At 38.9% G+C, this 72,089-nt stretch overlaps 2 protein-coding genes across 7 annotated transcripts; one reads left to right on the plus strand and one right to left on the minus strand.

Annotated features, from left to right (window-relative positions):
- Positions 1–534: 534 nt before the first annotated feature.
- On the plus strand, positions 535–29,065 carry NFE2L2 (nuclear factor, erythroid 2 like 2). Of its 2 annotated transcripts, none has more exons than XM_032238899.1 (5): positions 535–791; positions 24,598–24,867; positions 25,006–25,098; positions 25,267–25,464; positions 27,058–29,065. In XM_032238899.1, the coding sequence occupies exons 1-5, from the start codon at positions 771–773 to the stop codon at positions 28,240–28,242; spliced, it is 1,767 nt and encodes a 588-aa protein (XP_032094790.1). In that variant the 5' UTR covers positions 535–770; the 3' UTR covers positions 28,243–29,065. The 2 variants fall into 2 exon arrangements, with proteins under 2 accessions (XP_032094790.1, XP_032094798.1); XM_032238907.1 differs by lacking the exon at positions 535–791 and adding an exon at positions 12,546–12,712.
- A 2,381-nt stretch (positions 29,066–31,446) lies between these two features.
- Positions 31,447–49,215, minus strand: HNRNPA3 (heterogeneous nuclear ribonucleoprotein A3). Of its 5 annotated transcripts, none has more exons than XR_004257155.1 (15): positions 49,111–49,209; positions 45,634–45,733; positions 41,393–41,515; positions 41,118–41,264; positions 40,782–40,992; positions 39,391–39,480; positions 39,209–39,301; positions 39,048–39,125; positions 38,266–38,403; positions 36,841–36,966; positions 36,688–36,757; positions 33,384–33,441; positions 32,295–32,356; positions 31,854–31,962; positions 31,447–31,597 (listed from the first exon to the last, which is right to left on the minus strand). XR_004257155.1 is itself a non-coding variant. In XM_032238918.1 (12 exons), the coding sequence occupies exons 1-11, from the start codon at positions 48,090–48,092 to the stop codon at positions 36,705–36,707; spliced, it is 1,185 nt and encodes a 394-aa protein (XP_032094809.1). In that variant the 5' UTR covers positions 48,093–48,380; the 3' UTR covers positions 35,149–36,601; positions 36,688–36,704. The 5 variants fall into 5 exon arrangements, 1 of the variants encoding a protein (XP_032094809.1); XR_004257154.1 differs by lacking the exon at positions 49,111–49,209 and adding an exon at positions 48,067–48,381; XR_004257156.1 differs by lacking the exon at positions 45,634–45,733 and having other exon boundaries at positions 49,111–49,215.
- Positions 49,216–72,089: the final 22,874 nt, after the last annotated feature.

Here is a 72,089-nt window from a genome sequence, read left to right on the forward strand (position 1 = left end):
GAAGCAAGACATGTGGGCAAGACCTGGCTGCCGCCTTTCACTGATGTCTGGAAGCCTAAAAAAAAGGGCCAGAGCCCCCCCCCCCCAAGGAGCTGCCCCTCTGCCCGTTTAGGAGAGGAACCAGGAAAAGCAGCTGCAAACAGCAACCGCTGACTTATCCCTGAACCTTCTGGTGTCTGGACGGTCTCAATCCCACCCATCACACTTTTCCAGTCCGTTTCTTGAGACAGTAAGAGAGGTGGAAGGAACCTTAGAGGTCGTCTAGTCCGACCCTCTGTTCCCTTTCTGATTGACAAGCTCAGCGTCCTGCCGCTTTCTCGCGCCTCTCCGATCTCCTCGGGAGGGAGGGGGGGTGTCCAGCCTGGCCCCAAGGACCTGAGGGGCTCTAGCTGTCACCCAAGCGACCTTCCAGCGGGCGAGACGGGGGGAATCGGCGGGGCTTCCCTGCTCTCCGCCAGGCAGCTCCGGCGACCTCGTCTCCGCCAAAGAGGAGGGGCTCCTCCTTCCTAAGCTGCCTTCCCCCACTCGAGGCCAGCCAGTGGCTCGGGAGGAGCGGGGCGGGGCAGCCGGCGGTTTCCCGGCAGTTCTGGGACGTAGGAAGAACGGAGGGCCGAGAAAGCGGCTGGCTGGGTGCGGAGAAGTTCAGTGGGCGGTGGCCGACGATCCGGAGCCTTCCTATCGCCGCGCTCCGCAGCTAGCTCAAGGCGTCTGGGAACGGGGAGTTTTAAAGACGCTGCGCTGCTGCTGCCGTGGCCGGCGCCCGGTTCCCCATGGAAGTCGAGATGCCGCAGGTGAGATTCCAGCTCCCCCGCGGGCAGGGGACTGTCTGGCGGCAAAGGAGAGGCGGGCATTTCCCCCAGCGGAGCATTCCAAAGAGCGGGATTGTTTTTTTTTTTGGGGGGGGGAGAGCGAGACGGTTTAAGAAGAGAATGTACTTCTCTGAAGTAAATTGGACCTAGACTGGGTCGCGTTAAGCAGAAGAGGTTCCGCCCACTCTTCCTCCCCCCCCCCCGGCCGCCCTCAGGCAACTAACGCCGGACTCTGGCTTCAGCCTAGGACCCGCCCTCCTCTCGTGATGTAACAATCACGTTGCACCGCGCTGACTCATCGGCGCCTCTGCCGGTCTGGTTGGCGAGATAAGGAGTGGGGGCGAGTTGAAGGAGTGGGAAAGGCTTGGGACTGCGTAGAGGGGGATGGTGACTGTAGAATAGAGCTGGAAGGGACCTTAGAGGTCTTCTAGTCCAGCCCCCTGCTCAAAGCAGGAGACCCTGTGTATAAGTACAAGTGGCCGTCGGGTCTCTTCTTAAAAAACCTGCAGGGGATGAAGCACCCACACACCTTCTGCGGATGAAGCAGCGGGTCCCCGACGGGAAGTTATTTTAATACGCGTTTGCCCCATCTCCAGTCCTTCGTTTGTGCGATACCTGCAATTGGGATGCTTAAGGTGTAGTGTGCCGCTTGCAAGACACCCACTCGCCCCGCTTCCAAAGAACTGCAGAGGTGAAGGTTGAGGACAAGGTTGGCTGCGGTTCCAGGAAGCTTGACGCAAAGCAAGAGTTCGTTTTGAGTGTTTACACAACTTATAGAAATGCGGTGTCTTCCGTATTGTGATGATGGACATCAATTCTCGCCTTGTTGTGTGGTGAATGTAGGCGCGCTCGTGGAAGGCTGGGCTATCGATGGCTACCCTTCTCCTCCATCGCTGGCCCTTTCTAACTCCTGGGTTAATACAGCGGGGAAAGTCTTATTGTAAACGCCTCTTCCGTGTTATATAATGAACGTTGCTTCTGATAGCCAACTTGTGACAATGTGCTGGGGGAACTTAGCCTAGATCTAGCGGAGCTCTTCCCACTTTCAGCTCTGGGATTTTTTGTTCCCCCCCACCAAAAAAAATCTGGAACTTTCTGGTAAAAGATGATAAAAACAGGGTTTGGGCTAAATATCTTTAGGCAATTTGCAATGTCAAAGTGTTTCAAAGAGCAGAAAGGGAGGGGGGAGAGAGGAAAGGAGAGGGAGAGAGAGAGTAACAGGGAAAGAGAAAGAAAGAAAAAAGAAGGAAAGAAAGAAATAAAAAAAAGGTTTGTTGTGGCCCAAATTCTGGTAACTTTTTTGTTTTGTTTTTCCATATGAATGATTGTGATGTACTAAATTATAATGAGTTTAATTTGGATTATCCTATCCATGAAATTACCATAAAACAGGAAAAAGGTAAGCATTTTGTAAATACTACATGGAAGTTTATTTTGCCATTGTGAAATGGGCCAGGAATCAGATATATATTGTCTGTAGACCCCAAAGGCTAGAAAAGGGTTTAAAGTTGTATTTTCTCACGTCAGAATTTACTTGAAATATAGATGTGCTGCTTTGCCGTATATGTACAAACATCCAAAACATTTATTTCAAATACTGACATGGTTTTAACATAATAAAAAGTATACTCTGCTTTCCCCACCCCCCCAGTAAAATAAGTTTTAAATTGTTATAACCCGTTGCATGTTTACTCAGACATAAGTCCTGTTATGTAACTGTTGTCTCCCCAAAGAGGAACACTAATGTCAGAAATAAGGAGAAGTAAAGGTTTATCCAAAAGATTTCTGATAAACTAATCTAAAATAAAATCAGTATAGATGAGCCTTATAAAAAAGCAAAAACATACTTCAAAATTCAATCAAAATATTCTAAAATTTTAGTTTAAAAATTCACAGGTTCCACGGGGTGTCTTCCATTCATTGAGATCCATGAGAGTTTCTTCATCAGAGGAAACTCAGAAGAAAAGTTTGTTGTTGCTGTTGCCACCAAATTCCTTATGTTACCACTTCCCACTGCAGGCTGTTTTCAATATTTTGGAAACTTCTAAGAAGGATGATGAGGAATTGGCAAAAGTCATCTGCGCCCTTTTTTTCTAGCCACAGAATTTTAAGTCAGCCATAGAAATGCTGCAACATCAGATACTAAATCTTGGAGAAGTAAATGGCATTATAGGTAGTTCTTGACTTAACGGCCACAATTGACCTCATTTTTTTTGTTTTGAGACATTTAAGTGAGTTTTTCCCCATTGTATGACCTTTCTTGCCATAGTTAAGTGAATCACTGCAGTTGATAAATTAGTAACCCGCTTGTTAAGTGACTGGTTTTCCCATTGATTTTGATTGTCAGAAGGTCGTAAAAAGTGATCGTGTGACTTTGGAACGGAACAACAGTGATAAGTATGAACTAGTTGCTGAGCATCTGAATTTTGATCACATGACCAGGGGATGCTACATAGGTTGTAACTGAAAAAAGGTCATAAGTCACTTTTTCAGTGCTGTTGTAACTTTGAACAGTCACTAAATGAACTTTATAAGTCGAGGACTACCTGTACGTACTTTCTCATCAAAGCGATGAAAGTGTTGCTTGCTTGCTTGCCTGGGAAAGATATTTTATAAACACAGGTAACCCAATTAAAATTAACTTTCCTTAAATCACAACAGATCTAATCTCTGAACCCTTAAAGGGTCTGTGTGTGTGTTTCATGTCAGTTGTCAAGCATCAAACATACAAATAAGTGAAACCATTATTTAAAAAACCCTCCCTATAAACCTTGAGATATTTTGCCTTAAATTCTGAGATTCTTTTAAAAGTTTCTTAAACGTTTGCATACAATGTGGAATATGCAACTGCTAAACCTGTGCTTAAAGAATACTTCTATAGCATTAAGCCTAAAACTGAATATATCCCATCGTTTCCAAAATCAGACTGACTGCAAATAGGTATATGATGCTCAGGAAAGAACAGAAGGATTTTTTTTTTACATCATTCTTATTTCCCTAGATTGAGGTCTTTTTAAAAGAATAGGGTAGTGTTTTCTATCTTCTGTATTCTCAAGTATGGAAACAAGCAATGCTATAGTAAATTTTAGCCCACAGGTTGGGCTAAATATCTTTAGACAATTCGCAATTTCAAAGTCCTTCAAAGAGCAGGAGAAAAAAGGCCTTTCGTGGCCCAAATCCTGGTGACTTTTATGTGTCCTGAGTTATGTATGTGCATGATTAAAGGAGGTTTTCCATACTAATGCTTGTGCTTTATTAAATTATAATGAATTTAATTTGGAGGATCCAGAACACCATGTGTGTGAAATTATCATGAAATAGGAAAAAGCTTGAATACAAGGCTGATGTACATGTAGCAAGGGGGTTAGACTAGAAGACCTCCAAAGTCCCTTTCAACTCTGTTATTCTATACTTTTACAATCTATAAAAGAGAATTTGGTCTATCACTAATTTACAGTTTAAAGCAGGGGTCCCCGAACTTGGCAACTTTAAGACTTGTAGACTTTCAACTCCCAGAATTATCCATCCAGCATAGAAACACACGGAAACACAGACTTGTAAATAAATTACCTTGGTGTTTCTCCCTCACCACCCCATTGTGCATTTGGTCTCTTAAGACTTGGCCTTGGACCTTCAGTTCTATGGTGGTGTTAATTATCTACTTACCTCTAAGTACAAAGATTGTCACTCTCAATTGTTCCATGGGAAGCCAAGTATGGTGGTAAATAAGGAGAGATAAGTTACAATTTCATAAGACATTTGTAATATATAGCTTTGCTGTTTCACAAGAATACTAAATGTATTAATTTTATGCACAGAGATAAAACTGGGTAAAAGAATAGCCATGACGTATTTAGGTGAATATGGTTCCTGGCTACTGAATAGTTATGGTTTACAATATTGGATTGACGTGTAGCAAGAGTGGTCACCTTTTCTGAGGCATGTCAAAGTTTTCAATGAAATTTAAGATCTCAGTAGTTGCTCCTGCCTGCCTCAATTCAGGAATAGTACCCAGTGCTGTTTACAGGTTGTCCTTTTTGTACCAGCAACTCTTGAGCAAACTTTTGTGGCTCAAAATTTTGCTCTTGCTAGAAATTAGAACCTACACCACAACTTTGCATGTTGGATGGGGAAATTGGAAAAACTGAAAACCACTTCTGCATTGCTACCAATCCCAACTTAGATGTGTGTCCATGAAGTCACCAAAAATCAACTTTGTGGGAAATAACACATCTTCTTAAGCTTGTACTTGTTGTAACTGCACAAGGCAAATAACTTGCCTGATTAATTTTTGATAGGGCCCTGGGAGTTTTGAGAGTCATTATTTTATCCAAGCTGTGGATATTTGTTACGACATTCAGAAAAGTAACAAATACAAAAGGAGAGGCTTTTCTTTGTGTGGCAATTTTATAAAACAGAAGATTCCCACATGAAGTTGATCCTCTAGGCCAAGACAAGCTGAAACACTTGGGTTTATATGCTCATTTTTGGATTCTTATGGAAGTTAGGCAGTTGCCAGGAGTCAACATTGACTTGAAGGCATAAAAAAATAAGTTATGTCCAGTTTGTATAGGGTGGTGTAGATGCTTTGTGCAGAACAGAAATAAACTTAAGACTGTAAAACTATTTGATTGCATCACAGTGTTACATTGGCTGGTAGGGTAAATAAAATTGTGGAAAATTTCCTGTATGCAGAAAAGAAATGGCATGAATTTTGGCCCTGAAAACAGGACTATGTCCTGGGTGAACAGAATATTACTACTGTGACTTTAAACTATAGTAGCTACATTCACACATTAGACTGAATCAAAAAAGATTTGTTTGGTTTTGGCTGAACATGTCCACTGAGAAGGTTAGAATTTATCAAGTACATTATACTAAATTATATCAACCATGGTTTGTTGAAGGAGGAAGTTGCCCATTAACCTTTGACAATAGACTAATTACATTTTCAAACAGCAAAATTAATATCCAAACCTGAAATAAAATTATGGCTAAGGTAGAGCACTACACTTTGATAAAAGGGATGCAAAATGTTCTCCCAATTTGCATTGTCTCTTGTTTCGCTTTTCCCACCAACTGTGGGAACAGACCTGGAGAACTAGTGAGATGTCAGAAGAATGGAGAACAGTAAACACAATACCAAAAAAGGAAAGGGGTGGGTGGAATCCAGAACTACAAATTATTTAAAATCTATACTGAGCATGGGGCTAGAACAGATGGTCAAACAGCATGTCTGTGAACACTTAAGGGAGAAAATGTCACCAATACTGTTAGACTAATCTCTTCTTAAGATGGAGTGGCTAATTTGGTAGACAAAGGGAATGCAATGGAGGTAGTATAACCTGAACAGAGTAAAACATGTGACAGATTTTTTCCTGATAACCTTTGTGGCTATAATGGATAAATGTGGAGTAAACCATGTTTTGATCTAGTGAATTTTCATCTGATTGGATAACTGCTCCAAAGAGACTTTATAAATAGGTGTGCATTATCCAGAACTAAATATTGAATTGTGAGTTGACATATTTAGAAATGATCCAGATGATGGAATAGAAATGAAGCTTATCAAATGAACTGATTACACTAAACTAGTTATTAGCTAATACCGTCGAGGATAAACTAGGTATTGACTAATAGAGGACAAAAATCACAATTTGAAATTACCTCAGAAATTTGAACTTTGGGCGAAAAGCCAATGGAAGATGTTAACTCTGAAAAAGGCAAGATGATAAATGCATAGTTTCGGAATTGTGGCTTAGTGGGTTATATGTATGAGAAGGATCTTACAGATCAGCTGAATTTGATCAAGCAGTTGGTTATAGCAGCTACAAAATTGAGCTTTAGTAAAAGAAGCATTGTGCCCACATTGCAGAATGTAAGCATTGCAAAGATCTCTGAGGTTAAATCACTCTTGCAATACTGTGATTCAGGGCATTGCACTTTGAAAGAAAGAGAGAGGTTCGAAAGTGGTTTGGAAACCAACTCTATGGGAAATAGCCAAAGGATCTCACATAAAATAAGGCATAGAGTAGTGTACAATTAACACGGGTATTCACATGTATAGTAGGGTTTCCTGCCTGAGCAGGGGTTTGGAATAGAAGACTTCCAAGGTCCATTCCAACGCTGTGGTTGTATATTCTAACTAAAAAGCTGCTAGATGCAAGAAGAGATGAATCTGTTCTTTGTTGAAAGTAAGAGCAAAATATGGATTAACAGATTAAATGTAAGGAGAAAGAAGAGTCCAATTGAATATTACGAGGAATTTCTTAATGATAAGAATGGTAAGCAGTGGAACAGTTTTATTTTGCTTTATTTTATTTTTGAAAACTATAAAGCTTCCCATCTCACAAGAAGTAATTTTGGGTGGCTATATAACAAATTAGAAAGATGAGAAAAAGCTAGCGGTTTCCAAAGTTGATTGGGATGTCTACCTCTCTTGAGGAAATGTAAATATCCCCACTTGCAGATTGTTCATTTAGTGACCATTTGAAGTAAGGACAGTGCTGAAAAATAGGGTTATGACCATACAGAACTCAAACAGTGGTGGGTTGCTCCCAGTTTGGCCGGATCGGATGAACTGGTAGCGGCGGTGGGAAGCTCCACCCACCTGCCTGGATGCTTCTGTGCATGTGCAGAACCTTCTGCGCTTGTGCGAGTGTGCATGTGCACACGAACAAACCGGTAGTAAACAAAATGGAAACCCACCAGTGAACGTAAGCATGGACGCCTTATATTTCAAATTCACCATTGTGTCACTTAGTGACCAAGTTGCTGGTCCCAATTGTGGTCTGTAAGTGAGTTCTCTCTGTAGCGTGTTCATCCCCTGATTAGCAGCTTGACCGGTGACCTATAAATTTATTCCCACTCATACATCCCCTGATTTTGTGTGTTTGCTTTAATTAATGGCACTGAAGTTTTTATAATAGCACAAGTCTGGATTTTAAAAATGTTGTTAGTCGTAGCTTCCCTAAAATGGCCCTTTTTTGTTCTTTAGCGTGCAAACTTTGTGTTCTGAGTAGCAGAACAATATCGAGAGTTGTGCAATCATTTCTTTTCCCCAAAGGCAGCTTTGTTTTTGGAATGTGCCTTTTCAAATACGAACTCTAGAAGAGAGGTATGCCAAGATAAAAGATTGCAGTTGTAACCTATATTTTGAACTGACTTTTGCATTGAAGATATTAGCTTGCTTCTAATACAGCAACTTTTGTTATCAGAAATCAAACAGAATAGAGGAAATAAATTTTTTTCTTGTTAATTAAAGGAATAGTTTAAAAAAAAAGTTTCTGAACCAATTTCGTTGTATTTAAGTACAATGACAATAAAGATTATACTTATACTTGTATAATTAAAATATTTTTCCATATAAAAATACATCGCACAAAATATTCAATTATCAATCACTTCTAAGATCACTTAGATTTGCTTTTTACTTAGCAAGAGATGTTAGGTAACATAGCATGATACAATGGGTCCAATCACAAAATAATTATTGTTGGAGGGCAGAAACAGAACGTTGTTTTCATGTGTCAGTTCTCAAAATATTGAGAGCACCCCTCTTGCTCTTAATGGTCGCTCTCTTATTCATAGACAAAATACAGAAGGAATAGGGAGGGAAAACAGAAAGAAAAAGAAAGAAAGAAAGAAAGAAAGAAAGAAAGAAAGGGAACATATATATCCGCCTACTGCCAATTACCTCCACGCGACCTATTAGATCTCATCGATTAGGCCTCCTCCGAGTTCCATCTGCCGGTCAATGCCGACTGGCAACTACGCGGAGGAGAGCCTTCTCGGTGGTATCTCCGACCCTATGGAACAATCTCCCCGTGGAGATTCGTACCCTCACCACCCTCCAGACCTTCCGCACAGCCCTCAGAATCTGGCTATCCCGTCAGGCCTGGGGCTAAGACTGTAACCCGCCCGAATGGTATGAATGTTGTGTTTTTAATTATGTATTGTCTTTATGTTAAAAGTTTGTCTCCCCCTCCCTTTTGGGTTGTGAGCCGCCCTGAGTCCCCCCAGGGAAAAGGGCGGCATACAAATAAACTTCTATACTCTATACTCTATACTCTATACTCTATCCTATTTATTCACGTCAAATTATTGGAGAAAATGATTCTCTTTTTCATCAGAAAGGTCTCAATTGCAACTTCCTTGAACTGTACAGGTAATCCTCATATAGTGACTACCTCGTACAGAAACAGTTCGCACAACAGTGTCAAAAAGTAACCTTGTGACCAATCCTTGCATATATGATCTCCATATAAAACTGCAAATCGAAGGAAAGCTGAAGAAAGATTATAAAAGCACTTGTGGTTTCACTTGGCAACTGTTTCACTTAATAACTGTGTTGCTGGTCCCAATCGTAGTTGTTTAAAAGAAGCAGGCCTGCCTGCCTGTACAGTGCCGGTGATTGCAGATAATGTCCCATTCTGTTACAAAAGGAAGATAACTGAATGGTTGCGTATTCAGTGTGGTTTATTTTCTGTGGTTTCCGATGGGTGAGCCTGTGCAGTTCTTGGCATTTTGAATTTATCTGCTGCAAGGCCAATGTGGGCTAGTCCTACTGTGGGGAATGAAAATGAAGATAACATGGATGAGATTGGAGATTTAAAAAAATGCTGAATTATAAACCTACACAAAGAAGTTCCCCGGAATAAACTTTTGCAAGTAAACCCTCAACCATTGTGAGGAGTGGGTGATTTGGAATGAGGCAGCATCAGTATAAGAGACTTCTTAATGCTTTTCCACCCCACAGATTCGCAGCCCACTTTGCTTTCCAACCACCGGCTTTCAGATACAGACTTGCAAGAGTGGAAGAAGCCGCTGGAGAGGAGAGAGTGGAAAAATTTTCCTTTGGCCATTTCCTATTATACAACCTTCCCTCCCGCCTTCCGTTTGCACATTGGACTATGCTTGTTTAAGTCTGCTGCCTTGCTTGGTTCACAGGGCACATTAGTCCATAAGCTCCCAAGGTGGGTTAAGCTATGTCAAAAACCATGGCTAGGTAGCATGTGTGAACGCAGAAGGTTTAATATTTACCCAGAAGGAAGAAGGTTTCTAATCAAGTACTTACCCACCAAGGCAGGGAAGTTGGTGTTGAAAGTTAGGGAGTGGTCAGGCGGTCCAATCATGTAAACAACTGTGTGGAAAGAAAGCAGAGATGCTGCTATTGTAGTTTCAGAAGGGAAAGAGGTTGGATGGGCTGGTCCTTCCGTTTTTCATTTTTTGTTTGCCAGTCTCTACTTGGGATGAGTTCTTGAAATAGAGATCTGCTTTACTTGTGGAGACTTGGAGGTGCTCCATTAAAAAATGTTTGTGTCCAACCTGCGGCCCACTACTGGGCCGTGGCCTATTGGCCACTGGGCTGTGTGAGTAGCTGGCTGGTGTACATGTATGTGGTACTCTGTTGCATAGGCACTTGCAACCTCACTCATGCGAGCACTCCCAGCCCATTAGTGTGGGCGCTCGGGCCCCCGCTTGAGTGAGCCATGGGTATTCATGCATGTGCACGTGCCTGCCCCTGCCACAAAACTATCCCCTATTTCTCCCCCTTTCCTCACTCCAGGCCGCCAACCCAGAAAGGTTGGGGAACTCTGCTCTAGACCTGGATGGGAATGAGAGGACAGTGAGAATAGGACTAGAAGATCTAACAAACTTACCATAATTTTTGGACTATAAGACACACCGGAGTATAAGACGCAATAAGATTTTGAAGAGGTAAATTTTTAAAAAAAAGTTTTTGCCCACCCTGGCCTCCAGGAGCATTCTGCAAGCCTCCCAAACCCTCTGCATGCCCTGTTTTTTTGTGAAAAACGAGGCATACAGAGAGTTTAGGAGGCTTGTAGTGCTCCTGGGGGCTGGGGATGGCAAAAACAAGCAAAAAATGACCCCTCACAGGTAATTATTTTTAATCCATAGACATTAAGACAGTTTTCTTTGGCTGGATCAAGTGCATGTAGACCAATGCATATGTAAGGAAACAGGCGAAGTTGTCACATGCGTGACCCGACAAATGCGCGCACGACAAAAGCGCACCAACAAAACCGTGGCGAGAAAGCCGCGATGTCAAAACCGTGCCCACAAAAGCGCGATTAGGGTTAAGGTTAGGGTTAGGGTTATTACCTTGTTTTCGCATTGTTTGTTGGCGCGCTGTTGTTGGTGCGCTGTTGTGGGCGCGATTTTGACGTCACGGCTTTCTCGCAGCGGTTTTGTCGGTGTGCTTTTGCCGTGCGCGCATTTGTCAGTGAACCGTCACATGCACTCATTTGTTGAGAAAAGGGATACATTTGTGAGACAGGTTCTTGAAGAGCAAGGTTGCCAAATGACAAAGTAGAGAAGCTTGGACACATTTTTGTATGTGCCTTTATACGTAATCCTTGATGTACGTCAGTTCATTTAGTGACTGTTCGGAGTTACAACAGCACTGAAAAAAGTGACTTCTGACCGCTTTTCACATTTAAGTGCATCATCCCCACATGATCAAAATTTAGGCGTTTGGCAACTGGCTCATATTTATGACGGTTGCAGTGTCCCGCAACTGCATGATCACCTTTGTCAACCTTCTGACAAGCAACGTTAGTGGGGAATCCAGATTCATTTAACAACCGTGTTTCTAGCTTAACAGCTGCAGTGATTCACTTAACAACTGTAACAAGAAAGGTCATAAAATGGGAGAAAGTACACTTAGCAAATGTTTCGCTTAGCAACAAAAAATTTGGGCTCAGTTGTCGAGGTATAAGCTGCATAGCCTTTTTTTCTGACGTTTTGTGAGAGATTGTATTACATTCAGGATTGCTTTCATGTTGGGTAGTGTGCAGATAAGGCCTTAGTGTTGCACAGTTCTAAGCAGAAATTGGTTGCGACAATTATTAACTTTATAGGTTGGGTTAGAACAGTGCAGTCCAAGTGAAAAGTAGATATAGATTAATATCCTAGTTAAACTTTATTTTGGCCCCAACTGCCACATTCCATTCCAAAGGAATCTCTTTCTGTGTGTGTGCGTGCGTGTGTGGTGTGTGTGTGTGGTGTGTTTTTAAAAAAACCTTTAGAACAGTTTGAAGCTTGAAATGACTTTACACATGTGCACAAACATTTGCACACATAGTGATCAGAATGTACCTGATTGGGAAAGGATTTCATATAAATGTTGGTTAGGAGCATTAAAATTAGACTTAATTATTTCTGGAAATAATGCCTATATTGTGTATGCAGTTGACCAGAAAGAATAGTCAGACATCATTCATTTGTGCTTCCCAGCCTGTTGGAAACAAAGTTCATGGAAAAGAAAGTTTATTACAAATTAATGGATTTTTTTTTAAATGCTAGTTGAAGTATGACATTTTTGCTCTATCTCTTCTGCCTTTTGGAGGTGAGAAGCTGATTTGCCTGACTTGGGATGTTTCTCCCTGTTAATTTAAATAAGAGGAAGTTCAATTTCTCAAGTTCCTCTGGTTTTTCTTTGTTAGTTGTAACAGGGTTTTCCCCAGATTAAACCATCTGACATTGGCAAGTTACCCAATCCTTGTGGGTGATTGCTGTTAACCCATGTGAGAAGCTAGAGTTGAGCAGGGTTGAGTGTGGGTAGCAACCTTTTCCAAGAACGTCTGTGGATTGTGCAATCCAGTGCTTCCTCCCTGAGGTCCTACTTGTTAGTAGACAACCACAAGAATTGAGGGGAAGTGCCTTGTAAAACTTGTCACTGCATGTAGTCACAGAGAGATAAGAGTTGTCAGGAGATGTAGATCATAACTTTGTCCAACCGTTGTCTCTGGTCATTCTAGTTCTGCAGGTTTTTGAAGAGCTGAACAAGGACATTGAAAGCTAGATATAAATATGGAGAAAGGGCTAAATTGGATCCACCACTAATAATATTCTTGGTGGCCCTTTTGCTTCTGATGTTGGTAAGACTCTATGGATTTGTTTAAATATCTAATATTTATAAATAATTAAGGATAGTTAAACATTTTAACCAACCAAAACTAACTGGTAGTTTTGAACTGTAATGCATACCCCGTGCACCGCTGCATAGGGAGGGTTGTAGATGATTTATTTTTCTATTTGGAGCATTAAATAATGAAGGTGACAATACTGAATATATGCACTAATGGTGTTACTAGTTTGGTAATGAAACATCTGCAAGAAGACTACCATGCTCAGAGAGCACCAACGATATGAGCCATGGTGGCACAGTGATTAGAATGCAGTACTGCAGGATACTTTTGCTGCCTGCCGACTGCCTGCAATTTGGCAGATCGAATCTCACCAGGCTCAAGATTGACTCAGCCTTCCATCCTTCCGAGGTGGGTAAAATGAGGACCCAGATTGTTGGGGACAATATGCTGACTCTAAACCACTTAGAGAGGACTGTAAAGCACTGTACATCGGTATATAAGTCTAAGTGCTATTGCTATCCCACAGTACTGAATGTAATTGGGTCTCCCGGTATCACCACTGCACCTACTTTGCCTCCTGAAGATCTTATCAAAACATTAGTGTTTATTCTCTTAGCATGTACTTAAATGAACACCGAAGTAGCACTTAAGTAATTTTTTTTCTAGCGGAGATATATGAGATACATAATAGTTGTACATGGCATCCCACCTTCCCTCAAATTACAACTTGATTGACAATTTAAAAAGAAAAGAATGAAAACGGTGGAAAAGAACTTTGTTGTAAATACATTTGCATAATTGAATAAGGTAGCTTTGATTACTTATTTGTGCAGTACCTGCTTCTTTGAAGGTAGCTGTTTTTATCCAAAGATGTGCTCTGAGAGGTCCATGGGCAGTGTGCTATGAAAGATAAATGGTATAGATATTTCAGTTTGAGGGGATGAAAAATAAACAGAAGAAGAGGAGAAGGTATTACTGGTTTAGGGATTTTGTGTGGGTGTACAAGGAAGGGACTTTCCATATGTTTACATCATATGAATATGGGTGTATTTTGCTTCCGTTTTGACAAGCAAATGGAATATGAAGCATAGTACCCAAATTTGTGTCTACTTTCAAGGATGCATGGATACATGAATTGTTCCTGGAGGTTCATCACAACTTCTAGAATTCAGCTGTAAGGTGTACTTTAATAACACACCGTAGGAATATGATGTTCTGGCTATTCTAACCAAACCATTTGTTTTGTGTTGTCCTGGCCTAGGCATTTATGGATCTGGCACTAAAACGTGATGGATGTCACAAGATTTTGACTATCATTCACAATTCTTATACATAAATCAGTCTAATCAGATAGTTTTCTTAGTGTAAATTAGATTCCTAAACATACATAAGCATGATAAAATAGTAACTTGAATCATTTGTCTGGAAGCAGATGTATTTTCTACATATAATGGCTGCTATGTGCAAAATGATTTTTTAAAATATGGACAGAGTAAAATGCAGTTCTTAAACAGAGATAATTTAATTGGCAGTGTCCTTTATTGGTTGAGAAATTAGGAGAGATATTTTTTTTCTTCATGACTTGAATCTGATGAATAGTAATAGAAATAATAATGTAACAGCTGCCACAATAATCCTGAAAGCTATAATATTTGGACTTGAAGCTGTCTCAATGGTTTCTATAAAATTAAATACTGTTTTTCAGCAGATGTAATGATAAAAAGAAAAGTTGGATTACATTGAGTAACTAGAAAAGCAGATCCCGTGGAATTCAGGAGAGCTAAATTTGGCCAAAAGCTAGTTTCCTTTATAGCAATAGGACTTAGACTCATATACCGCTTCACGGTGTTTTACAGCCCCCCTCTAAGTAGTTTACAGAGTCAGCATATTGGTCCTCATTTTATCCACCTTGGAAGGGTGGAAGGCTGAGTCCACCTTGAGCCGGTGAAATTTGAACTGCCAAACTGCAGTTAGCAGTCAGCGGAAGTAGCCTGCAGTACTGCACTCCAACCACCGTGCCACCTCAGTTCTGGAAGGCTTTTGACACCATCCTAATATATTTATGTTCAGAAGGAATTTCTGTTTTGTTGGTAGGGATAGGATTGTAGTATTTGTAATCCAATTTCCTAAAGTTTTTTTGCCTGTGTCATTTTAAGATGTCTTAGTCGCATGTTTCAGGTTGTATCAGTGTTGGGCAACAATAGCAAGAAAGGGAAAAAAAGCTCCCAGTCTAATGACCAAAAATAGTACATGCATAGCTTTCAGATTTGACTTTCTCCACAGTAGTGAAGTAAAAACCTACCCTGCTTATCATCTAGGAAGAGTCATAACTCAAACTTAGTTCCATAATAGTTTCTTTTAGATTTAACAGAATGACAGAGTTGGAAGGGACCTTAGAGGTCTTCTAGTCCACCCTCTACTTAAGGAGGAAACACTATACCATTTCAAACAAATTATTTTCCAATCTCTTCTTAAAAACCTCCAATGTTGGATTAACTAGAGATGAGGTGGCGCAGTGGTTAGAGTGCAGTATTGCAGGCTACTTCAGCTGACTGCTAGATGCGGTATGGCAGATCAATCTCACCAGGCTCAAGGTTGACTCAGTCTTCCATCCTTCCAAGGTGGGTAAAATGAGGACCCAGATTGTTGGGAGGAATATGCTGACTCTGTAAAACCGCTTAGAGGGCTGGAAAATCACTATAAAGCGGTATATGTCTAAGTGCTGTTGCTGTTGCTATTGCTATTAACCACAACCTCTGGAGGCAAGTTGTTCCATTGATTAATTGTTCCAACTGTCAGGAAATTTCTTCTTAGTTCTAGGTTGCTTCTCTCCCTGATTAGTTCCTACCCATTGCTTCTTGTCCTGCATTCAGACGTTTTGGAGAATAGCTTTGCTCCCTCCTCTTTGTGGCAGCCCCTGAGATATTGGAACACTGCTATCATGTCTCCCTTAGTCCTTCTTTTCATTAAACTAGACGTACCTGTTTCCTGCATTGTTCTTTGTAGATTTGGGAGAAGTAGGCTTGCCTTCTTTTAATTTTTCTTCTAAAATTAATTTCTGAAGCTGACTGGGTAGTTTTTAAGAGTCACAATTCAGAGGATTTTTCTCTTTTTTTAATTTTATTTTTATTTTTATTACATAGACAACACATACACACAACAATTAAAAAACAGGAAAAAAACAAAATAAAAAAAAACAAAAAAAACAACAGCCCCATCATCACATACAGCATGTCGTTTGGTTACAAGTGTTTTAACATCATTCTTATACATTTATTATTTCATTTAATAGGTTATAATATACAGTTTGGGTTGCTTTGTTTACCATCCCTTCCTCCTGTTGTAACACCACTTATTTTCCCTTTCTTTTCTCCTTCCCTCCCTTCTCTACTTTCTTCCTTCCTCCTCTCCTTTCCCTTCCTTCTTCCTGTACCTTTCTCCTACTCCTGCTCTTCCTCTTCCCCTTCCTACCCTCTCTCCTCCTCTTTCTCTCCCTTCCATCCTCCTCTCCTTACCTCTTTCTTTTCACCCTCTCTCCCTTCTCTACTTTCTTCCTTCCTCCTCTCCTTCCCCTTCCTTCTTCCCTTACCTCTCCTTTGCTCCTGCTCTTCCTCTTTCCCTTCCTACCCTCTCTCCTTCCTTTTCTCTCCCTTCCATCTTCCTTTCCCTTTCCTTTCCTTTCTCCCTCCTCCCTCCCTCCTCCCTCCCTTCTCTACTTTCCTCCTTCTTCCTCTCCTTCCCCTTCCTTCTTCCCTTACCTCTCCTTTGCTCCTGCTCTTCCTCTTTCCCTTCCTACCCTCTCTCCTTCCTTTTCTCTCCCTTCCATCTTCCTTTCCCTTTCCTTTCCCCCTCCCTCCCTTCTCTACTTTCCTCCTTCTTCCTCTCCTTCCTCTTCCTTCTTCCCGTACCTTTCTCCTACTCCTGCTCTTCTTCTTCCCCTTTCTATCCTCTCTCCTCCTCTCTCTCCTTTCCATCCTCCTCTCCTTACCTCTTTCTTCTTTCCCCCGTCTTCCTTTCATTCTCTCCCCCTCTCTCCCTTTCTTTTTCTATTGTTGTTGGTGTGTCTATTTTAAATCTCAGTTTATGTTTCCTTGGGATGGTACTTCCGCCAACCCAGACATAATTTAGTATCATTTCTTATTCCCTTACCTTTGCTAATCTATCCTAACTGTATTTCCCCCCACAGACACACTTTGTATCTCTCTGTTGTATATATACTTATATATTTGATACACACAACAATAAAAACAAAAACAAAAAAACCCACAACAAACATGTTGTAAAAAAGTATATCAGCTGGTTACAAAAAGCTTTTTGTGCATCTCTTCCACCGTCATCAAGTATAATTCATATGAATTCAAATGTCTTAACTCAAATATTTACTATATTAACATCATCATACTTCCACTTTTATTTGACTACAGTTATTTAAACATCCTTCATCCTTAAATATACCAAGATTCGATTCATGACCACATGTTGGCATTTCATTTACTTATTTATAAAATCCTCCATTAACATTAAGTCCTCATATCCTGTTTTAGCTAAACATCCATAATATTTAATACCAAAAATTTCTAATCCTCCATGTATATAATTTTTCTCTTTTGACAGTAAGTGTATCAGTTAGGATCAATGGCAGGGCACTGAAAAGTCTTTTCTTCCCATTCACAAACTTCACTACATATTATTTTGTACAGATTGCCTAACCTATAGTTAATTTATTTTTAAAGCCTGTTGCAAATATGTAATGGCAGGAAGTATTTCTCGCATAGCTATTACACAATGCTAAATGTGGGGTTGTTTATCTAATACAAATATGTTTGGTAAAAAGCTATAGTCAGACTTTTCAATACAACCACAAAACTTTCACATAAAACAAGTAATTGTCTATCTCAGTGTAACATGTTAATACATAAACCTAAAAGGCAAATAGGGTGCAGTACTGCAAGCCACTTCAGCTGACTGTTATCTGCAGTTCAGCAGTTCTAATTTCATCGGCTCAAGGTTAACTCAGCCTTCCATCCTTCCGAGGTGGGTGAAATGAGGACCCAGACTGTGGGGGCAATGTGCTGACTCTGTAAACCGCTTAGAGAGGGCTAAAAGCCCTATGAAGTGGTATATAAGTCTAACTGCTACTGCTATTGCTATAATTCTATTGGGGTCCAGATGATAACTTAATGTGAGCTGTTTAACCGTTACATTTATCTTATTAAAATTGCCTTTTATAAATTCAAACCAAGCTATTCATGTGGCTTGGAACAGAATCAGATAAAGTATGTAAGAATTGATTTAATGACAAATGCCAGTCAGTATTTAATTTCTAAAAAGAGAGCTGTTTACAACTGAGCCTGTTGGGGAAGGTGTCTCTTTACTATCTCAAAGGTGCATTTTCAAAGGGCAACTGGACTGATTTTTTTTCCTTGAGAAAGAAGCAGACTTTTCACTTCTTATCCAAGAAGCTTCTTCAGTTGTGACAAGGAAAATAACTTTGAAAAAGCGCTTTGAGACAACTACCATGTTTCCCCGAAAATAAGACCTATCTGGATAATAAGACCTACCTGGCTTTTGAGCACATGAGCTAACATAAGCCCTCCCCTGAAAATAAACCCTCCCCGAAAATATTGCAACACAACAGCAGCCATGAGGTGCTGCCTCCTGCATCTCAAAAATAATAAAACCTCCCCGAAAATAAGGCCAAGCGCTTATTTTGGGAGGGTCAAAAGAAAATAAGATCCTGTCTTATTTTGGGGGGAACACGATACACCTGGATGATTAAAAATCTCCATGGAAATGAAGAAGCAGTGATTATTTCATGCTGGAGCAAAGGCATTTTATATCAAGAATTATGTCAATAATCTTATTTGAGTTGAACACTAGCTAGCTGTGAGTAGAGATTATTCACAATGAAAGAAGAATGCAGCATTCCTTATAATTCTTCCTTTTCCTTGCAGCCTGCTGTGCCATTAAAAGTACTGTGGAAGATTAGGCAATCTTCTGAAAAAGGAGGGAAGGAGAGAACATTTTTTTTTAAAAAACCTTATTGTTACCTACAGCATTGCTGTCCAATAGATTCAAATCTCTTTAGAAATTGACGGAGGTTTTTTTTTTTGGTTTGCAATAGGACAAGCCTAGACATGATCCTTGTTGATTCAAGACTTAGTCCTGAAGTTAAGGACATGGTGTAGTGCTTAATGCCAAGATAAATAAAGCACTGATGTCATAAAAAATGGCTTCATTTTTCTATCCTCCTCCTCCTCCTCCTCCTCCTCCTCCTCCTCCTCCTCCCTAGATTTCTGGTTAAAATTAGATTATAGTTTGGAAGACAGTAAAATTCAGATCCAATCGTTTTTTTCTTCAAAGTATCCTCACAAAGCTATTGTTAATATGTAAACTGAGGTATTGTATATTATGTTGACTTGTTTTTGGAAAAGAGTAAAATCATAGAAAAGGTATTATCCATGAGTCCAGTGCCACTTGTACTCAGATTGTAAGGATGATTTCTGGCTCTGGATTCAGTTCACAACACATAACTGTATAGTTGTTTAACAGAAAAATTAAGAGTTCTAGTCAGTATTAATACAATGTGATTGTACTGGTCATATGATTGGAATAACTACAGTGCACCTGAGTTAACAGAAAAAAAATTGTTTAGGGCACCCTTAGCTAAAGCACTATGTTTCATAGATTTTGAATCCTTTTTTAAGCCGTTTCTTTGGATATTTCCTTTTCTTAGATTTGCCCAAGCAGTTATATGCTCTGATGCAATATGAGAACTTGAAAAACTAAAAACAGAATAAAAGACTTATTGAAGAACAAATCACATGGTAGCCCATTGAATTGTTTTAAGGATGCAATAAATAATCATCTGGCGGAGGGCGGGAAGACACGTGGCTCGGTGTATGTACCATTATCATGAACACTTTGCTCTTTATTTTAGCATTACTATCAACTTGCAGCTAATGCGTTTAGGTTTTTAAAATCATTTAATGAAGTTATATTTGTAGTAAATAATATATTTAGAATGACACATTAATTATTTTGAAAGGGAAAACAACTTTATAGGAGTGATTGATATACTGACCCAAAGGTGCTACACCAGCCATTGTCTTTATAATTATCACAGAATTCTGCATGTGGGTCTAAGGCTGGTAACCTAGTTAACCCTTGCCCTTTCTTATAAAAGCATTGTGTGAAATATTGAAGTGCCCAAGTCCTGATGGGCAAAGAAAGTGGATATTCACGGCTCTATGTTGTGACCATTGCATAATTAGGATTGTAACATGCAGGAAAAATAAAAAATAAAGAGCCTGAAAAAAATAAAAAAAATATTTTATATGTCTGAAACTAAGACGAAGAATGCTGGTAAAAGATTCAAAGGTGATTTCAACTTATGAGATTGATGTACATGAAAGTATTGTATGGGGCATAAAAGAGTAGTATGAATAGATATTATCTAGATTGTTGGGGTGTATGAAAGCAGGAATATATAAATTGTTAGTTATATCTTGTTCTCCAGTAATCGTGCTAATGGAAAATCAGAGATAATCCTGAAAAAAAAAAGGCAACATTATGATTGAGCTTGATCCCAGAAAATAAATTATTTTGTTATGTGAACATGAACAGATGGATGAGAATGTAATGACAGATAGCTGGAAAAGTGATTGGACATCTTGATGAGCAAGAATGGATGAAAATTATGAGGTTATGTCAAGTGGTCAGTATCTGCTTAGAAAATGTCTCTTTTTTAAAAAGTTGTATGATATAAGCATGTCTATTCATATATTGACATAGCAAAGAATGTATATACATTTAAAAGCATGATTGATTTCACTTCTTATGATGAAAGGTTGTGGGAATTTGCAATGAGTATAGGAGAAATAGAATTGCAAGGATTGTAGTTGGAGAAAGCAAGGAATAATTAAGACTAAAAATATGCCAAGACACTGCTTGGCAATTAAGATGGAAATTTTTAAATATGAGAGAAGTGGATGAAGTACGGTAGATAAAATCAGGAGTCATCAGAATGAATGGAATTAAAATAAAAAATGATGAAAATTACTTAAGAATATAGCAATAGCAATAGCAGTAGACTTATATACCGCTTCATAGGGCTTTCAGCCCTCTCTAAGCGGTTTACAGAGAGTCAGCATATTGCCCCCAACAATCCGGGTCCTCATTTTACCCACCTCGGAAGGATGGAAGGCTGAGTCAACCCTGAGCCGGTGAGATTTGAACCGCTGAACTGCTGATCTAGCAGTAGCCTGCAGTGCTGCATTTAACCACTGCGCCATGAATATTTTAGAGATTTGTATGGGATTTTATATGGGAATTATATTGATATGCAAAGTAGAATTGATACAAATGCCATAAATGTCCAGAAAAGAAATGGATGAAATGAAAGAGATGTATGTTGTGAAAATGCTGAAAAATAATATGAGATACAAATAATATATCTGGAGAAATATTAAAATATGGATGTGGCTTCCTTGAAAAATGACTGTGCAACTAGATTACATATGTGTGTGAAGTTTGTATTTCTGTCTGTTGTTTCAAAAAATGCAATTATTCTCCTACTTTAATGGAAAGGTAGCAAGCCTACAGGAACAGGAGAATTAGATTAATTGTGTTTGCCAGAATTCTGATGAAAAAGATCTCTTTCAATCCATGACTGTGCAGTGTCTATTCTGAGTAGGAAATGTGCACGCTAGATTTTTGCCCTTTAGTTGATTACTGAGAAATGTCTATGTGTGAGAAAACTTAATTATGTATGTCCTTTAATTTAGAGAAAACGTGTGATAAAGTGAGTAGGTTTGTATTATGGAATGCTTCATGTGAGATTATAAGGTTGAAGTTCTGGCATTTGCATAATTCATCGGTGATGTTCATCAATTCCATAAATTTACAGTATATAAAGTTAATTTTTTAAAAAACACATTGAGACATTTAATTACTAGAGTATGGGATATTCAGTTTTGATTAAATTTTGAAATACAAAAAATGCAGTTATTAAGTATTTGGTCATTTGTTCATTTTTATTTTCAAGCCCGTAGATTATGATGTTTGCATAACATTTAGAAATTTGAGAAATGGAATTGGCCTTTGGGATTGTATGAATAAGAAATTTGGGGGAGGGTCACTTTTATTGGTACAAGAAAATGGAAAGAGTCCCAAAATTGTGGTTGACAGGACAGACTAAACTTCAATTAGAATCAGTGGTGGAATTCAAAATTTTTTACTACCGGTTCTGTGGGCTTGGCTTGGTGGGTGTGGCTTGGTGGGTGTGGCAGGGGAAGGATACTGTAAAATATCCATTTCCTCCCAATCAGCTGGGACTTGGGAGGCAGAGATGGGGGCATGGCCAATCTGGTGGTATTTACTGGTTCTCCAAACTACTGAAAATTTCTCCTACCAGTTTTCCAGAACTGGTCAGAACCTGCTGAATACCACCTCTGATTAGAATCCTCCTGGATAGTGTAAATTACACATTACATTAGGAACTGTGGGCTTCCTGCTTCTTGTATAGCAGCAGCTGGCTAATAAATTAAGAAAATTATTGTATAAGGAATCTCTGGCATACAAACTCAAAGAGAGATACTACTCTCAGCAAGGATGAAATGCTTAAATGGATGACCAACTACAAATATAATTTTCAGACCGAAAAATATTCAATTACAAAAACCCCAAGTATCTTAGATGGATGCTTATCCATGCAAGATTGCAACAGTTAGATACAGTGGTTAATCTGAAAGGTTTAATTGAGTTCACTGTCACCTATACCTCTTTGGGGTTTACCAGAGATAGAGGATATGCTACATGTATTATCTGAGTACCAGTTGTATTGCCCAAAAGAAGATAATTATCTTAGAACACAGACCATTGAAAAATAAAGTTGGAAGGGACCTTAGAAGTCTTCGATTCCAACCCTGGTTGAACCCTATATAAGACAAACAGTTTTTAGGGATCCATATCTCAGAGCAATATATTTATAAGTGGTCGGAATACAAATATTACATATAAAACAACCTCCTTGTTGAATAAAGCAGTGCAATTGGAGCTGCATATGTATGGTATGTCTTATTGAGGTAAATTGTAAGGGATGATAAGAACATATGAGCTAAGTTTGTTTTTCGTTATTTTGCAATGAAGGCTGTATTCAAATATTTTATATTACAGTATGAATTTATGGCTGAACAATAAAATATTGTTGTCACCTAGCAGAATAATTTTTCTCCTGGATTTTCCCCTAAATTAATTTTGTATAAAATAACTAAGCTTGAAATATCTGGTATCATTTACTTTTGTAACTTTTTGAAGTACCCTTAAAGGGAGATTTCCCTTAATCTATAAGTAGTCAACATGTTTAGCAGGCCAATTCCGTAAAGCCACTAAGACCTGGCTGTTCCGGCAGGCCTGGGGCTGTTGATTAGTATCCAGCCCTACTCTAACAGTATGCATGGTGTGAAATTTTAATACTTGTATCCTTATTTTTAAATTTTTTAATATATGTTTCTTTTCGTCTTGTCTGTGAGCTGCCCAGAATCCCAATGGGAGTGGGCGGCATACAAATGTTAATAAATCTAAATCTAAATCTAAATTCCTTTATTAAGACAAAATAGTAATGAAGGAACTGGAGTTAACTTAATCAAACTGACTTCTAAACATTGAATAATTTTTTAAAAAATGAAAGAATACCGGTCATCTATTCATGTAACATGGTGAATATTAGTAGACATGACATACAGTAATTCCGATCAATATTAATAATAATGAGCAATGTCAAGAATCTATTAGTTAGCTGTGTTTTGGCAATCTTGAAAAATCGCTGACATTTAGAAAAATATGGCAAGATTACTAGAATTGCCATTTTATTAAAAGTTTCTAGAACATTATATATAACGGCAGCGCCCAACCTTTTGGACACTAGGGACCGGTTACGTGGGTGTAGTTTCGTGTGCTGTCTGCATTCCGCGGATGGGACTTTGCTTGTTTGTGCGGTCCGGTTTGTGGCATGTTGCAGCCTGGTGCAGTTCACAGACCGGAGGTTGGGGACCCCTGATATATAACGTTATGTAATTCTGTGTTGAACTACTTATTAATGCTTGGTGGTGCATGTCTTTGAATATTTTTTGGAATCTGATATATTTATTTATGACATAGACCAGGGGTGTCAAAACTCGATTTCATTGAGGGCTGCATCAGGTTGTGTTTGTCCTCGGGGGTGGGGTGGGCATGGCCAAGGTGAGCATGATCAACTTGGTGTCACTTGTGTCGGGGGCGTCTGTGGTGGCCCGAGCGCTCTGGCAGTAAAAATGGGTTTCTGAGCTCTGTTTTTGGCTGCAACAGTCTTCTGCAACCCTCTCTGACAGAGGCACTGTGGGCTAGTCCTTTGCTGTTTCTAGGGTGGCCCCGTGGGCTAGATCTAAGCACCCTGCGGGCCGAATCCTGCCCAAAGGCCTTGAGTTTGACTCCCCTGACATAGACAATTCTGTGTTATTCACATTTACTAATAAGCAATAAACACATTTAAGACTACAGGCATGCAGTCAAATCCACTGCATGTTTATTCACAGATAATTGATAGAATTGTTTTCAGCTAAGTGTTTACAGTACATATATTTTAACTTCAAATAGTGCTCAGAATTACAGTGCCAGTAACATTTTCTTTTAACTATTCTTATTGGTACCTTTCCATGTTTTGTAATCAAATACCTACTGAATTTTTTTTAATGGGACCAACATCAATTTTTTTTATGGGACTAATATCAATTCATAAACTTTGGCCTTTGGTTCTATTTGCAACCGTTTAGGTATAATGGCCACTCTGTTTGAATAGTATGTTTGAAATGCAGACAGCTCTGATGTCCTTTATTTTCTGTCTCTCTTGCATATAGGATGTGACTCTGATTGACATTCTCTGGAGACAAGACGTAGATCTTGGAGCAAGGCGTGAAGTTTTTGATTTCAGCCAAAGAAAGAAAGAATATGAACTTGAGAAGCAGAAAAAGCTTGAAAGTGAGAGACAAGAGCAACTTCAGAAAGAGCAAGAAAAGGCCTTTCTTGCCCAGTTGCAGCTGGATGAGGAAACGGGGGAATTTATTCCTATCCAATCAGCTCAAACTGTTGAATCTGGAAATTCTGCCATATCCAACAATTATTCACAGGTATAGCTGTAAACATATAATCCCTTTTGTTTGGAACCTTGTATTCTCTCTCTCTTGTTCCTTTCACTGTAGTTGCTGCGGGTATCTTCAATGAATCTGCATTTAACACAATCGTAACCTCCTGTCTTTTTTACACAGAGTGTACATATTTCCAAACAAGATGAGGATGATCTGTTCGATGACTACATGCAGATTTTAGCAGAAACATTTTCATTTTCAGATGAGCATGAGGTAAATATTCACCACTTTGACAATCTTTATGGACTTAACTGCATCTCTTGTTATTTTCCACATTCCTCTTAATATTATAAGCCACAGATTTTATGAAATACATCTTTTCATGCTAATGTTTAAGGTTTCAAGCACAGGTATACCAAAGATCTATTTCATATATTCTAGATTTCCCCAGCTGAATTTCAACAAGGGGCGCCTTTGGAAATGGCTGCCAACCAGGTCTTTGTTGAATCTAACCACTTGCAGCGGCTTGACTCATCTGTACTTCAGTCTACGATTCCAGAGTTATTAGACACAAAAGTGGAGAACACACAAGATATAGAACAAGTGTGGGAAGAACTCCTGTCTATTCCAGAACTGCAGGTAATAATTGCTGTCAGTCTTTGACTATATATTTTGGACAGATATTTTAGTAAAAGGAAAAATCAATGTTAGCATTTTTGTCTTCTCCGATCAATTCTCTCCCACATTGCTCTGCATAGGATAATTCAGTGGAAGAAAAAAAGTTAGAAACTTCACCAAGTAACTTGGCACTGATTTAATAGCTGTGAAATGCTTAATTTACAACCAAGGAGATTTAATTGCAATGCGAATGAAATAGCATTTATTTTCTAGAGAGAATTTGTACTGTAAACTGTACAGTAATTGCATTTGCAATTTGCAAGTAGAATCAAGCTCTAACGTGCATTATAATCCTATAGCTACTTTGCTTGAAAATGTATTGAAAGGCTATTTGGTTATTCATTTTGGTATACCACTTACAGTATAGTAATAGCAATAGCACTTAGACTTCTTTACCGCTTCATAGTGCTTTTACAGCCATCTCTAAACGGTTTACAGAGTCAGCATATTGCACCCCACAATCTAGGTCCTCATAGGAGCAAGAATTTATAAGCAAAAGACTAATTATTTTATCCCAAATTCGGGGAAAACAGAAATTTTTCAAACAGAAGTTCATTCTTGAAGAAAGAAACCAGTTAGGTCTACAGTTATTTGCACTGAAAAGTCACATCACTTTTCAGCCCCTCAAAGGGAATGGTTTGGTTCCAGTTATGAGGAAGAACAAACACTTCCGTAAACTCTTCTTCTTCTTGTTGTTAGTTGCAAAGTCATGTCTGACCCATCGCAACCCCATGGACAATGTTCCTCTAGGCCTTCCTGTCCTCTACCATCCTCCGGAATCCATTTAAGCTCATGCTGACTGCTTCAGTGACTCCATCCAGCTACCTTATTCTCTGTCGTCCCCTTCTTCTTTTGCCCTCAATCTTTCCCACCATTAGGCTCTTCTCCAGTGAGTTTACAGTGAATAAACTCTTACATTTAAGTAAATTCGTTGAGTTAGGCAACTGGTTCAAATATGAGTTGAATGACTGAAGAGTCGATAGTTGTAGTTTCACGATTCGGATGCATTTCATCCTCCCCTTCTCAGTATTCACATTTCCTTTTTGAAATTCTCAGTGGTGAAAGGGGGGATACTAATTACTTGCATCTCTCTCCCCCCTCCTTATTTTTCCTGCATGATGTTTGTTTCATCAAGTTATCTAGTCTCATAGTACTGTATGTAAAAAGGTGACAGTAAAAACCACAGTGTCCATGTATGTGTGTGGCACCCATAAATACTGCCTCCTTAGCTCCAGAGATGCTTCACCTGCTTTACCTGCTCAGAAACTGCTAATAGATAAAACAGAGTTAGGAAGATCCTGCTGCTCAGAAGGCCTCTCCTAGTTGTCAGTTTGCACGTGACAGAAGGGAAGAAATGTTAAAATGGATGGAAAGGAATCTCGTGAATTATATTTAAATTGAATTAAACCAAAGCTTAGTTGCTATGCTGCATGCAAGCATGCTACTAAAAATGCTAGTGTGGCTTTCAGACCAGTACAACTCTTAAATGGAAATACGCAAGATTGTCCTGTAAGTTTTATTGCTGAACATTTTTTTGAACCTTTCTTTCTACAGTGTCTTAATATACAAAATGACAGCCTTGCCGATGTAACATCAAACCCATTTGCCATAAATACCACTTCAGAAGTAGCTGATAACTTTACCCTCTACAATTCATTATCTGCCATGGAGAAAGAAGTTCTTAACTGCAGTGAAGACTTCCTGAAACCTTTGGAAAATTCCTATTCCAGCATGGGGATGCCAGAAGATTCTGGTCAACGTAGCACTGATTTCTGTGAGGATTTCTATTCCTTAATCGATGTGAAGATGAACCCCAGAGTGGCTACCCCGCCATCTCATTTTGTGGATCAGGCCATTGCTGGCTTTTTAAGTGAACCAATTGATCTTTCGGATTTTGCTCAGTGCAAAGCTTTTAACCAGGACCTTGTAGGAAATGCCTCAGAGTATAATGATTCTGACTCTGGTATTTCACTGAATGCAAGTTCCAATATAACCTCCCCAGCTCATTCTGTTGAGTCATCGTCGGTCTGTCAGGATACAGGCTTTGGATGCAGTGATTCAGAAATGGAGGAGATTGATTGCGCCCCTGGAATTGTGTTACTCAGCAATGCCAAGATTCATTCATTTCACCCGCAGGCGCCTGCCTCTCCATCTCTGGAGCAAGGCACTTCAAAGCCTGATTTGTCACTTACTAGTACACCTCAAAGAGAATTGCCTGCCAATCCTGGCCATGTTGAAGCTCCATTTATGAAAGATAAGCCCTTCAACCAACAAGAAGCTTATCTCACTAGAGATGAGCTGAGAGCAAAAGCTCTGAAGATCCCTTTTCCTGTTGAGAAAATCATCAACCTCCCTGTGGATGACTTCAATGAAATGATGTCCAAGCAGCAGTTCAACGAGGCTCAGCTCAGTCTGATTCGTGACATACGAAGGCGAGGCAAGAACAAAGTAGCTGCTCAGAACTGCCGTAAAAGGAAACTGGAAAACATTACTGAGTTGGAGCATGATTTGGATTACCTGAAGGAGGAGAAAGAGAAGCTCCTGAAAGAGAAGGTGGAGAATGACAAAAGCCTGCAGCTGCTGAAAAAGGAGATGAGCACCCTGTATCTTGAAGTCTTTAGCATGCTTCGGGATGAAGATGGCAAGCCATACTCCCCGAATGATTACTCACTGCAGCAAACCAGAGATGGGAGCATTTTCCTTGTGCCTAAGAGCAAGAAGCTAGAGACTAAGTTCTGAGGATCAGGGAGATAATTTTTTTTCTATGAATATTTTTACATTGCTATTTTCTATTGATAAGTATCATGTAACCCAACGTTGTCCTTTCTCAAGTGACTACACGTTTATTTAGAGTCAAATGTACGAATGCACTAAATCATTAGCGTAAGAGAAATGTATGCACATGGGTAATACTTCCACAATACACTAGTTCTTCCTGTTATATAACAGCCACTTCAGTAGTTTTTGTGTTTTTTGTAAATATTTCCAGATGTCTTATTTATATATAATTTCTATAGTTGGCTTTATTCAAACTTGATTTAACTGCTAATCCTACATATTTACAAAATTATTTTATGACTTAAGGTACATCGTTTTATAAATACAAATGATTTTTTTAGTTTACAGGTGTATTTACTTTAATATAGCAGCTTGAATATAGTGTAAACTGATATGCAAAATGCAGCAACAGGACACAACCCAACCAAAGACAAGCACTTTGAAGAATAGCTTAGAGTAGAAACATTAAGCACATGCTTAACATTCATTAAAATTAATGGCGCCTTGGAAACCTGATCATTGGAAGATTGTTTAGATGATAAAAGAGTTTTGTACTTTTAAAGTGGTTAAATTATGTAAATACAGTAAATTGTTACATAAAGTATTATGATTTTGTCAGCCAAAGCTGCACAACTATGTGACTGAATGTGGTTGAAAGGGGGAGTGATTCACTGGATGCAGAACACAGCTTGTGAATTTAAGCTTTTATTATCCTCACTTTTTTTCTAGCTCTTATATTTTCATATGTTTGACTTGAAATGTATTAAAAGTTTCTTAAGCCAGATTGGGTAGTTGAACAAGCTTTATTGGTGAGTGGGGGGATCTTTGGCATCCTAAATTTTAGGTTTTTAAGAAGAGATTAGACAGCCACTTGTCTGATATGGTATAGGGCAGGGGTGCCAACTTGACTTGAGGACTGTATTAGGGTTGTTTGACCTTGGAGTGCAAGGTGTGTGGGGCCAGAGGTGTGGCCATCTCGATATCCCTCGAGGTTCCATTTTCGGCTGCAACAGCCTCCTCAGTCCTCTGCCAGCTAAAACAGATCTCTGGGAGCCTCCATGGCTGAAAACAGAGCCTGGTAGGGCCATGCACAGCCTTCCTAATCTCCATTTTTGCTGGCAGAGTCACCACAGGGCAATCCTTTGTTGTTTCCAGGGTGGCCCCATGGGCCAGAACTAAGCACCCCCATGGGCCTTGAGTTTCACACCTCTGGTATAGGGTCTCCTGCTTGAACAGAGGGTTAGACTGAGACTTCCAATGTCCCTTTCATTGTTCTGTTAAATAATTCCTTGGTCATATTCATAATTTTGTAGCTTGGATGCACTAGACAAATAATTGAACAATTAGATTTAAGTCCAGTACTCATGCAAAGTTGGACTTTATATAACTAATTGGGTTGTTATTCAGTTCTATTCCTTTAAGCATGTTTGCAATTTAAAGTTTAAGACTGCAGCCATTTATTCTATATTTCAGAAGAAAACAATAGGAGGAAGTAGTTTTCAGGGAACGCCCCCTCCCCCTTTTTAAGAAATGATCAGTTGTCTCTTGAAAAGTACATTGGACAATACTTTAGTGTAATATATAACATTTATCCCCAATGTGTCTACATAAAAGTATCTTAAATTAGTATGTGCCATCAAAGTTGGTGTCGATTCAGTGACCACATAATTTCCATGACAATCTGCCCCTAGCTGAGTTTTTCAGGTCTTAGGATGGTGACTTTCCTTCATCCATGCTGCTGGTAATTTCTTTCCCCCTTTTCTTTCCAAGCATTTTAATCCCCCCCCCCCAAATATTAATAAGGATTGGGGCCATTCTGACTTTGAGGGGCCGATTGTGGGGAAGCTAAGCAGTTTGTTTCTAGACCCTTCCTCCTTGTACACCCTTTTGTGTGGAAACTTGAAACATCCCCTTTCAGCTGAGCAGGTGTTGGAGATAGGCAGGACCACAAAGGGTTTAGAGGGAATAATCAGCTTCTAGGATTGCAGCCAAAACAACTCTTATTTCAAGAGTCTGTTTAGAATTGCATCAGGTTAAAAAACAACCACCTCAAATCCCTTTGCCAGATATACTGAAAATAGATCTCACCCCATTGTTTTTCTATAATTCAGTCCAGTGTAAAGGGGATAGGTATCATTGGTCATCCAACAGGTTTTGTGCTTGAAAGATTTGAACTTGGATTTCATCTCCAATCAATACTGGAGAGACGTTACTCTGATTTTTAGCATTGGAGGTGGCATCAAGATGAAAGTTGTTCCATAGCGAAGTTCAATGTTGCTGGTTTAGGCTCCAGACTTCTGCAACTGAACTGGAACCGAACAGGGCTTTAGAATGAGATCCACAGCATTGAAGGCCTCCCTCTCATTGTTATACAGTATCTTCTAATCAACCCATTCATGAGTGTTCCCATTTTCCCATTTTCTTGTTGATTTAATTTTTTTTTTACATCTTAAAACTAGTACTGCTTTATATTTCTACCATTAAGAAAAATTAGCAGTATTTTTGTGAAGAGTTTATTGAACAAGATACTACTCTTTTATGTGGTAAAAGAAAGAGATTACCTTATTTGAAATAGCACTTCGATGGTTATAATCCTCGGGTTTTCACTGTAGTTTTAAGGAACTCGGTGATGTGGTTCAGGGTCTTCAGCTTTTTATATCTCATGCTTAATTCTTTTTAGACTTAGGGAAGGAAAAGTACTGTTTTTGTTCCCTTGCCTACAAAGCATCTGATTACTGTTTTACAGTGAAATTGCAAATATGCCATTGTAAAATTACTCTTCAGAATTAAACAGGAACATTGGAATACAAATCTTAGTATTCTTCATTCTCAGTTCATTCATGGGACACTCATATATAAACACAAATTACTAATCCACGTCAGCCAGAAATTACTTGAGTGTGTACTTGTTCATGTAAGCATGCCCTGAAGTATTGTTCTAGCAGGTGTCCTTAAGCTCTGAGAAATATCCCCTAAGCTAGAGCCAAACATTTGCACAGAACCGGTTGTTTCATGTGGAACTAAATGAGCAATGTGAATCCAACATCTCTAAGTGGCTTCAAATATTTCAAATGTGTGTCATAACAATTTAGAAGAAATCATGCAATTTGGTTGCTTAATGCAGAAATAAATGATGGTCCAGTACTAGAATTGAGATTCATCAACTATCATGATTAACTGTGTTTTATTATAAGCATTTGATTATTACATGCTTCAATTTTTGCTCTCATAGCTATCAGTTGTATGCATGTTCCATTGAAGAATCAAAAATTTCAATTTATGGAAACAGACGATTGTTTCTTCAGGATTAGTCATCCTGCAGAGCAGAAAATAAAAGCAAACAATTTAGCACATTAAGAATGGTAACCTAATGAATATCTTAACTTTGCTATTAGTTGATTGAGGGCCACAAGATCCCTAATGCTGGCACTGTTCTAATACCATAATGTACCTAAAGCCCAACACCAAACACAGTTGATCTCCATCTTGTTTGGGAAAATACTTAGCTGAGCGCATACAAGATTCAGATACTCTTTTAGTAAAATGTGAGGCAGAGAAACACATGCACTCACCCCATTTCCATCTTGCTGGGGATTGTTGAGATTACTGTACCCATTTTAGCCTCAACCCTGTTTTCATAAGACAAAAAGGGAGCATAGGTGCTCTTTGCCACTCATAGTCCTAGAATAGCAAGACACAATCCATAAATATTCTCTAATATTCAGTTGCAATTAGCCACAGTTCCTATTTACTATAACATAACAATTTGTACATTTGATGCTATTCTAGATATGTACAGAAATTATAAATGCTCATAAATTCATAATTTATGAGTTAAACTGAGATGCTGACAAGCCAAAAAATGCAGATTATCTGGAATCACAATTCTACTCTTTTATATGTAATAACAGAGAAAGGCAAATGGATTTCAGTATTAGATTACAATTAAGGTTTACAGAATGAGTTTTTAAAAACTTAAAAAACCCCAATAACTCATTTTAAAGATTTGTTACCTGAAAATTAATTTAGAGGGCACATCAAGTACTCCAGGTGAGAATGTTACTGATTTTCTTGCCTGCAATTTGGCAATTAGAAACATTACCAATAAGAATCCAGCAATGCTAACTTTATTATTGGCTACTTTTCTAACTGAAAAATCATACAAGTAATAAAATCAGGATTTTCAGGTTGTATGAAAGGTTATGTGCTTTTTTTTCTTATTTGCCTGATGTACATATTTAGGTATATTTAACGATCTGTAATGCATCATACACCTTTGTTTCCAAAATCACTAGGAAATTATCTCTCTACAATACAGCTTCCTGACAAATTTTGGTAACAGCATTAAGAAGCTATATGCCAGGAACATGCAAACAGCAAAAAAGAACCAACCTTTGTTCTTAATAGTTCCCAAAAGTAAAACAAAATGATTTGTTCCATTGCTTTTCATATTCTGCTAGTTAACTTTTTGTTCTAAGTAAGCAGGGTAATAAAGCTTGTTTCAAGGAGTACCCATTTTTCCTATGTAAAGGTATGTTGGTTCATCAGGGAAAAAAATCTTCTCAAAATATTGAAAATGTTATTTCCAGCAGAGTAGTCCTCACCCTCCCTCCCATTCCATTCATGCTGTTGCATGCAAATTGCCTATTATAACCAATGCCTACTGTAAAGAAGATGCTGAACCCTACTGGAGACTACTATAATTTTTTGAGTCATTCACGAGTCATGAATTTAGCTGAAGACAAAGGATTTTTTTTAAAAAAAAAGAAAGTTACTTCTCATTAATTAGTGGATATCTGACACACATACCCCACCCGGTCACATAGATATAGTCTCCAAAACTTAAAAAATCCTAAATTAAGATTTATCCCCAGTAAGGTCTAATTGTTAATCTACCCACCTCTATAACAGAAGTACTGTGAATGGTAGAATTTTAGACCTAAATCCAATTAGATGATTTAACATGCCCACCCGCATTGATTCGAATACAATAATAAATATTCAATATATTTCACATTTACCCAGTTTGTTGTTTTCTCCAAAACTCAAATTTTCAGAGTTCAGAATACAATAAAAGAAACATCAGTGTCATACATTCTTACCAAGCAAAAGTTTTCCAATAAGATATCCACCTCTGGTCACAGAGGTTTCTTCAACAATCTGCAAGTCAAACAGATCTTTCTTACCATGTTCAGAGGAATTATTTTTTAATTCATGGAAAATGTTAGAGACAAACCTTACCTAGTCTTACTCCCCTTTCAGGTCTAAATGCTAGACCTATGACTGTAGGCCAACTCAAATAGCTATGACTTGGGAGCTTCCAATTGGTGAAGAACTCTTCCTAGACTTTCTTCGTTATTTCATCACTGACAGGCAGATTTAACTATTTTGGGGAAGCTGCTCACTATCAGCATAGTATACTTATGCCTTCTCTTGTCTGGAAGTTGAAGCTGTTGCTGCCTTTTCCTTCTTTAATTTGCTGACTTGGGCGCTGCAGTCCTGTCTGAATCTCGTTTGATCCTCATTTCGACTAAGACATCTTTAATGCCGGTTATTCACTGTCCACTCCTTTTATTTGTCAGAATTCAGAGAGATCTAGGTCTAAGTCACTGATTACCTTACAGGTTTCACATTTTTACAAAAGATTAACACACTGGTATTTTCTCTATATAACATCGAGTCATTTCATCTCCATTAAAAACATTGAATGTCTTAACATTCTCGTGTTATGCTGCTGAATTCAGTGAGACTTATAAGGGATGAGTTATATCTGATCTACCTTTACAGGAAATGCACATATGTATACCAATGGAAGCCCCCCGAGTCACCCTACTGGGGAGATGGGTGGCATATAAATTTAAAAAATAAGAAATGTACATAAGAATACAGTTAACAGCTGAATCCCTTCAAACAAGCTTTGACTATTGGTATGCAGACACTTTCTTGGAGATAAGAGACAGATCAAGAAACGAGCACCTCATTCCCACATTTAGTCATACGACACTGTAGATCTATGCGAGACTTGATACTCTTGAGTTGGGTTCACATATAGTAATAGCACTTATATACCATCCCATAGTGCTTTATAGAAGAGCTCTGCAACTCCCAGTAGTGGGCCGCAGTCTGTTTGAAACTGGGCCACAGGACATGGGCAAGTGCATGCGCATAAAGGTCCACTCGCAAGGATGTACTTGCATGCGAAGCTCCACTTGTGCAAGCGAAGGTAATTTGTGCTCATTTGGAAAGCTCCATTTCCACAAATGTGCAAGTGAGCACAAGCACTCTCTGCTTACAAAAGTGGAGCTTCATGAGCAAGTGCAAGTGCCTGCTACTCACATGAGTGGACCTTTGTGCGCAAGCACCCACCACTTGTGCACGAAGCTCCATTTATGCAAGTGGAGGGCATGTGCCCGCCACTTCCACAAATGGAGTTGTGCCTACATGCGCCTGCCACTCACACACTCCTTTCCCAGGTCAGCAAGCTGGAAAGGTTGGTGACTGCTGCTTAATAACACTTTTTGAGCAGTTTACAAATGTCAGCATATAACCCCCAACAATCTGGGTCCTCATTTTACTGACCTTGGAAGGATGGAAGGCTAAGTCAACTCTGAGCTGGTCAGGATCAAACTGCTGGTAGTGGCAGAGTTAGCCTGCAATACTGCATTCTAACCATCATGCCACCACGTTTCCTTTTATACTTTATAGTTTTAAAATAAATATTAACCATAGTATTTTATACCCAATGACAAGTTCATGTCTGATTCTTGAGCAATTGTTCAGCAATCAATTCCTACACTGGAATTAAGTTTATCTTAAACTCATTGACCTACAGAAATAAGAGGTGAAAAATTTCTGAATTTCTTCTACTCACTGTGCCCTACTCTTCTGGATGTGTACTGACAGAAAGCACTGCTCTGGCAATAGTTCAAAAAGAAGTCTGATCAGATTAAGGATAGCAAATTATTAGGGAACATGGCTGTAAATAAATCTAAGTAAGTGAAGGAGTAAACAACTTAGTCAAGATTGTGACTTTAATAAATTTTATCAAATCATTCCAACGAACAGTCTTTAACTATAGCCATAGGACCCTCATTAGCAACAACAGGTTCTACCAAATTAGCTCCTATTTCTTTCACTTTACCTTCATGACCCATTATCAGGGCATTAGAAAGTATGTGAAACATCTTGATGCATTCATGCTTTGGAGAGTTATACTTATTCCAACAAACTCAGAGGGATTGTTTCTGTGCTGCAAATTAGCATCAGATAGAAAGGGGCATACAGAATTATACACAGTAGAACTTAGGCACCTTTATAGATGAACCTATATTTTAAGGGCAGATATATATATATACAATATGAAACTGTAGAACTGTAAGCTAAGTAACAGACCCACGCTATTAGATTCAAAGTTTTAATTTAATTATATGTGTGCATTTAATCTGTTTGCAATTTGTGGGAAATTGAATCTCAACAATTATAAAAGGCAGAAACATGTTCTGCAAATGTTTCTTGTAGCTCCTTTATATATCAGCGAAGTGGGAAGCAAACTGAATAAACTTTAAAAGATCTTGTCAATGCTTATTTACTTAGGTTTAAACTAAAAACAAATACTACAAATTATGATATGCACAACCCAGAAATATCTGGAATTCTCGTTTGAAAGTAAAGCTTTTATCATTCACAAGCATTGGTTTAAATGACTCAGTCCTAATTATACAGCTAAACAAGCTTTAATGCAAACATCTTTCCTCTCCCTATGCATGTGCAACTCATGTCATTTGGTTACATATGCAGAAAAAAATTAAAAGTAACTTAAAACGGTTCAGCATTTCTATTGTTTTAAATTAATACAGATTATAATGCACTGATTTTTTTCCTAGCAAGAATATACCCTAAAACTACATTTCTTGTTTAAAGAAGTTTCGGTAAGAAAAAACTGAACTACACAAGTATTGAAAAAAATTAAATGTTCCTTAATTATTTTTAATTCCTGGTACCACTACCACAAATTTACAGGGCAATATACCTGATTTTATGAAGAAAAGACAAAGCTACAACAACAAATTAAAAAAAGTCAGGAATGTACATCTAAACACTACATTGCATTAAATCAATAGCTGCACTCTTTGCAAACTGTGGCTATTAACAGTCCTTAAGAAGGGTCTCCTGTTTAAGCTGCAGTAACTTTTCTGACTATGGTTCATCGCTCCTTCTGTGGCAGATTTTACAGTTCCTCTAATTCATTTGGGACGACTGTCTCAAAGTAACCTGCAGCTTTCCTGACAACTCCTCGCTTTCTCCTGCTAAGAACTGTAGCCTGTTGAATACAGGATAAAAAAAAAAGATTACTCTCAAAGAAATGTTGTAAGCTTAATTAAAAACACTTATTTGTAGCATACATACCATTATCCCACTAGATTTTAGAATCTTCTTCCACCATAGCCACCACTTCCTCCACCTGATCCATAGCTACCTATAAATGGAGTATAACTGTTTATATTCAGGTTCTTGTTGAAAGATACTAGCCAGCTGCATATATTTTAATGTTGCATTTACCACCATAGGGACTGCCTGAACTTCTGCCACTGAAACTGCCACTTCCTTTCATGGGTCCATAACTTGAAGCCTGCTGTCCACTGTAGTTGCCAAAATCATTGTAGCTTCCACTGCCACCATAGTTGCCTAAAACAGAAATGTAATTTTACGTTCAAGTCTGTTATATAATTTGAAGTAATTTAGAAAAGTACTTCATTAGATTAAATAAATGAAGCACTACTGCATACAAAACACACATTTTACGGACTTATTGAAGGTACTTTTGATGAGTGTGAGTTGTAAAACATAAAAACATATGCAGTATGTTTTAGCTGCAAAAATGGAAGTCATGAACTCATTGTTTCTATTCTTTTCTCCACTGGTAAGAAACAAACAATATTTGATTCCAGCTAATAACTTTGGTACGATAACCTGTGAGAAACAAGCCTTAGGAACACTGGGAGGAAGAACAGCCATGCATCTCCTCCTGCTTCAATTTAAGTGTACCAAAATGTTTTTTCAATAAGGAAAAAAAGCAATATGTAAGCAAGTGACATACCAGCCTCTCCATAAACCAGCTGGCAGATAGCTGAACTTTCTCAGTTCAAAGTGCCCCTAGTGTCCCATAATTTTTTCATGGTGCCCTGTAGTTCTTAATATTCTTTAAATATAGTCATGTTTCTTCTAGGTCAAGGAAGTTTAAATTAGTTCCAAGTTTTGTTTCTCATACTGATGCATATATTTGATAATCTCATTTGTTCATCATCTTTTGAACCATCAGATTCAGTTTGCTCTTTCTAGAAATATACGCTAATCAGAATATTTATCCTTGAAACTGTGAGCCAGCAATCAACCCAAATATTTCATATATGATGCAGTGGTTAGAATGCAGTACTGCAGGCAAACTCTGCCCACAGATTGAAGTTCAATCCTGATGAAGCTGAAGGTTGACTTAGCCTTCCATCCTTCCAAGGCTGGTAAACCAAGTTTGTTTGAAGCAATATGACATTGTAAATCACCCAAAGAGTGCTGTAAAGAACTATGGGGTGGTATATAAATCTAGGTGCTACTGCTATTGCAATAGAAAGAAAAATTAACAGAACAAACTCCTTATAAAACAGATACAGGTTAGAAAAAAAATCAATGTCATATCCCTAGCAGCTAGCACTGGAACTCTTAAAAATTAAGCTTCCAATCTAACAAAAATGACAGCATGCACTGACATATGCCCCTGAATCCTTAAAAAAAATCAATGTGATTTCACAACTTTGGAAGTGTACTTTAAGAGCACGTTTACACTGCATAACATTTTACTTAATGAAACCTACATGTTTTAAAGTGACAGGTAATAAATTAATTTTAGTGAACTTTTTAACAATCACACTAGTATTTTATTTATTAAATTTATAAATATTTATAATTCTAATGCAATTCAAGGTATCTCACCTCCAAAGCTTCCTCCTTCATTATAACCATCATAACCTCCACCTCCTCCGCCATATCCACTACCTGGATTTCCATAGCTTGGGCTACCACCATAACCACCTCGGCTACCATATCCAGGGCTACCACCATAGTTTCCACCTTGAATTAAATGTAACAAAAATTTGTTATAAATAAAAATATAGTAGAACTTGGGAAATAAAATCAATCAAACTTCTGCCAATGCCTCTTTATTTCAGATGTTTTGGTTTGCAGCATACGTCATTACTGATTATTAGCCACATATGCCTTTGGCTGATCAGAACTGTTTTTCCAAACAAATGGAGATATCTAGTTTGAAGAACATAAACAATATTTCATAGGAAGACATTAGGTCATATTTTAGTACTTGCTTTGAAAGCAATGACACTGTGATACATTTAAATTAATGGGTTATGCTAATAATGACTGACTTAAATCATCTATTCAGTACAAAGAGTTTCTGTATAACTCAACTTAATATTTCCTATGTCCTGATATTCCATAGTCACTAAAAGCAGTGTCCTATTATACCTTTGTTTTCCTTAATTGTAAACATATCTTCATACCAGGGACAGGAGTGTTTTACAAAGGAATTATAAAGAAAAAAGTTATCCCTTAAAAATCTTTCCCAATCAGGTCCTCATAAAGCCCACCTTCGAACTGAAATCTTTGAGACACCAGTGCAACCAGGTGTGGCTTGTCGAGCTACTGAAAGCAATGTGGCTGAGATATTATGTAAGTTGTATTTGTACTACCACGCTTACCATCACCAAAACCATTATATCCATCGCCACTGCCAAAGCTTCCTCTACTGCTGCTGCCACCTCCACTACCGTAGCTTCCTAAAGCAGAACAAAAGTATTATGTTATGAACAAGTTAACAACCAATAGTGTAAAATAGTATCTTGGAAGAACTAACATGTACCTCTACTACCAAAACTTCCACCTCTGTTGTAACTTCCACCACTGCCTCCAAAGTTTCCACGACCCATGAAGTTGCTTGAACTACTCCCACGACCTTAAATAAAAACAATATAGTGCATGTCTAATGGTATTCAATAGGTAACCTAATTGCTGTATTTTGGACTCCTACTGACTAAGACTCACTTCTTTGTGCAGTTGCAGTCTGCATTTCTTGCTTGGAGAGAGCTTTCTTCACTTCACAGTTATGTCCATTTATAGTGTGATATTTCTGAACTAAAATAAATTTTGAAACAAATTACTACTCTGAAAATATGCATTCTGCTCAATATTTTATGCAAAATATTGTAAAATATACCAAAATAAAAAACAAACAAAAACGGGAACATAAAATAAAGAACCTATACTGATCCTCTTACCCACATGTAATTAAAAGTATGATGAAACCTCTTCATTTTCAAGGATATCCACAAACACTTGCAAAGTAATTTATTCAGACTTTTATCTCTAACTTTAAATTGAGTTAAAATTGTTTTGACCTCTATTCTGGTTTGGTTTGCCTTTCAACCCTAAGTAGAAAAAAGCAGAATTCTGGTTTCCAATCAACTTGTCTCCTCCTTTTTTGTTGTACGAATATGTGGACCCAAAATTTTTTAAAAGAAAGTAAAAGAGCTTCTTAGAGACAAATGATTGAAGTAGCAAGCAAGCAAAACATCACAATGAGGTACCAGAGGCTGGTGCTTTCCAAACAGTCCAACTCAATTGAATGAGTGTAGAATACAGGTAAAATTCTGCTTGTACAAGTAGGAAACTATTAGATTGGGACTTGTTGCAACAGAGCTAAGAGTTCTTGCCTTAGGGAATATCTGGTTTGTCAAAAACATTTTTTCTATCAATTTCTTTTGGTACTTTCCTAAGAAATGATCCAACTATATTAAATTATACCGAGAAAGGCTATGATCTTTCTGGTCCATCAATACTTGCTTTTTGTCACCTTTAAACTTTACCCTTTCATCCTTTTCCTTTTTTCTTCCTCATATATGTATGTATGTATGTATGTATGTATGTATGTATGTATGTATGTGTGTGTGTATATATATATATATATATATATATATATATATATGTATGTATGTATGTATGTATGTATATATATATAATATATGTATGTGTGTGTATGTATGTATTTATGTATGTATGTATGTATATACATATACATATACATATACATACATACATACATACATACATACATACATACATATATATATATATATATATATATATATATATATAAAAATAAATTGAAACTGCAATTAGGACTTCTGTGTACCAATAACAGCAAGCAAGCAAATTGAAAATACTGTACTTTATGAGAAATATTGGCTATCATACTGCCTCCCAGGCAGGCATTTAAGCATAGTGGAAAAATTCAAGAAAGCTCTAGATAATAAGTATAATCTTTTAAAACATTGAACTATCTTACATTATTCCTATGATAAAAGTTCTTTGTTTATTAAAACATATTATAAATATTTATCAAACAGAAATGATCACAAAAACAAAATACTACATACCAACAATTTTGTCTACTGTATCATGATCATCAAATGTCACAAAGGCAAAACCTCTTTTCTTTCCACTTTGCCTGTCTTCCATTACTTCAATAGTTTCAATTTTGCCATATTTTTCAAAATAAGCTCTTAAATTATATTCTTCTGTGTCTTCTTTAATTCCACCAACAAATATTTTCTTTACTGTTAAATGAGCACCAGGTTTCACAGAATCCTATGAAATTTTAAGTTAAATTTAGTATTTCAAACTTTTAAATTAGTTCAATGTTTGAAAAAATATATTTAGAAGTAAGAAAGCATTTATGTAATCAAGATGTAACATTTTAAACAATTACTTACTTCTCTAGAAACAGCTCTCTTTGGCTCTACCACACGGCCGTCAACTTTATGTGGTCGAGCTGCCATTGCAGCATCTACTTCTTCCACACAAGAATAGGTCACAAACCCAAAGCCTCGAGAGCGTTTTGTCTGTGGGTCTCTCATCACCTTCAAGAGATACATAGTACAGAGAATGCTGATTGAAACATTTTTTGTTTAAATCTAATGCTCTAATCCTATTAAGTAGAATAGAAGTTTATTTGAAATGCAGACATACAAATGTTATAATTTCTCACCACACAATCTGTGAGTGTGCCCCATTTTTCGAAGTGGTCTCTTAGGCTATCATCTGTTGTTTCGAAGCTCAAGCCACCAATAAACAGCTTTCTCAATTGTTCTGGTTCTTTAGGATCATGGCCCTGAAAGAAGAAAAGTTTCAATATCTGCACTAGATTCATACTGCTGCTCAGAAATTCACTTAAGCTGTTTGTCCATAGAGTTTGCAATTATTAAATAACTTACCACTTCTATAGCTATATGCTTCAGTATGATACAAACATACTTACTTTCTAACATATAGGCATACAGCTATAATTTGAGGCTGCAATTCTATTCATAATTGCTCTAAGCTTTGTCTAATTGAAATCTATATGACTTATGAAAAGTAGAAATAGAATCACAGTAAAATTGCCAATAGCCCTATTTATAAAAAACATTTCCATGCAAAGGGCTATTACTGTTAGAATTTCATTACATTCTATCTAGATATAATTAAAGAACCATATTTAGAAAATTTTAATGATCTTTTTAAACAAAATTTAGCATGATTCCAGGTGTTCTTCCCCAAAGTTCTTATTATTTTATTCAAAATATTCTAACAAAGTTAAAAGCTATTGGGGTCTAGTCATACTAATCCAGGAATTTCAAATTTGTGGCCTGCAGAGTTCTTCTATAATGGCTCACACATCAGATGCTGTTTCAGCTTTTATTCCTGACTCAATGTATGCATTTGTCCCAGATTTTTGAGTCACAGGCATCCCCCCCCTTTTAGTCTTCTCTTCTGCAGAGCTCACTTATCCCACACAGTGCAAGCATTGAGTCTCCCCTACAGCATCAAGTAGCTGGTGCCACTGCAGAGAAACCAATGTTGAACAAAGTGGTATTGTGGGGAAAAGCAGATAGATTTGCACAAGCCATGCTGTGGAGGAGGTGGTATCTGCCTACTCTGCAAGGGAAGAAAAAAAGTGATAGCCATGCCTTCACTTCTACCCCGCAGCACCCATTTGTTCACTTTCTGCTTCTTCCCAAGTCACTTAGTAATCTGCCTGCTGATGACGTGAAGAACCAAAACAGGAATTGCCAGATAGGCTGATAGGACAGAAAGCAAGATGAAAGGGAAACACAGGAAAAATAATTCCAAAGAAAATTTCACAATTGCTATATGATTTTGAGCTTCCAGGCAACCCATGAGCAGAGTGAAATATTTGTGCTCCACATCCTTTGCTTGGTCTATAATCGAGTGATTGATGCCGACTGCAAACTACAGTACTTAGATAAGATAGAGAACCTATGACATGCATGTCAAAGGTGACATGCCAGATTGTTTTGGGTGGCACACTAGTGTTCACCAACAGATGAGAACAACTATTTTTGAAAGCATAACTTATTCTCACACGATTTTCAGAGACCGCAGAGGATAAGTGAGAATGAAGTGTGCTCTTGTGCAGCCTTCCAGAGCCTCTAAAAATCGTGCAAAAAACAAGGCATGCTTTCAAACAGTTTTTGGAGGCAGTGGAAGAGCATTCTATAAAGCTGCTTCACAAATCAAGGTGTTATGCAACCTGGAGCAGCCTTGGATAGGCTGCAAAGGCCTGTCAACAGAAAGAAAGCATGCCTGAAAGTAAATGGTGCATGGCAATTCTTGGAGAGTGCTGGGCCATGGGGCAATCACACATTCTCCAAGGCTTGTGGCTTCTTAGAGAATGGGGCAAGGCAGCTTTTTAAAATGGCAGCAGTGGTGCAAAGGTTGAAGACCTGGGCTTCTATGTACTTCAGGCTTAGTCTCGGTGCTGCCAAATGCGGCTGTTCAGGGCAGCTTAGATAAAGGATACAGAATTATTTCTTTTCTTCATGGGTGGAGACCATGTCAGCAGAGAAACATTTTCTGACTTTTTGACATGTCAAGCCTGCCTGCCTACCTACCTACCTACCTACCTATCTACGAGGCTGGAATCTAAGAGACAGAATCTACACATTCTTTTATTTGAGGGCAACTAGCCAGTGCCAGGCTGCCAAAAGGAACTAGGTCCAGTGTTTAAAGAATCTGGTCGTCCTTTCTAGATCTCACTAGAAAACAGTAAAGAGTCCAGATTATTCTCTCTCCTTGCTGCTGTTCAGGAATTTCCTAGTCTAGTCTCTCAATTTGAAAATCTTGTTTCCTCTATCCAGACTTCTGGATCTAATAGAATTCAGAGCAGGTGAACAGTTATGGATCCTTCTCCCTGAAAACAGTCTCATGTGGGCAGAATGGAACAACAGAATTTGAGGAGAATGTGTGCAGAGTTCAATACATTTTCTTTCCCAACGTATCACTAGTTACAAACTGATAAATCCAGGAAATGGGAATGACTTAAAAACCTTCTATTTTTCATATTAACATTGTCACTTCCCTGTTTAGCAATTCTTCATTTGAAACAATTCACCAAAAGAAACATAAATTTGGTATCATTAAGTTTAATTTGCATTTATTAGAAGTTATACATTTTTTGAATTAATCAGATTAATTGGTGATTCTCAGAACAAACACATCACCATTTTTTCTGCCTCAGAAACAATTTGTTTTAAAAGACTAAAATCATTACTTCAAATTCCAAGATTGCAAATGAAGGAGGAAATTATTTAAGTGACAGTCATTTTGTCAGTGAATCAAGTAGGGTGTGTCTAATATTGATAAAGGCACACAGAACAGGGGGAAAAGCCTGCATTTGAGTTGTAAAACTATTTGAATTTTATAGCAACAGCTGACTTCAAGGGAGTTTTGATTTGTACCTGAATAATGTAAACTAAATATCAAATTGTGATTGGCCTGAAATGTTTACTTTGATCTCTATGGTGTTTTCAAATGAAAATTGTAAACAATGGCTATACTGACAAAAGAGTTAGTTGACACTTCCTCTTTGGATAGCTGTATTTATAATGAGTGGAATACAGCTTGTACATTTTAATCTTTCCCTAACAAAAGAAAAAGAACATATCACCTATTGTAAAGCAGTAAAGTCTCCATAACTCTTAATTCTAAAGCCTTTCCTTACCAAATTGCTAACCCCAACAATGTCTTTCTTAGAGATGGAAAAGGACATGGACCACTAGGTCTTTTTCTGCCAGTTTACTATGTTTCTATAATCTCTATTCAATTCAACACTACAGAGGAAATAAAGGTTTCACTAAATAAACTAAAAATAAGTCTGGACTGTTACAATTTTTTCAAGAACTACCACTTTATCATTCTAATTCTCCCTAATCCCTTAAGATACATTTATGCAGGTTATACAAGCTATCTGTCTGTGGACAGTAGCAAGCTCTTGCAGTTCCTTATAAGTTAGAAATCGCAATGAATACAAAGAGGAATTTTCATTTATAGGAGTTTGAAGTTCTATTATTTAAAGCATATATTGATTACTTTTAATATGTTGAAGGTTATTTGCTTAAGTAGTTAATAATTACAATTTCTATAGTTAATTTTCAACAGATGGCTATACTTCTCAAAAACAGTTTAATTGTTGAACACATGTAAATATTACACAATCCAAAGATTCAGGTATTTATTCAAGCGAAGCTCTATCAATTCATAGCTCTATTTTACCTAGTTTTCAGTGATCCAGAATCTGGATTCAGTTTTTTACTATATGAAACAGATACAATATTCTTTTTTTAGAGAATGTGAATTTTTAATTCTCAATGTTCTAGTTTTTATGGAACAATACTGATGCAACAGTAGAACCCACAACACAGCACTATCATAAATATGAGTCAATTTGCCTAGCATCTGAATTTTGATCACATGGCCATGAGGATGCTGCAACAAGCATTAATTATGAAAATGGTGGTTACTTTTTCAGTGTCTTTGTAGTTTTGAATGTTCACTAAATGAACTGTTGTAAGTTGGGGACTACCTGTAGTTAACTCCTCAATACAATATAAATTTTAGTCAATTAGACATGTCCATTCAAGCAGACAGAACCAACAATAATTGTCTGTTTCTGGACTTTAATAATTTAACTACAATCTTAAGATTTATTTAGATATTAGTTTTCAAATTATTCCCTTTACAATAACATAAATTTATAGAATTATGCATATAATAGTGCACTTACTGTAAACCTTTATACTGGGGAAAAGAATAATGTATTTTCAAAAGCAAAGCAGAACAGAGTAGTGCAATGTGAAATCTGAGCCACAGACTGATCAAAGCAGCAGCAAGCAAAAACTGACTGGAGTTAACTCAAGTAAAAACGCTAAAATCATAAAAATATTCAACCTGTGAGGATCTTCTTCCCCTTCTCTTGTAATCTTCATCCTCTCTCTCCTCTTTACACGCCATTTTGGGAGTGTGTTCTGACTCAGTTGCTCCTTTTAACCTAGGTAACAAGTAGTAGGAGTTCCTGTGAGTTTTCTCCTCACTCTCATACTAAATAAAGGGGCCCTAATTTTCAATGGACAATATATTGGAGCCTCTTTAGCTTAAATAATGTTATTGTATGAGAGAATAAGTAAATAAGTAAAAAAGGATGGGTTTCTATTATCAACTCATGTAATGTATTTTTTAAATAAAAACAGAGTATTAATTGAAAAAACAAGCATGTTCATCATGATATGCTATAAGGATAGCAAAATGAACTGCTAGCCAATTAAACTGTATTCAAAACTATGCAGTAATAATAGACTAAAATTGTTTGTAAATAGATATTATATTTATTTGCATTCATCATAAAGACTAAAGAAGCAAATCCCAGCAGGGGAGAGAGAATCAAGACCATCTCCAATGTACTCAGTTTATAAACACCCTATTCCATGGCTAGTCCTCTTGACTGTGCTATTCTAAATCTTTAGATCTGGGAGGGGTTATTAATACTTTAAGTCTTTTGCTATAGCAATGCTTTGAAACCTACTATCTTGAGCATTTGGAAAACAGGCTTGTTTTCCTTCAGAATGTCTTAAATCAAGCTTGTGCATGTAAGTACTCAATACTTTGCTCAGATATATATTAATTAAAATGCACCATTTAAATGCAGCTTGTTAATTGGGCACTAGTATTTCACTATGGCCAAAATTATTAAATATGTTTCACAATTAAAAACAGTACTTCTACTCCACCAAGTTATTAGGTACTGCCTTGAGAGAGGTGAACTTAACTGTTGGGTAAGAATATCTTTAAAAAAAAAAGCCTTCACTCTACAATGTGAAGTGAGACTTATATACCACTTCACAGTGCTTTACAGCCCTCTCAAAATGGTTTATGGAGTCACCATATGCCCTCAACAATCTGGCTTCTCATGTTATCAACATTGGAAGGTTGAGTCAACCTTAAGCCTGGTGAGACTTGAACTGCTGGCAGTCAGCAGAATTAGCCTGTAATACTGCATTCTAACCACTGCATTACCACTGAGAAAAAGTCAAGATGGCAAGTCCTCTTTGTTACAATCTCTGTCCTTTGGAACTTCTTGTCTTCAGAGGTTTGAGCATTTTTTCTGGCATTTCATAGAGCTGTCCTACCTCATATCATTCTTTTAACCAAGTTTGAATGTTTTGATGTCCATCAGTTATTTCTATTAACTGGGAAGGGTTATAAAACTGTACATTCAACACATTATTCCAAGACTATAGATTTGAGAGTTGAATCTAAAATTGATAAAATTGCATTCAGCTTACAATCCTGAAGTAATTGAATTACAAGTACAGTTGAGGCTGGTATAGATTATCATTAAAAAAACCACCCTCTCCAATTAAAAATATTCTTGGGTTTCAATATACTTTCGTATACTTTCTTTTATCTCTTTTCTTGCTAAGATTCTGATATGCATTTGAAATAAAAAGTTTAAAATGGGACGTTACTTGGACAATATTTGCATCAGTTTTGCCTTCACATTATAACTGCCCACTTAAAAATGGGTAGATGCAAATTTAAAACTGTGGGCTTTTCTACTAATACAAATAAGAAACTCTCCCTTCTACAAGGCCAGAAAAAAGAAAAACCAAACAAAAAAATACAAGGCCCTATTTTTTCTTTCAAAACTATAGGTGACACAGAAGCATCTGCTGCTGACACATGTTCTCAAATTACAATTTTGAAAAGCAAAGATAGAGAATGCAAGCCTAGAAACCACACACAATAGCAAGCCCCAGCAGTCCCACAGAGCTGATTTCAGCAAGAAAGAAGCAGCTAGAACCTTAGGATCACTGAACTTTAGTGTTAAAAATATAATACTAAAGTCATCTTATGACCTTGAATTCCTGTTGAACAATAAAAAGTTCTCTAGTTTAATCATTTGACAATCAAAACACAATTTCTGCATTTTATGCTCCAAATTATAATCCCCCCCAATGAAATTTTAGGTTCAATCACATATACTTCAGGCTACTTGGAATTCAACTGTATGACACATTTTTCCAAATAAGTTGGTGACATATCCACAGCTGTCTGTTCCTTCTGCAACTTAGATGTGCATAGGTTAATGGTTTTCTAAAAATTGAATATATTTTGGCAATTTATGTGGCAGAGGCAAAAAAAACTTTTAAAATTGTGCCTATGATATGAGGATAAATTAAACAATTCAGAAATAAAGGGTCTAGAAAGTTAATCTATTTCACACTGCTCAATCTTATTATATACACAGAGTTTACTGATTTATGTCACACCTGGATTCAAAAAGAGCAGGATTTAATTACAGAACACTAATCCTGTGGTACTTACAAGTGTGAAGAGTACTCAAAAGACATAACAGGATTATTCACTTTAATGTAATTACTTCACTTAGGTTTGGATACCAGACATTCAAGAATCTAAGGATTCATTAAACCTGAGTAGAAGATATGGTGGTTATCTGTACCAGCAAAATTCATACTCATAGCTTCAAGGAGGAGAAAAAAAGATACTGATTCCAAATAGAAACATTAAATGATCCAGCACCACTTTTAAGAACTATCAAAAACTCCAAATGGCTTGCATATCGAAATCATTCAAATCCTGACAGAGGACTGCTTAAACAGAAAATTAATCGTAGCAGTTTTTGCGGTGGACTGGCGACGTACATACAATATCACTCCGGTGGGGGTGGGTGGGGTGGCAGACGTCACAGACAAGAAAACTTAACTCTGCAATATTTAGCACTATTTCTCAACGAACAGGTTCAACAATTCATATTTGGGGATCCTACTCAATGGCATTTGCTGAGGGGATTGCAAAATACAACACACACGAAGAAAAAAAAGGAGCGTTTTCCTAAAGGTTTAAACCAAACCCTGCACCATTGCGAGTCGGCGGCGGGATGTGTGTGCGCGTCTCTACTGCGCGCGTTGTTATCCTCCGTTAACCTTCTCGTTCCTTCCAAGGAAACTGGGCCGGCTGCCTGGGATTTACCTAATGGGCCACGCTGACGATTACTCCCCCCCGCCCCCACTGCGGCCGCTCTCGCTGGATTTCAACCTCTTTCCCCCCGCGCGGGGGTCACAATGGCGGCCGAAGCAGCCTCCTTTCCCGTTCCAGGCCTTACTCCTCCTTCACTCCCCCCCCACTCCACCCAGTTGCGCCATTTCGGAGACGTCGTGTGGCTAAGCTGGTGTGTGTGGGGGGGAAAGCAAAGAACCGGGCCAGCTCGAGCCGGTCAAGAGCCCACCCCACTCCCGCCTAGCCTCCCTGCTCGTTGCTTCGTCTGCCGCGCCTAGCCATCTCTGGGGTCCGCTGCTGCCAGAGTCCATTGCCCGCCGCTGTTCCCGCGCGACGCCGAGCATCGTTTACCTCCATTTTGTGACTGGATTTTGCCTCCTACAGCCTCAATATGGAGTCGAGAGGAAGAGGGTGGGAGGAGCAGGTCAGAGGAAACTAGTCCACGTGAGAGAGGAAGGCGGGCTCGGCGGCAAGGAAACGGGGGAGAGGAAGAGGAGGAGGAATTATTTTCAAATTTATGTTTTTGATACGAGCTACTTATACAGTGCGGTATTTCACAAGTTGTGCCGGCGGGAATGGGAAGCGGCTGAGGCGTTTCGTGTCATTAACTACCTGGGGAAAAAAAGAGGAGGGGGGAGCGCCACGATGCAGAGCAACGGTAGAATCTAGGAGGAAAATTCCACACCACGCGCTTGGTGCGCGAGGCTGTCCGTCAACCTCGTTGCGCCGCCTCAAACCATCGAGTGGTTTGTGGCGAAGTGGGTAGTAAAAAGAACGGCCCGAGCCGCCAAGCACGAGATCGGCCGCTTGGAGGAGGCGTGTATATGTGTGTGCGCGCGCGCTCGCTTCCTCTTGCTCAGCTCGTTGCGCGGTCTCGGACCGAAGAACGCTGGGCTCGAGAGGGAAGGCGGGGCTGAGCGGTGTAGCCGTGTTTCTTTCTCCTCTAACCGGCTTATCTGCGCTTCCCTTTCCTTCGCTAGTTGAGAAAGCGCGTATCCGTATTGGATAGCTTTTCCCCAACTGGTGCGCGCTTTCTTGGTACATTGATATCGCCCACGTGATCTCGCTGCCCTCGAGGGGGTTCTTCGGAGTTACTGTAGCCACTCCAATGTATCCGGGCGGCGCCGGGTTGGAAAAAAAAACGCCAAGGAAGGGAGGGAATAAGTGATTGGGAACCCGGCTGCTTTGACTAAACGCAGCTTGGTTTTTCGCTTGCCCCTTTCTGGACCAGGTTTGTTCAGTTGTCCTTTCTGGGTTGTGCTTTCGCCGTCCTAGAAAGGAAGTACCGGGCGAAGAACGGCACCCTTTCTGAGGCAAAAACGGCCCTTTCATCTTGCTCGCTCACAGTCTCCATCTTGGGCTCCGTTGCATAGAGCTGAGTTGCGTTTGCCTTGCAGGGTGAAAGGCGCTTTGATGGTGCGTGTTGTTTTCCCCCCTCGCGGGACGCTCCCAGAAAAAACCGTTAGCGGTACAAATAGGTCGAAAGTCCCCGTCCGTCCCCCCCCTCCCGACCGAATTCGAAATAAATGTTTGGGTCAGATCGGTTTGGTAAGATACCCATCCCGGTTTTCCCCATCATCCTTCCACAGAAGAGACCCTCTAGAGGAAATACAGTGGAGCCTCGCTCGTCCTCTTTGGCTGATAAATCAACTTCAATTGGAGTGTCATAGTTAGATAAATAAATGTTAGTTTTCTGCCAAGCGACAGTCTCGGCTGACCCTTTCGCCGGTTTCTGTTGCTGGGCTGCCCGAGAAAGGGCGCCATTTCTTCTCGGCTCCGCTCTCTTAAAAGCTGAGGCGGAGCAGGCAACATTGTCTCTAAGCAGAAAGAAAGGCGCTCTTCCCACCTCCCTAGAAGAACAAAATCTCTCAGGAACAACGGCTGGCACCATACCAGAAATATTTTATTCGGAGGCATAGGGCGGTGGATTGGGTTCCTCATGTTTGTTTATCCACAGTTGCATATATTCTCAGTGAAATTCAAAACAGGAACGTTATCTTGTTCAGTTGAAAAACGCTCCAGAGGATAGATGATAATTTGGTAGTAGGATTATAGTTTTGGGTTTCCTGATCTACAGTTGAAGTATTTACCTATTAATACTAACCAGATCTTGTAAACGAATATACTACATGATAAGTAAACACTTTCACGTTTTAGTTGAAGTGGAACCATTTTCAAAAAAATTCTTATCTTGAATTCCTCACTATTAGTGGTTTGCAGTACTATTGGATTTCTCCTAAGATTTCTCGAAAGTAGAGAGACAGATAAATATATGCACAAATGATTTGATGAGACATTAAATACATGCACTTGCTGTACACAAATGTATAATAGGGTTTATAGAAAGCAATGCTCAAAATAATGTTGATAACAGGAGAACATGTTCAGGGTTGCAGTTTAATAACATAGTTAAACCTACTTCAAGCATGGAAAAAAAGTTCCCTTGGAGACAGACCTGACTTCTGGTGATTTCATAGACATAGTTTGGAATCAATACACAGGTGGTTTGCCATAGCTTTCTTTCAAAATTATTTTTGATTTCCCAGTTGAACCTATAGCCCAAGTATTTCTTGTTGATTTCCTATTCAAATACCAAATTGGACCTTGCTGAGCTTTTCAGGATCAGTCAAGATTGTCTTAAGTGTTGCCACAGCTGAGCAAGCTGAGAAAAAAGCAAGAATTTTAAAAATCAAATTAACTAAATGTTGAAAAATGAAGGTAGTACCGGTATATCTTTGCTTTACCTTCATCCATATATATATACGTACCTATTTGTTTTATCTAGAAATCTCAGACTTGAGAAGTTTGTTCTTGAAAATAAGCTTTATTAAAATGTATGTTGTAAACTTATACCAGTATGATATCCTGCATTTGTCTTTCTAAAATGTTTTTAAATGTATAACAGCAAATTGCTAATCTCAGGAATAAAATTTATGAGGTGTATATATGGAGATATTTCCTAGTGATGCCAAGATGGTCAACTGCTCAGGAATTATTTCGCAGAGTTTTCTCAAAATTTCAATTATAAAGAATTGATTTTTAAGAATCCATCCCTTAGACATTAAAAATATTTTGATTAAAACTTAAGAGAAAAATTCTAGAAAAGCCCAACTTCTCTAAAACTGTTATTTGACATTTTAATGCTGCCCTAAAAAAATGTATTCAAATGAGCAGGTGTTAGTTTTTCAGAAATAGATTATCTTGTTTTTTAGAAATAGATTATTTTAGTTATAACTCCATGCATGGTAACAATTCAGATCTTTAGTATTTAACAAAAATGCTATTTTTGAATATAATACTATATATTTTATTAGATAATAGAGCAAAAGGATTTAAATATGTCAATTATATATTTATGAATATCTGCAATATCTGTGCTTAGAACTACATTGATTAGATTTCTGTTTTTGTATCTTAGGTTTTATATCTCTGCGGTTCATTTACTAGCAGATGGATTCTATCCCATGCAATAATTACTGCTGCATGGATAATGTGTCTGTCTTTGTATATTCATTCACAAGGATGTCATCCCTATAAAAGAATGTATTGCAGGAAGCTTTACTAATATACAGAATTACTGTATACAGAGTAACCTCTTGTGTGTGTGTGTGTGTGTGTGTGTGTAATTAATATATATATAACACGTACAAAGAGGAAGGTCAGAAGAGATTAATGTTTCAATAATTTTACTTGTCCCTACATGCATTACAGCAATATTATATAATGCATGAATACATGCTTTTGTATGTTTTTGTCTTGTGACTGGTAACATTTTTTTATTCCAACTCCTGTAAATGTCTAGGCTGGTCTATCAGAGGAAATATTTGAAATGGAAGGGCAATGGTTCATAGTTTATTTCATTTGTTGTATTGTCTAGGTTAGCGACTGCTGATTTCACTTAAGTGTGTCCCTTTGTAATCCCTTTAAATTCCATGAAGAGATTTACAGTGAGAAAATAGATTTTATCATACTTACAAATAAGATGTAAACTTTTGATAATACCTGATTTTAAACATCAAAATTTAGGAGATTATGTGTCTTTTCTGACTGTCTCCACTAATGAGCAGGATAAAAATAATAATCCATGACTGCAATGCAGGTCTGTATGGGGGAGTGGCTCCCTGCAAAAGCCCTAGCCTGTGTTTCAACCAATAATCGCCAGCTCTCTGCAGCTGGATTTGATTATGTTGTTGATCTGAATTTTCTTTTTCAAAGGCTTCTAAATGCAGGAAAAAATCTCTCACCTGTTTTCCTTTAAGACAAGCAATTTCCTCAGCATATTTATTAAACAATAAATAAGGAATCATGATAAAAGACATTTTAATTCTTAGAATTTAGCAGAAGCAAATTAGACCTGAAATCATAACCTTTTAGTGGGATAATGTGATTTATGATAGTCCAGTGAGATGAACCAGACAACCTAAAAGACTGCTAGCTTATGGCCTGCTTAGCCAAAAGTCTATATATTCAGAATTGCCAAACTGAGAAGAAAATGGTAATGCTTGCAGAGAAAGTATCAACTTAGACTTCCTCATCCAGATTCCTTCACATTTTTTATTAAGGAATTGCTGCTGTCCAGAAGATAATTTTAATAACTAATAGAGGAAAGAGGATGATATAAGAGTTATTGCTAATGAGGAAAGACTAGCTTGTTTTGTTTGGCTTTCCTTTGAAAAATTGACTTTCTCTGCAAGTAAGCTTTCTTGTAGACCAGGGGTGTCAAACTGGTGGCCTTGTGGCTGGATGTCTCACATGCAGGCCACGCCCACTCCAGTTCAGCGAATGGGGAAAACAGCAAGAAATGTCACATGATGGCAATGTGACGCGACTGACACCCATGGTGTAGACTCTTGATGCCAGCTCACTGTTTTGAAGCTTAATTGCAGTGAAAAGTGTTGATGTGTATGTGCATGGTAGAAAATAATAAAAGTGTTGCTCCAAGAAAACATTTTAAAGACTGCATGTATGGCGGTGTCCTGCCTGTTAATACATAATTCATCTCAAGCTTAGTTTTGATAGTTGTTTCAAAGGCTCCTACACGCATCCAGACAAGTAGGAGATAGCTTTTTAGATTTTCAAATAAGCCTTCCAAAGAATATGGCTGTGTTAATTTTTGAGGAAGTGTACTTTGTGCTAGCACACTTTTTGAAGCATCTCCTTTGAATGTTTTGCATAACTGCCAAAAATAACCTGTGCTTGAAATCTGAGCTTTACCACCATTATATTTTTAATTGGCTGAAATAGGATCCATATAAGTGCCCATGATGGCTATAGTTAAACAATTTTATATATAGATTGAGATAGGAGGACAACTCCATGATATGGCCCTAATTCAAAATTGCAGACATTGGAGAAACTGTTTTGTTAGTAGTGGCAATAATATTGATTGTAAGAGCCTTCAGAAAGTTTCTCAACCCTAGCAACTCCCAGGATTCCCCAACTATCATGGAACTGAAGTCTCCACATCTTAAAGTTGCTAGGGTTGAGAAACAATGTTAAAGAGAATGCAGATTGTTAAATTTGCAGGGTCTTTGTGTAAGGTGACCAGACGTCCCGCTTTTGGCGGGACACCCCGCTTTTTGATGCATTTTCCCGCGTCCCGCCCGCTTTTTAAAAAGGCACGCTTTTTTTGGCGCTTGCAGCTCCCGCCCATCAGCTGCTGGGCTGGCTCATCGTTCTGTTCTATGCTACCACCTACAAATTTAAGCCAGCCCAGCCTGCCGCTCACTGATTTGATTGGCTGGACTTCAGCCAATCAGTGAGCTGGCCAACCAGCTCACTGATTGGCTGGACTCCTTAGCTGAGGACGCATGCGCGAGTCTCCATTTTATTTCGTCTTTGTTTTGGGCAGCTGCGCTTACTCACTGGTGGTGAGTAAATCATGTTTTGTATTAAATTTGGTACCGTGGGAATCGGGAGGCGCTGGGCTGGGGGAAGGAGACAGCCCCCTTGCGGAGTTCACAGCCAGCCCCTGTGCTGCGCTGGAACGGGCGGCAAAACCTCTGGAACCACGTGGAAGTTCTCGGGCGGCTGCTCCCAGCTCTCCTGCCCCGGAGGGAGCAGCCGCCGCTGGCGGCGGAAGAGGAAGCAGCCCGGCGTCGCTGCTCGCCGCGCGCTCCCTCGCTCGCGGCCAGGCTTTGGTGCTGCCTTTCCCGCTCTGTGCATGCTGCCCAGACCAGACCTCTCTTCCTTCCGTGGAGTCCGTTCGTGAATCCATGGGATTCGCCGCGGAAGGAAGAGATGTCGGGGGAGCGACGGACGCCAGCAGAGAACGTCCCCTCGCTTCTGGGCCTCCCCGCTGCTGTCCCGACCTCTTCCTTCCGTGGAGTCCGTTCGTGAATCCATGGGATTCGCCGCAGAAGGAAGAGATGTCGGGGGAGCGGCGCCCCCAGCAGAGAACGTCCCCTCGCTTCTGGGCCTCCCTGCTGCTGTCCCGATCTCTCTTCCTTCCGTGGAGTCCGTTCGTGAATCCATGGGATTCGCCGCGGAAGGAAGAGATGTCGGGGGAGCGGCGCCGCCAGCAGAGAACGTCCCCTCGCTTCTGGGCCTCCCCGCTGCTGTCCCGATCTCTCTTCCTTCCGTGGAGTCCGTTCGTGAATCCATGGGATTCGCCGCGGAAGGAAGAGATGTCGGGGGAGCGGCGGACGCCAGCAGAGAACGTCCCCTCGCTTCTGGGCCTCCCCGCTGCTGTCCCGATCTCTCTTCCTTCCGTGGAGTCCGTTCGTGAATCCATGGGATTCGCCGCAGAAGGAAGAGATGTCTGGTCACCTTATCTTTGTGCAAAGTGCTTTCAATATATGTTATGATTCTTGATTCAAATAGCAGGCTCTTTGATCTATATTGGGGAAGGTGATCTGCTGGTCTCAAATTGTTTAGGGTTTTGTCTTTCAAAAATGATTTGAAACTAGCTCAGTTACCCCTTTCCTTAATGCAATATGAATATAACCAGGTATCTTGCCTGGACCCTATGTTCTTTGTGGATGCCACTTCTGCAGTAAAGAGTAGCTTCACATAAAGCTTTGGAATTATTTAAACAGACACTGGTGTGTACATTTACTAATTGTTATCCAAAAAAAAGATGATGCTGTAGTTGGTATGTCAGTGAAACTGACCTCAGAAATCATTTGTTAAGTCCCCTAACAGTAATTATGGAAACTAGATTCTTGCACAATAGTTTTGGTTAGGTTTATTGCAAAGAAAAAGGTTACAGAACCTGATAAACTGGACATGAGTGTACTTTAGCTCATCTTATGAGTACATTTAAGTAGGTTTTGCCTGATGCTCTTTATGTTTTTACTTCATTTAAGGTGTAGCTAGTTAGCCTTTAGGAAATACAAAAGAATGTTCATTACTCTTCTTTATAATGTTAAGAAAATATCTATTCTCACTCTCAAACTCAGAATTCTGTCACATCTGGGTCTTTAATGACAGTATAGAGGCTAGAAGCACCTCCAAATTATATTTTTGCTCCCTTGAAAGGAATTGTAGCCTCAACTAAAACAAACAAATTTCCTAATTCCCATATTCTGGAATTACTTATTAGTAGCACTTTTAACTTTCCAGGAGACTAAATTTGTTATTTTTATCATACTATATGATGTTGTTTTTATATGATGGCTATAACCCTCCCTCAGAACATAAGATATAAGATCTCAAGAATCAGTTCTTAATTCTAGTGGATTTGGAAACTAACACTATGTCTAACATGGTTTGTCTAGCAATTTGTTTTCACTTCATGCAAATGCAACAGTTTTTTCTTGTTGACTGATTGCCTTTAATGTGTGACATGGCTTCCCATAAATGAGTTGACTTTTTGGGAGTACGATAAGCACATTTTAAGCATGACAAAATACCTTGGCAGAATTAATGAACATGATCATTTGCCAAAACTAAATTCATTAAATATAGAACTGATAACAGTCCAAGTACTGATGAACATATTAAAGAATAAATTAATTGGTTTATCACCAATATATTTGTGTTTCTTTTCAGTACAGTAATGTACATCCAAATACTTAATCATAGGTTACATTGCACTATAGAAAAGTGCTGAATACTGTGTATATTTTTGGCAATATATAACTTGATGACATTTCTTGCCTTTAGGACACCCATGATTTGAAGTCTCTTGTTTTCATAGAACATATGATTAATCATACTCTTATGCTAACAAAAGGAAGAATAATCTAAGCAGTTTACACAAACAAAAATTAAATTAAGGTTAACTGTACAATGCATAAAATGGAATATCTATGTGATTAATTCTTATGCATATGATTTCATGAAACAGATACCCTTCAAATCAGAAACACATTACAGAGGTAATAGTCACCTTTTGAGATAAAAACATCTTAATATGCCTGGATAAAAAAAGAATAGAAAAAGTATTTCTTTTGTGTCAGTAATTTTCTATTCTTTGTTAAAATTATAAAGTATATTTCAGGAAAGATATTTATAATTCAGCAGTTGGCTGATAAGAGTTTTACATTCTAAAATATCTTTACAATTACATACCTTTAAATAGTTCCAATCTGTGCGTAGACAATCCAATGCTCTCCAAATGGTTTAGGCTACAGTATAGGTAAAGGATTATAGGAAGCCTATCATAGATTTAACCAAAACTAACCAAATTAATAGTTTAATTTGGAAATTAATAGATAAAACTAAAGCACTGGCTGTTTTAGGTTTTATTTGTTATAAATAGCTGTTTAACAATGAACCACTGCCCATATTGAACTCTGATTGCAATGGCAATTCACTCTTGAATGGGACAAAAAATATTCATATGCTGCTATATAAATCCTTGCAGAACAGGTGGAAGCTGCATTTGGTGCCAATGGGTGGTTAAATGGAATCTTATAATGCCAGTCCTGAAAGCTCTACACCTTGAACTCCTGGGTCGATTGACAGAATCAGTGTTTCCACACCCAATGGCATTGCTGATCAGAAACTCTTAAATTATTTGTGTTGTGATTTGATTATTGTATTATTGCACTTTTTAAATTTTATATTGTTTTTAATAGTTTTTTATTATTTGCTTGGTGCCTAGAGTTCCTTGTTTAAAATGGCAACCATATAAATTATGTAAATAATGTTATTTTGAACATACTTGTGCTTTGGGACCTGAGTTAATTAACAGCAGAAATTAATTGGCTCAATTTTCAATCCAGAGGAAATATTGTAACAAGACTTTTCAGATCCACATTTCCTTTGGAGGGAAATATAGGACAGCTTTGTATTGATGAGCATTCAAAGCTTGCCCTGCATCCCATCATTAAAATTTCTCCACTTTTTAAAATTAAGGGCTACTACCATTACTTGTCTCCACTCTGTTTTTACGAACTGAATGAGGAGGCAGCTCTGCTGCTCATTTGGTAGAATTTCTATTGTTTTTTTTTCTTCACCTGCCTTGTTGAAAAGTGAGCACGTAAGGTGCATCTGTCAACAGGCATATCTTTTGAGTATCCTCTTTCATAGAATGTGATTTTGAATTACCTTTGTATTTTTCATGAATTCTCTTTACTTACTGAGATCTTCTTAAAATACCGTTGTATTATTTTTTTGGATCATCAGCTGCCCAGAGCAGGACTTCTATAACTTCATATACTCAAGATGTATATTAGTAGTATAGAAAAAGAAAAGTAGTATCCTATTTATAATATCACTCATATGAGAAGTTACTTTAAAAAAACCAAATATTTCAATTTCTCATTTTGATCTGGTGGGTTTAATTTTGTTCACTTGCTAATTATATGTAAATCTGTCTATTTCCACAAAAGGCACAAAGTAACATAAACATGACATAGAATACTGCATGTCTAGAATAAATAAAAATAAATTCACTAATTAAAATTGAAATATAGTACATCTCACCATTTATATATATTTATGTCATGTGGCTAGTTAGTAATTACTTTTTCGGCTTTGAACAGAATTTAGTTGTGGGTAACTGTTCCCCCCCCCCAACAGCCATTAACCCCCAAAGGAAGGAGTGGAATCAATCAGGGTTTATATGTGCAAAATGATGTATGACAGTTAGAACATATATATGTTGTTTTTTAAATCCATAACTGTTTTTCCACTCCATAAAGTTTAAGTTCCTGCATTTTGGCATGGTATAGAACTGTGAAAAGCGGAGGAGTTAGTTTCCCATTTATACCAGTCCTAAGTTGTAGAAAGCTTCATGAATAAAATAACTCTAGATCTGTCATTATCTAATCTCTAGCTGACACAATCATATAAGGTGTAAAATGGCTAAAATATTTCAGTAACATAATGTTGAGGAGTATAATTTTTAAGAGTTATAATACCTAAGATCCTAATAGGTGTGCTTAAAAAATCAAGATTAAATGGTTAAAGAAGCAGCCATGTATTATTTATTTATGCTCCTTTAATAGGAATGTTATCACCACTGAACAGTCTTCCTTTCCTCTGAGAAAAATCTATTGCAACTGCAACATGCTTTGAGAACATGCTAGACTTTCCTTTTTTGTGCACAATTATCCATTTCTTCTAATACTTGCATATTCCACAACAACAAAAAATATAGTACATAAAAAAATTGCATGACAAAACTAGATACACTCTGCATTGTTGTCACCCTCATTCTTTTGTTTTCAACTGGCTCGTCTGCCTGTGGTGCCATGTTAGTTAAAACTAAGAGTTGTTCTCAATAGGTTGATCTTTTGTTTGCTTTCAATAAAAATCACTTCTCTTTCAGCAAAGATCAGGCAAATGGCTTTCATTGAATCCCAAGATTTCTTCATCTGGAATGTCTGTAAGAGTTGGGGTGTGTGTGGATAATTTGTGACCCTCCAGATGTTGCTGAGCTTTAATTCCTAGAAACCCTATGCAAGTGAGGCCAGTGGTGGAGCTTGCCGGAAATTGTAATTCAACATTAGGAGACATTGTGCATTTCTAGCCTACATTCCCTATTAAGTACATGCTTGATATTTAAAACTACTTTTTCCTTTTATTTTCCCTGGGTAATGAAAGCTAGCAATCTGGGTCATATACTAGGGATATCATCTCTATTCCTCCTTTGTTGTGCTAGTTACCTGCTGTAAACAATCTTGACAACTCTTGCCTTTAATTTTACCTTTATTGTGCCACTGGCAAGAACGGATGCTGCAAACTAACAAGAGCACAATCTCTGTGTGATAATTATAGTCATGTTTCTGTCCTCTCTCACCTTTTAAATTTCCAACCCTCTTCCTTTTGTGATTTTACTACTTCCATGAAATATATAAACAACTCCATGAAATTTCAAAACTAAGTAGCCCTGCAGCTGGTAGAGCCGTTAAATGAAATAGGGTTTACACAACGTGATAATGCAGGAGGGGGGAACTTGGTCTTTTTCATTTGTTTTGGGTGTCAGTTCCCTCCTGATATCATCACCTAATAGTAGGATGGCATAGTTCAGTTTTGTCTGGGCTTAAACTGGGATTTGGGAGCCAAGACACTTATTTCAAATTTACCCTCCCTTTTACTATAACTCCAGCCTGAAAAAAATTGGCTGCTCTTTTTCAGTGTCCAGAGGAAGGTTGTGACTAACAACAGAGAAGTCAGTGCTCCCTTGCATGCCAGGCCAACATCCTGTAAAAAGGATGAAAAAGATGCAGGTGCTTGGTTGGGATGGTGATTAAAAGTCACAGGGTTCACTCCCAAAAAACTTCTCTGGATCAAATTAAGACACTTCAATTTAATTAGAAAATAAGCAACATCAATTCTATTCCAACTCTGCCCACTGTAGTTATTGCTTTATCTTAAGCAAGCTGCTTCAAGCACTATCAAGTCACTGGTAGTGAAATTAATGAAGCTGAAGTTAAAGAGGAGACTGACTAAACATGCTAACCGTGGATTTTAAGAGTATATAGAAAGGGACTATAAAGTAAATTTCAGTGCCAATGATCAATATATTATTATCTGAGAAGAAGCAATGCTACTGTCCAGTTGTGCCAACAAAATTTTTGGGGGCCTTCCCCACACATTTATTTTTACTGAAGGCTGGCAATTTTAGTGTTTAAAATATCCCTTTTAAGCTGAGCTTGTTTTTCTTACCTGAATTTTGTTTTACCTGGTTAATGATTAACTCCAAACAGTAGGAAGCTGCTCAGCAACTCATTCAGGTGGAACTTGAGAAGGTTACAAGTAAGAGATGGAAGATCATTTGTACATAACAACTTGCCCCATTAAATCATTGATTTCAAAATTCAATTAATAATAATCAGCCAGTCTCTATATATCTAGAAATAGATGTGGCTCATTATTCATTTAATCAGCTTTACAATTAAAATCTATTTTAAGTATAAAAAGAAAAGAATGGAAGTGATTTCTTTTAAACTCTCATCTTTAGGCTATTCAGCATTAAGAGATCATATAAATAAATATTCAGCGAAATGAATACGAAATCTATGAAGAATCACCATTCACTCAGGAAGGAAGCTTATTTTGGCTGTGCTTTGGGCAAGTTCCTGTCTCCTGAATACCAAGGTACTTTATGTAAAAATGCAGCCTGAGGCATGGCTCATAAAACTTGCCATGCAATTAAAAGTGGTTTCTATTGGAAATAAAATAGGTATGTTGCTTGGAATCTGAATTAAGCCAAGCATAAACAGACAGCAGTTAGCACCAGCCATTCTCAAAGCAGCAAATAAATAAAAACTAGTCAGGAAATAAAGCTATTTTTTAAACTTAAAAGTGAGGTTAAAAATGTTTTAACCTACAGTCTAGTCCAATGAGTGGCTCTGTGAACCATGACAGAGAGCTGAGCACCATTCCTATATTATAGATAAGTTTGTTGCATGAATTTATCCAGTCCAGTACACTCTCTACTGCAGGAATAAGGACACACGAAGCCCACAGATATCAGCACATCCCTACATAACTTTCTTGATGCTGACCAAGTTATTCTCCCACTTGACTAAAAACAAATGTAAAATTAAGAGATTGGGTGTACTGCAGGGCAAAGCACTATTTTTTATTCAATTTGGCAAAAGACATAAAGATAGAAATGGTAGAATGATAGAAAGCCTTCCTATGAAATTACTTTGTCTTCTATTTAGTAAATGAGAATTGCGGCCTGGTCCTGCCTAATGTAGCAGATACTTCATGAAGGAGTACCATATATACTCGAGTATAGGCCGACCCGAATATAAGCTGAGGCACCTAATTTTACCACAAAAAACTGGAAAAGTTATTGACTCGAGTATAAGCCTAGGGTGGGAAATGCAGCAGCTACCGGTAAATTTCAAAAATAAAAATAGATACCAATAATGTTTTTGAATATTTATTTCAAAGAAAAACAGTAAACTAGTGGTGTATTCAATGAAATACTTCACTCACCTCATGATGCTGATGTCCCGCTGTGATGCTGATGTCCCGTGCAGCCGCGGGAGCGATGCCCGGCCTCCTATGACACACGGCACAGTGATTCCTATCATTGGATCACTGTACCAGAGGAGGTGGGACATCGCTATGTGGCTGCTTGCCATAACAAGGAGGAGGTGGGACATCGTTGCAGAGCGGCAGGAGGGGGAGGAAGGGGAATCGTAAGACAGCCCTGCATTACATTAGAACGTGAGGAGGGGGGATGGTGCGGTGCGCGCTGCGCGGCAAACTGACACAGAGGGAGGGGAAACTCACAGGGGCGCCGGGCCATTCATGAGCGTCACCCAGCGGCATGGCCCCGCCCCTTTTTCTCCTCCATTTCAGGCAAATTTTTCACTGACTCGAGTATAAGCCAAGGCGGCTTTTTTCAGCCCAAAAAGTGGGCTGAAAAGCTCGGCTTATACTTGAGTATATACGGTAGGTCTTCTGTGGCAGCAATTTTGTGAATGTACCTACTATCTGTCACAAACACCAAGCTTTGAAAAATTGTCTATCCTTGCTTTTCTCCAAATATTAGGGCTAACTAATGGACTGCAAGGATCTAGATGACTCTTATTAGCATTACATAATTACCTTTTTTTTGGTATCCTTTTACCATAATCCAGGGGTTGCCCAGATTTTTTACCCAAGACCTGGTAGCTGTACAAATGATGAATGCCCATTAAGGTTTTAGTTACAGCTCTTCCCCAGCATTTTTTGGTAACTGAGGATATGTTTTACATATAAAATACATGCTATCTGAAACTGAATTGTAATCCTTGCTGATAGTGGTGCTATGTGAACAGTCCTTGCCAGAAGAAAATGCTAAAAGTAAGTCTAACATCATTCAATCAGCCCCAAATATTTTCAGTTTCAGATATTTTCTTAGAGATTTTTATAAATCCGACTGCTGTTTACAGCTTACCATGTTCTGCAAATCCAACCAAGTATAGTTTATTCAACACACCATGATTAAGCAAAGCATGGCTTATACAAATCATGTGCAAACTGGATCTATTCTACTATATATAAACTGGATTTGAGTGCTAGATGTATTGAGGGTGAATCTGATACATTGTGCTAAATCAGGGTTGAATTGATAAATGGTTTTGAATTAGTCACATATAGCTGTCTTTAGAAAGCCATAAACTACAATGATGGTTCATACTGCATTTGTTGTCAAATAAACAATGATAAATCCAACTTGTCTTTTGGGATAACTATCCCCTCAGTACTAGAGTATAAAAAGGACTGAGGGCCATTAGCAAAGCACAATCAACAAGAGGAAAACTTTTCACTTCCAGGCAAAATGAAATGTTCATTGCCTGTGTTGAGATATTTTCAGATATCCAGATTTGAGTGACAGAATGGATTTTTGAGCACATGAAGGCATGATTAGAACACTTGTTGGGAACACCTTTAAATCAAGTGTATTTTTTCTCTCCAAATGACGTACCAGCATCCAAAGACAAATGCATTCCCTGAAGAGTGATTTAAGTCTTTATCACTGATTTAAACTTAAACTTAAACTGAAGAGTGATTTAAGTACAGTGTTTTAAGAATTGTTATAGTGGAGAAAATAAATCTAGGAAACAAAATGGAAACTGCAGCGTTTTCCTTCCTGTTTTGGACACCACTAGAGTCACATGCAGCTCCTTACTTTGCCAAATCCTATCAGGCCCAAATTGACCTTCCCTACTCTAGACAAAATTCCCCTTCAATACCATCTAACCAAATGTGTCAACTCGGAGTACAGCCTATGGAGCTGCACCCAAGTAACAAGCTGAGAAGCCCAATCGCCTGTCCTTCATCAGCCATGGCCTCAATATTCCTTTTCCTTTACAATGGATTTTTCCCAGCTGTGTTGAGCCTCCTGAAAGGGCTGTTTGGTCTAACATTAGAACTCATCCCAGCTACAAGGACAAGGACCTGCCTAGTTTCCCCAAACTGGGCAGCCAATCAGGATTTCCTGCCTTTGTAGCCCAAATCTTTGCTTTCCCATGTTTTGGGATCCCTCTGTCTTGTAAAGCAGCCATTCAATGTGTAACGTACACACTTCTTTCTTAGTGTTGTGCTCTGAATTTTCCAGGACAGTTGACACCCAAGGTTATGAGCGGCTGCATTATACCCTTTGAATTTGGATAATTGCATAGGTCTAGTGTGAATCTATAATAGCAAGCAAAACTAAGTAATACATCTTATTTAGTTTTATATTATTTTTAGAAAATTATATTTATCTGTTCTCTCCCACTGAATCTCAACTCTGAGACCATTGGACCTGTTTCTATTGACTGTTTTTGTTGCTGTCAACAAAAAGAACATGTGCCCAGATTGTTTGACCCTGGATTTTGATTTGACCATCTTTTCTGCTTGCAAAATGTGCCGCCTTTCAATCCTAATTAGGAATCCCCAAATGAGATAGCTATTTGAATGACATTTTTAAAACGATGGTGCCAGCTAGTGGCAAAGAGATGAAACTGATTGCTTCATCACACGGCTGATATTTCTGTAAGGATACATAATATAATTTTATCTGCATCTACATTATGTTTTATTTGTCCATGATTCCATCACTGTATCAAGAGTGCAGTGGCAACAGAAATAGCAAAGTGAAAGCTGGCAGCAATCTCCTCTGTAATAGGATTTAATTATATATTATTTATATGGAATTGTAATGTTATCACTATTTATGGAAAGATTGGCTCATATCAGACCTTTTATCAGCCATCTCTCTTCATTTTTAGTATTTACAGCTGTAGACCTTACTTGCTGTTTATTTGCTTACTGTAAACACATCATTAGACATACTGCAGTTTTTTTTTTAATGCAGTAATTTTAAACATTTTTTTTCTTTAAAAAGTCACTAAGACTGTAGCTGTCTTATTTCTTCAGCTGATTCATTTGTGAACATAAATGGGGCTATGAAATGGATAATAAAATTGAGATGCCTATACTGGCATGAAAAGGGTACTATGTTGACTTAAAAATAAGGATCCTGTGTTTCAAAAGAAAAAAAAAATCTTCCCCTTATGGCTTGTTTGTTTATTCAGTCCTCAGCAAAATGTGCAAAAAATATCTGTAAATTACACAGCAAGTATTTTGTATATATGTACAAAGCACCATTGATGGGTCATCTTTTCAAGTTTGATCAGGCTTGTTTGATCTTTGAACTGCTGTAGGGATCTTAGAATAGTAATAAATAAAGCTAGGGGCTAAAGGCATTCTGTTTGTTAAATAGTGAGAGCTGTTTATACTCTATTATTAACAGGTAGGAATAAGTTATTAGTAATACTTGCAAACAATTTATAGCCCAAAGTATTAGGAAAGCAATAAAGTCAAACTTTTCTTTAAATGTCATCTATACCTAAGAAGGTCAGCCGCTGTGAATAACGATACCCCAGATAGAAGCACTTCCAATAACATTTTGTGAAGATAAATGAGGGATAGTGACAGTCACCAAATTTTATTTAACTTTATATACAGGTTGTATTAATTGTATGCTTCCAGATTCACCCACTGGGTGGAGCTGCACTCTTCACTTTTTAAGCTTGATCCATATGACAAAAAGCACAGCTGAATCAATCAGAATAGCTGGAAGGGACCTTGGAGCTCTTCTAGTCCAGCCCCCTGCTCAAGCAGGAGAGATCCTATACCATTTCAGACAAGTGACTGTCAGACTCCTCTTAAAAACCTCCAGTGATGAAGCGCTCAGAACTTCTGAAGTCAAGCTGTTCTATTGGTTAATTGTTCTCATTGGTAGGAAGTTTCTCCTCAATTCCAGGTTGCTTCTCTCCTTGATTAGTTTCCAACCATTGTTTATTGTCCTGCCCTCTGGTGCTTTGGAAAATAAATTGACCCCCTCCTCTTTGTGGCAGCCTCTCAAATACTGAAATACTGCTATCATATCCCACCCAGTCCTTTCCTCTAGACTAGCCAAATCCAAATCCTGCAACCGTTCTTCATATGTTTTAGTCTCCAGGCCTTTGATCATTGGTTGCTAACAGCAGGGAGGTGACACGGGGCTGGATCCAGGCGGTTGTTACCGCCTCCCTTCGGGAGGGGGTCTTTCCCCCCGCACTTAAAGCGGCGGTGGTGAGACCCCTCCTGAAGAAACCATCTTTGGATCCAGCCGTTCTTAACAATTATCGTCCAGTCTCCAACCTCCCCTTTGTGGGGAAGGTTGTTGAGAAGGTGGTGGCCTTTCAGCTCCAACGGTCCTTGGAGGAAGCTAGTTATCTTGACCCATTCCAGTCCGGCTTCAGGCCTGGCTACGGCACAGAAACCGCTTTGGTCGCATTGACCGATGACCTCTGGAGAGCCAGGGATGGAGGCTACGCCTCCGTCCTGGTTCTCCTTGACCTCTCAGCGGCTTTCGATACCATCGACCATGGTATCCTTCTGCGACGACTGCGGGAGGTGGGGGTGGGAGGCACTGTTTTGCGGTGGTTCTCCTCTTACCTCTCGGACAGGTCGCAGTCGGTGTTAGTTGGAGGGCAGAGATCGACCCCTAGGCCCCTAACATATGGGTTCGGTCCTGTCTCCCCTACTTTTCAACATCTACATGAAACCGCTGGGCGAGATCATTCGGCGGCACGAGATAAAATACCACCAGTATGCGGACGATACTCAGTTGTATCTGTCCGCCCCGTGCCAACTCAATGAAGCGGTGGACGTGATAACCAGGGCCTTGAAGCTGTTAGGGACTGGATGAGGGCTAACAAACTCATGCTCAACCCAGATAAGACCGAGTGGCTGTTGTGTTTCCCTCCCACTAATTTGCCAAGTGTTCCATCTCTCAGGCTGGGGGGTCAAATACTACGCCCCTCAGACAGGGTCCGCAACTTGGGAGTCCTCCTGGACCCACAGCTGACTTTTGAACACCATTTGTCAGCTGTGACCAGGGGGGCATTTGCCCAGGTTCGCCTGGTGCACCAGTTGCGCCCCTACCTGAACCGGGAGGCTCTCACAACAGTCACTCGTGCCCTTGTGACCTCTAGGCTGGAGTACTGCAATGTGCTCTACATGGGGCTGCCCTTGAAGAGTATTCGGCGACTTCAGCTAGTCCAGAATGCGGCCGCGCGAGCGATTGTGGGTGCACCTCGCTTCACCCACATAACACCTATCCTCCGTGAGCTGCACTGGCTACCTGTCGATCTCCGGGTACGCTTCAAGGTGCTACTTGTCACCCATAAAGCCCTTCATGGTAGTGGATCTGGGTACTTGAGAGACCGCCTACTGCCAATCACCTCCACTCGACCTATTAGATCCCATAGATTAGGCCTCCTCCGAGTCCCATCTGCCTGTCAATGCCGACTGGCAACCACGCGGAGGAGAGCCTTCTCGGTGGCACTTCCGACCCTATGGAACGATCTCCCCGTGGAGATTCGTACCCTCACCACCCTCCAGACCTTCCGCACAGTCCTCAAAATCTGGCTATCCCGTCAGGCCTGGGGCTAAAGACTGTAACCCACCCGAATGGTATGAATGTTGTGTTTTTTTTAATGACGTACTGTCCTACGTGTTAAATGTTTGTTTCCCCCCCCCTTTTCGAGTTGTAAGCCGCCCTGAGTCCCCCCAGGGAAAAGGGCGGCATATAAATAAACTTCTCAAATCTCTCATCTTAGTTGCTCTTCTTTGCACTTTTCCCAAAGTCTCAACATCTTTTTTGTAAGGTGGTGACCAAAACTGAATGCAGTATTCCAGAAATGGCCTTTATAAAGCGGTATTAATCCTTCACCTTAAAGTGTTCTCCACCAATCCTTGAGGCAGAAGGAAAAGTATACTGGCATAATATTTGCTGCCTTATCTGTTGACTCCTATCACAGTAATGAAACCTCCAATGATGCTTTCCTACTGTTTTAATGTGGGGCAAGCAAACGGAAGACTCCCCCAGCTTCATTATCTTCCCCCAGCATCACTTGCTGGTAGGAATACCACAGCCAATCATGCAATCTAATTCAGACTGGGAAAGTATGGGCATGTATTTGGAATGGCATAGTTAGACAACCATCAGTCAATTTGCCGGACTAACAGGTGTCAGTCAGCAGGTGAGATGTTTTCCCTCTGAGGCCCATCCATCAGTCTATTACCAAACAGAAGTGTTAGCATTCTTCTGGAAGTGCTCAACCTGTATCCAGAAATAGCCCAATTGATAGGACATAGATTTAGAGAATTGGCACAAGGGGATTGATGATAATCAAGCTCCATTTTTTACCTATGCTGCCTAGGAATGGCAGTGATCCTGTTCTGGCCAGAGCACCCAGAATTAACCCACACATAGAAAATCTGGAATGGGATTTAATGCCTTCAAGTTAATCTTGATCCCTGGTGACTGCCTTGCAGTCCTTGCAGTTTTCTTGCCAAGGTTTCAGAAGTAGTTTGCTATAATTGCCCCCTTCTCAGGGCTAAGAGAGAGTGACTGGCCCAAAGTCACCCAGCTGGCTTTATGCCTAAGGCAGGACTGAATTTATCATCTCCCAGTTTCTAGCTTTAAAGCGACACACCAAATTGGCTTGCCTGGACTAGGCAAAACAGTGCCCACTCCATCAAAGTGATGAAAATTGTAAAAAGTATGATTATATAAAAACATTTCATGCTAGAAACGGGGAACAGTCTTTAATGGTGATACATCAACAACACAAAGGACCTACCTCTCTTTCCTGGTTATATCGGGGTGGGGGGTTTGTGCAACACACAATTAGTACTCTCTCAAGAGTGGCCTGAAATTACTTTGCCAATGAAGCACACTGTATTGCAAGTATACCACAAAAGTGTGGCAGGAGAAGAAAATTGGTATTTAAAACTGGAACAACTAACCGTGACCTTAAGCTGCTACAGTATGGACTGGGGACAAGAGGAAGGTGAAGACTACTATTCAAATGGTTGATGAGGTACATTCACAATACATTTATGGAATGTGAGGTTTAGTCCAAAGGTCATGTAGCTCCCCATTCCCCAAATTCACATAATCCAAACTTATATGATGGCACACTTGACACCTATTTATGTGGAAATAAGTACTTCACAATGAAAAAAAATTCCAGCCTTTTATTTTTTCCTAAAGCTATTTACGATTTTAAGATAACATACCTGAGAAAACATTATTAAGGAAGCAGGGATTTGCTCTGTGAATACTCCTGTTCAATAGAGCTATGTTTGCCAAAACCTTTTGCTGTTAGAACTGTACCCATTTCACAACAATTTCTGAGCAAAGTCTCCATTCCTGTGTTCTGTCCTTTCACCTGGCTCAAGCCTTTTCAGTGAGTGTAGCTGAAATTGGTGGCCATTTTTTGACTCTATTGTGATTCAATGAATAGCTCATTAATACTCTTAATATATTTAAGCAATGTATATGGTTGCCCATTTTACGGAAGTAACTCTGGTCAGGGTACAGAGAGTAAAACCCAACAGTTAAAAGCAATAACCCATGAGGTAAATGATACAACCAAATCACAAAATCACATCAATAGCCTAACAGGGTTGGGGCCATCCAGCTTTCCAGATGATTGTTGTTCCAATACTACCTTCAGTCAAAGCAGGAAGAGCATTTCTAAGATAGCCGACAGATATCCAACAGCAAAGTAGTCAATATCTTTGCTTTCCTTTCTTTGCAAAAGCTTGCCTATTGCGCTTTCCATCACAAGATCTGACGCAGGATGGTGGTTTGCTCACATCTGTTAGGAAATAGCTGCAGATGGTGGGGGTCATTAGCTGACAGAACTCCTTGGGAACATCATCAAAGAAGACTGGGACTTCATTTGACTAAATGTGAAGCCTTAATCCTGTTCAGCATCATTACATTTTCTCAGATCTTTAACTGGCTTCCTGGCACTATATTTAGAAAGGCAGACATAACAGAACCTTGCTTGTGCAACTGGCAGATACATCAACATTAAATGGGAGTAGTTATGGCATCTTTAGGTATTTTGAATAAAATTTGCCGTTTCGTTTAATACTGTTTTAAAAGATGGTTTAGGAATAGCATTTTAGGTATTTTTAAAGCATTTTGAAACAGTACAGTATGTGTTTCAAGAGTGAGACTAAGATTGTAGTTTGCCTCTTAATTTTTTTCAAGAAATCCAGAAGGGGGAGCTCATAGGTTATCCCAGTGTTTCCCAAACTTGGCAACTTTAAGACTTGTGGACTTCAACTCCCAGAGTTCTCCAGCCAGAAGAGCTAGCTGGAGAATTCTGGGAGTTGAAGTCCACAAGTCTTAAAGTTGCCAAGTTTGGGAACCACTGGGTTATCCTATAGGTGCAAGTTTGGGTCAAATCAGTGGGTTGCAGACAGTACGCCCCGGTAGGGCGGTACCAGATCCTGCCTGGAGCACCAGATACTGTTCGGGTACGGTGCTCCGGAGGGCCCACCTGCCTGCCTGCGCTCCTTACCTGTGCTTTAATCTTTTGGCGCTTCCATGCATGCGCATGGTGCATATGGCACCTATGTGACGCTCCCTCGAGCAGCTGGAGCATCGTGGAGCGCCATTTGATGCTACAACGCAAGTGCGTGCATGTGGGTGACTCTGGGGCCATTCCAACCGTAGAGATTGGAACAGAATCCAGAACCCACCACTGGGTCAAATGGTCACAGTCTTTAACTTTGCTTATGTGGAGGGGTTTTTTGGGTGGGTGGGTGGGTGGTAGTACTGTAATTATGCATGTACCAGACCTTTTTAATTTTTTTGGGGGGGGATCTGATTTTTTTTAAGCCAGATCTTTTTTAATCATAACATTATATTGCACTTATTGTTTTTAACAAAAGTATTGATATTCTTTTATTCTCAATTTATTGAGGCCTTATTGAAGGGCTTTGATTTTTTAAAGGCTTCTGTTGAGAATCAGCATAGTATAATGACGATTAAGGTGCTGGGCTAAGAACAGAAAAAAAACTGTTTCTAGTCTTTATCTCAGATGGGTGTTGTTGGCCCCCCCCCCCCCCCCCCCCCCCCAAATCATCAGGCTCTGCAACAAGATGGCTGGAAAACAAAACCCCTGATTACTTCATGTATTGATTCTTCCTTCACTTTGTGAACTAGACACCTCAGTGCAAAAAAGTGAACCCTGCAACCAAGAGGGACAAGTTCTAAGAACAGCATTTAAGGCAAATGTTAGAAATAAAATCAACTTCCAAGAAGATTCATTTGACACTCCCCAAAGTTATAACATGGCAGTCTCAAAAAACAATAAAGCTCTCAAAGTAAGAAGAAACAATGATATGGATTAAAAAACAACTAAATCAAGCTAAAATCTTACTCAAACCAACAACTGCAACAATCCAATAGATCAGTGTTTCTCAACCTTGAACACTTTGGTTGGGTGGACTTCAACTCCATGCTGGCTGGGAAATTCTGGGAGTTCAAGTTCCACCTATCTTGAAGTGGTCAAGGTTAAGAAACACCACACTAGTTAAAAAGCAGGAGCACAAATCCCAAGGCAATGGCAAATGCTAAGATGACCCAAAATGTTCAGATGAACATTTCTTGGAAAGAATCTGTAGCAGTGGTAGTTGCAGGCGGTATGCCCCAGTACAGGCGTACTGGAGCCTGGCCGGAGCACCGGGTACCATTCTGAGTCTTCCCAAGGACCAGCCCATAGATTTCCACTGCTCTCCTCTTCTGTGCATCAGGCACTGGAGCCAGCTGTTCCTCCTCTTCCTCATCAGCTACCTCCAGACCTGGGAGCTGTTGACTCTCCATCTGAGAGCTGATGGACAGCCCAGGTTCTGCCTCTGTCTCTATCTCTGACAGCTCCATTCCTTCTTCCCCTTCGGAGCTCTCAGATTGCCTGGATGCTGGGCTTGATTCTCATGCCACCTCCTCATCTGATTTGACTCCTGAAAGGGCCAGTGGCCAACAGGCCACAACAGGAGCATACAATAGAAGAGTTTTAATTTGGTTTAATCTGTCCCCAAGCTCTACCTCAATACTCTTGTTAGGTTTTATGGCTGATGAGAACTTCTGGGCC

Source organism: Thamnophis elegans, chromosome 1 (genome assembly GCF_009769535.1).
Source record: "Thamnophis elegans isolate rThaEle1 chromosome 1, rThaEle1.pri, whole genome shotgun sequence".
Taxonomy (NCBI): Eukaryota; Metazoa; Chordata; class Lepidosauria; order Squamata; family Colubridae; genus Thamnophis; species Thamnophis elegans.

Bases quoted from the DNA above. Each gene is read 5' to 3' on its own strand.
- HNRNPA3 (XM_032238918.1), bottom strand. From the start codon at position 48,092: ATGTCTTTTGAGTACTCTTCACACTT. The intron at 45,734-48,066 runs GTAAGTACCACA...CTTGTTACCTAG, and splicing joins TTTGAGTACTCTTCACACTT to GTTAAAAGGAGCAACTGAGT. The intron at 39,302-39,390 runs GTGAGTCTTAGT...TTTTTATTTAAG, and splicing joins GACTGCAACTGCACAAAGAA to GTCGTGGGAGTAGTTCAAGC.
- NFE2L2 (XM_032238899.1), top strand. From the start codon at position 771: ATGGAAGTCGAGATGCCGCAG. The intron at 792-24,597 runs GTGAGATTCCAG...TCTTGCATATAG, and splicing joins TGGAAGTCGAGATGCCGCAG to GATGTGACTCTGATTGACAT. The intron at 24,868-25,005 runs GTATAGCTGTAA...TTTTTTACACAG, and splicing joins TATCCAACAATTATTCACAG to AGTGTACATATTTCCAAACA.